Raw genomic sequence first — 72,089 nt, 5'->3', positions numbered from 1 at the left:
CATCAAAGGCAGGCAGCTGGTGGACAACTTCGTGCTGGTGCAAGAGGCAATTCATTCCAGCCAACACCGAAAGGAAAAAGGTATGGTTATCAAACTAGATCTAGCTAATGCCTTTGATCGTGTTAGACATAGGTTTTTGTTTGATGTAATGTATAAAATGGGATTCGGGCAAGGCCTCATAAAGTGGATAAAAGCTTGCATATCGGAACCTTGGATTGCCCCTCTGGTGAATGGAAGGGCCGCTGATTTTTTCAAAGCTTCTAGAGGGCTGAGGCAGGGGTGCCCTCTCTCACCCCTCCTCTTCGTCATTCAGGCTTCTGTTCTCAGTTTCTATTTGAATAAAAAGCAGCAAGAACATGCTATTACCGGGCTGTGCATTGCAAGAGGGGTGAAACGCATCAACCATGCCCTTTTTGCTGATGATACTCTTCTGCTGGGAGCTGCCACACCGCAATCAGCTATTAACTTCAAAGCAGTTTTGGACGACTTCTGTAAGATCTCAGGCAGTGTGTTAAATAAGGGGAAATGTCAAATATTTTGCTGGAACATCCCTGCTTCCACTGCAAATTCCATAGCTAGATGTCTGGGATTTGCAGCCTCCACTATTTGGTCCTCATTCAAATATCTTGGGTTGCCAATCTTCAATAAGAGGGCGTCAAGCAAAGACTGGTCTCCTCTTCTAGACAAATTCAAAGCAAAGATGCAAGCCTGGGGATCCTCTTGGCTCAACATCGCCGGCAAAGCAGTGCTCATCAAGGCAGTTCTCAGCAGTCTTCCGATCTTCAAATTCTCTGTCCTCCTGGCACCTGTGGGAATTATCAATAAGATGGAGGAATTAATCAGGCATTTTTTCTGGAAAGGTGGCAAGAAAAATGATAAGAGATTCTCCCTAATCAATTGGGAAACAGTCACAAAACCAACTCTTGAAGGGGGACTGAATCTTAAAGATCTCAAGGCTCAAAATCTAGCTATGGGAGCCAAATTAATTTGGAAAATTATTGCCCCTAATCCAAACTGGGCACAGATCGCATTATGGAGGAAATATTTTAGAGGAACGAGGCTCAGGTGTTTGGATCAGCCAAAAAACACATTCAGAACTCACTTCAGCAGCTTCATTAACAGAATCGCTCCGATGATAAAAAACCACGCGCATTGGATCCCTGGAAACGACAAGCGTATTCAGTTATGGAGTGACAGAATACTGGATCGCCCTCCTCTGGAAGAATTGGGAGATTTTACAGCGTTAAGGACCTGGCTTGCTGCGGCAAACGTCCACACTCTGTGGGACATCTCGATGTGGACAGAGGATTCCTGGGCGGGTTGGAAACAACTATCTGTGCCCAGCGTCTTGCAAACTGAATGGACAGTGCTCAGATCTCATTTACACGGACTGGCCCCTATCCACGCATGCAGGAAGGACGTGAGAGGCTGGGGGAAAAAATGAGCAGGTTACACAGTCAAGCAGGGATACTCTAAGTATCTAGAGCGCCCCCACGTGCCTCCCAATCCTGCCCCTTGGGCAGGCATATGGAATTTCCCCTCTATTCCCAAAATAGACCACTTTTGCTGGATTCTCTGCCACCAAAAAATCCTCACTGAGGACAGACTCCAAAAAAGAGGATTCAATGGACCGTCCAGATGCACTCTTTGCAAGGCAAACTCTGAAACCGCCCTCCATATTATGATTGAATGCAATTACACAATCTCTATCTGGCAGGAGCTGCTGGAACCTTGGAATTTCGATCTCAATTTTCCCACTTCTGTTCAAGATCTGTTCGCAGGCTGGATGGCCAGATATCCAGGTATTCAACCAAAAAACAAAATGATCAGATCAGCTTGGAGTGCATTGCCAAAATTCACTAGTTGGCAGGTTTGGTTAGAAAGGAACAGGAGGATATTCTGGAACAAAGCTCAGGATCATAGAATAGTAGCCAACTCAGTGAAATGCCAATTAAACGAGTGGCTGGAAGGCACAGGTGATGATTCAAATCTTAGTCAGCAAGACAGAGAACTGGGTTCTGCCCTTAAGCTTAGCTTCCACAAGCCAAGAAGCTCACCCCCAGCTCTCGAAGATTGGCAAATCAGGAAAAATGAGATAGACTTTCAGGATTGGCTGTCCAAGCAATCAATTCCCTCCCTATTCTTTGATGGAGCAGCTAAAGGGAACCCAGGGAAGGCCGGGGCTGGAGGACACATTATTATGCCAGACAACACTTCTCCACATAATTTTGCCTGGGGTCTAGGCCACACATCTAGCATGCAAGCCGAGGCGTTGGCCCTCTTTCAAGGTGTAATCTTCCTCAAAGAGCTGGGAATTCGGGAAGCAAATATCTTTGGAGACTCCCAAGTAATCATAAGAGCAGTGGCGACCAACTCCAACCCAACAGATCTGCAGCTAGCAAGGTTATTTACAAGAATCAAAAGCATATCAAAGTCTCTACACTTGACTTATTTTCATGTACTGAGAACAAATAATAAAGCAGCAGACACCCAAGCAAACAATGCAGTCCACTTAGAGGCTGGAACTATTCTCAAAAATAAGGAAACTCTGTGGGCGCCTATCCCATAAAAAGCCATGTTTTACTGCTATCTTTTAAATCAGTTCGTTTGTATCTTTCAGCTTGGACAATTAGCAACAAAAGTGCACTTTGATAATTGTAAAAAGAGGAAGCGGATAAGAGCAAAAGCCAATTCCCTCTTGGTAGAAAGGCATGCTGAAAATTGCTCCTCCCTTTGTAACCGATTGTGTGGCCATTAGCCAAGCAGATAATGAAATCCTATAACCGTTCTTGTAAAAAAAAAAACTATAAAAAATAAACACGAGTGATTTAGGTATACTTTAAGCCACAAGTGTTAAAATTTAATAGTGTTTTCTTAATCATTTTGTGTGTGTATTTTTATGGAAATCATTATAAATATTAATGTTTATCTATAGATATATCTCTCTCTCTCTCTCTCTCTCTCTCTCTCTCTCTCTCTCTATATATATATATATATATATATATATATATATATATATATATGTTTTAATTATTGAAACAATTTCTCTAAACATAATTATTATATATTGATTTTTAAACTGTCATGCATATTTCATTGGATAATTTGTCACAATAAATATAATAAAATTATTCTTGAAAATATGAAATCTACACTATGAGAGTTTATTTCTATTTCAATTTTTACATCTCAAAATTTAAGTGTTTATTGTGTATGCATGAAAATGATAATTATGCAGGAAATAGAGATTAATGTAATAAAAACTCACAAAACAAAATTGACACAAGATATATCTTGGGAAACCCTTTTGCGATAAAATCCAGGCTGATGGTGAGGTCACCCTACTTTCTTTCTCTGAATAAATAATGGTTGCAAGTACAAATCAGTAAGATATATGGCCTATGGGCTATTACAGTGCACATATCCTCTCTATGTTCTCTCCCCCTGTCCCTCTCAAATACTCTTCTCATCTATGGAACAAGATGCACTTTAAAAGGATGGAACTCATTTTCGTCCTAGTGGCTTACTTATAACACAACCCAATAGCCTACTAATGGTTAGAATTAACTCCAACTAGTTACAATATTGACTCTTCTAGAGTATTCTTAATCATGATCACGTTGCTAGTCCATTTTCCCTAAGAAATAAAGGTTGATATTTAATAGCGTTTTCTTAATCATTTTTGTGCATGCATTTTTATGGAAATAATTATAAATATTAATGCTCAAATATATATATATATATATATATATATATATATATATATATATATATATATATCTGTTTTAATTATAAAAACAATTTCTCTAAACAGAATTATTATATATTGATTTTTAAACTATCGTGCATATTTCATTGGATAATTTGTCACAATAAATATAATAAAATTATTCTTGAAAATATGAAATCTACACTATGAGAGTTTATTTATATTTCAATTTGTAGATCTCAAAATTAATGTTTATTGTGTATGCATGAAAATGATAATTATGCAGGAAATAGAGAATAATTTAATAAAAACTCACAAAACAAAATTGACACAAGATATATCTTGGGAAACCCTTTTGGGATAAAATCTAGCTGGAAGGTGAGGTCACCCTACTTTATTTCTCTAAATAAATAATGGCTGCAAGTACAAATAAGTAAGATGTATGGCCTATGGGCTATTAAAGTGCACATATCCTCTCTATGTTCTCTCCCCCTGTCCCTCTCAAATACTCTTCTCATCTATGTGTTATCGGGAAAACTAGTGTCTATACAGAGCTGCTAGTCCCACTAAGGCTGGTAGCTACCTTAGAAACAAAGACACTAAAAACTACTTTTGTTTTCCTTTATGAGAAATAGATAAGAGAAGAATAAGGAGACCAACCTCTGTCTTGCGCTTGGTTCCTTGCTCGATTCCTCTCTCTTCTGGTAGGTCTTTGCCACTCGCTTCCTTGTCTACCCAGCTTCAAAGAGTACCTGTAGAATCGAAGCAGCATAACATTATCCAAGAACATAGATCTATTATCATAAACAATATAGGATCAGATGTACATTGACCACACAAATGCATAAATCATCAATCATACAAGAATGTGGAGGAAAACTTGAATAGCTTTATTGATAATCAAGAAAGAGCAAAGAGGATTACAACCAATTGTTCTGACCCAGCATCATCCTCTCAGCGAGAAAACCCTTCTTCACCTCATGAAAAGATTAGATCACCCAACACTATGATATTGCACCAAGAAACCAACAACACTTCCTTACAAGATACAAAATTCCAGCCTCTGGATCTCTGGGATGAGGGATCCATATATAGATGTCTGCAAGGGAGGTGAGTCAGTTTTGAGATTTGATTAGTGTCTTCTCTTTGATATTTCTTGATTCCACTTGGAGATTGATGATCGCTTACTCATCCCTGGTCGAATTCAAAGAGGCAAGTGTCACAGGAGAGGTTTCTGGAAGATTCCATGCTCCTCCACCTTGCGGATTGACCCTGCCATTTGTCCCTTCTCGCCCATCGCACCCCATAGAAGGTTTTTTGACATGCATCGCACCTACTGTGTGTATTCAGGTGGGATGCAACACACTTTGCCTATGGAGCAGGTGAAATGGTCCAGTTTTGACTAGTTTTGAGTAGTTTTTCATGGAGAACTTCTGGGAGATGTTGTAATCAGTTGACCTTGTTCTTTTTGGGTTGGAACAACACCTTTAGGGACTTAGGAGCCCTTGGTTTATGGACATTTATGCTTGGGGTTGCAGTGCCCAAAAATGTCTATAACAGTTTTCCCCTAAAGCATGAGGTCGTTAATCTTTTGATGTCGAGTGAAATGCTTTATCATGAGGATCCGAAGTTTTTTCGAGCTAGAAGGCGACCTGTAATAAGATATAATACAATAAATTATCTTCATATTATTTTCATGATCTAGCTGAGGCGGGCATTCCCATGCTCAGCGTTATAAATTCATTTTCATGTACATAGGATAGACAATCGTCTGAGTGTAGACTGATGATTCTGGTAGAGCCATCATCCCTTAGATTGGATGATTATCTGTGAAGAAATGATGTATATTTGATTTCTTTATTTTCCTGAATGTATATTGCAGCCCGGATGGATGAAACTAGATCCGGGGTCTTCAATCTCATTCGATATTCACTCAAAGTACAAGTCGATCCATGTGAGAGATGTTCTAGAGTCGAACATGGAAAGACATCGCCTGATTACCAGCCCATGATGTAAGTTCTTAACAGGCACGATAGGAATCACCAATAATGATAATGACCCTCAAGGTACTGCAGTACAATTCACATGGTGTGAATAAGGGACTTGGCGTCGAACACCACACAAAATATTTCGGTCGAAGGCCATTGATGTAAACATGTCGTCGGAAGTGAGAAACTTGCCATTGAGGCATGCCAGCTTCAAAGTACTGAAAGGATTGTTCCTAGATCGACTTCTTGGATAATGAGCTGTTGTCGACAAGAAGCGATCTGTCATAGGAGGGCCTTAGTGAATCGCACATCAATGACACGAAACAGAGAAAATGATTTTAATGGAGGTGAAAACGATATGGTGATATACGGTTCAGGGTTGCGGTCATGAAAGAATGGAGTTTAAATGTATTGCAGTGGGTGAGACACAGGTGAATTCTCTAAGCGACTTCTCTTGAACATATCGGCGACACTGACATGATGGATTGGTAGCATTAACCCCAAATGTGGATGGTGTGATGGAACCATGGTGATGTGACCAGTGAATGGAACAACCCAACCCAACTCGGATGTGGAGTGAAAGTGTCATGTTCAAGAGCGACTTGCTACCAACAAAGTCTCTTCAATTTTTCTTCCCAATTTTTCCCTAGTCATTGCTGACCAGTACCCCTTTATTTTTGTCAAGCTTGAGGAGGATAACATATGTTTGTTCTATAGTTTTCCCTTCGGGAAAACCCATCACTATGTTTTAACGAGCCTAGCGATAGTGAAACTCGTTCTTGTCTGTTATGGACAAGTTTGTCGCTATTAGGTTTTAACGAGTTTAACGACAAAGATAACTCAGTCCTTTTCAATTTTAGAGAGTCTGAAAAGGGACGTAAAGGAAACTCCAAAATTTTTTTTTCATCATCTAATCCCTTAAGTCCAAAAAAGTATAAAATAATACAAACGGGATGAATTTTCGGTAATTTTAACGAGCCGAACAAAACAAGCGCTCGATCTTTTTGTGTAATAATCCCTCAGGTCCAAAAAGATTAAAGTCTAAAGGAGGGATAGCACTTCCGGTCACTTTAATGAGCTGGAGAGGCCAATGACTCAGTAATATTTTCATATTTTATGAGTCAGTTGAAAAGAGCTTAAAGGAGACTCGTTTTTTGAGGAACGAGTGATAGATTCGGATAACAGCTGATTCCAGGTAAGGTTTGGAATTTTCCAATCACGGTAGTGTCACAAGGATGGCTAACAAGATCACTCTTTGCAGCTGTTCCTCAAAAAGGGGTAAACAATCAAGTGGAGATGAATGATCACCCAATACAGAGTGGAGGTGATGATGAGAACACGACAAAGGCTTCAAAGGCTGAAGTAATACATTCACGACGGTTATTTACCAGAAATTGGTTAATTTTTTAATGAGCTTAAACACTAGGGGGAAACACTTGCTCATTGCTTATGTTTATTTTTTAACGAGCTTGAATTCTGCATTAAAACTGCTCAATATAATAGTCATTTCTTCACTTTACCATTAATGACTTTGTTCCTTCAAAGGTTGTGCTGCATGCTCAATTGCTTCATCAAACTAGTTAGAAATGAACAATACATGTTTGGAAAATGAGTTAAGACACTAATATTTTACTTGAATTACGTAAAAAGTAATTTAAAAGTGCTTTTACCCCTCATTTTACCATTTCATTTGAACTTTGGTCTGTTGGAGCCTTGGAGGTGCTTTCCCCCTTGATTTTCACCAGCTAATTCCAGGAGATTCTGTGGACGATTTCTGGTGTCGTCTGGACTAGGTAGGAGCTAAACCTGAGCTCTTTCATTTCATCCTTTCCATTTTGCATTCTGAGCTTGATTTCTGGATTTTCTGAGCCTCTAGGGTTTGAAAAACTTGCTCTGGCTCCATCGCACCCTTTCTATATCGAAAGGTGCATTGCATGCTGGCCTACCCACTGGACAGTTGGCATGCAACACACCCAAAACACTGCTGGGGGTGCGATGGGCGCAAGGAGGGAAATTTGTGCATAGTTTTCAATGGAAATTTTTGTCTGTTTCTCACCAAATCAGGATCTAACTCTTCTCTTGTTTGTTTTCAGAGATTTATTGGAGCAAAATGCCTATTACATAGCGAGAACGTGAGCATGAAGAGGAGGACATGCTTGCTTTATATGATCAGGTTATGGTAAATGCACTGCGGAACTGTGGCCTGTTCAAGTTTTTCCGCATTTCTAGCATGAGGCAACAAATCAACTTGTTGCAGTATTTTCTCAATGCCTGGGACCCTACCAGCCAGGTGTTCCAGATTAGGGGCAAATCCATCCCCTTGATCGTCGTGGACATCTATTTTTTGACCGGCTTATCGAGGCGGGGTGCCCCTATCTCTTTATTAGGTTCGGCCCATGGGGGTGAATCTGTGTGAGATTACATTCGCAGGTATTGCAGAGAGGGATCTCAGCCGAGTAAAGATGGCAAGATCATCATCTGAGATGTCACTAAAAGGTCCCTGAGGACCATTCTATTCACCTTTGGTAGGATGGCTGGTAGTGTGGCTCTTCATGTGGCCAACTGATCTTATATGCAGTATGCCTTAGAATGCTTCGAACTGAAGGTGTTCAACTGGTGTGATGCAGTACTCTTTGTGATGAAAGAACAGTTGACCAAGGTGAAAAACGAAAGATTGAAGAACTTTGGATATGGTTCTATTTTGACCTCCTTTGCCTTGGAAAAGATCCCGTTGATGCAGCCGCAATATATTTCACTTGGTTTACCTCCACCGACTGAACCACGGATGCAGAGATGGGTCGACCATATGTCTATACATGCTGGTTAGTCTCAGGTTTCCTTTTCTGATACCTTCTTCGGGTGGTTCGATCGTCAGGATATGGTTTTTTCCGAGTATCCATATGCTGGTATGGACTTCCAGGGTGACCCGGATTTGGCACTGCCATTGGTAAATTCTTTGACCATATTTCTATTTATTGTTTCTCTTTATAATGTCCTTGTGCTTTATTCTGTCAAGACTAATAAGAAATCATGTGCTCATGCAGATGTTGGTCCCGTTCGGCTAGTAGCACGCCTGAGAGTGCAGTTGCCGCTCCAGCAGGAGAGGCTGTGGGAAGGGCTATCCTTCGTGACCTTGATATGGCCGAGACTCTTTCAGCATTACAGGATCAGGTCGAGGGCCTCACTCTCGGTATTCTAGATGTGAGGACTGACGAGCTGCCTCTGAGGTTGCAGTGACATACTACTGGCGTGCCAAGTCGATGGACTAGGCTTTTACGCATGATTGAACAAGTGGTGACTTGTTATCACCAACATCATTAGACTAGGGTGCCCCCTAGCGTTTTGATTTTTGGGTCATTTGACCAATTTTTTCTTGGTTACAGAACATTATGTGTAAACCATAAACAGTTATATATATATATATATATATTTGATTTTCAGAGTTTTATTTTGGTTAAGTTACATGATCCGAATGCAAATATTGATGAAATGCTTCTTTTTATAAATGTTGCAAATGTCTATCTAACACATAATTTTCCAATGAGTTAGTTAATGTGTTTAAGCTTCCAGAAATATTCTGATATTGAATAAAATCAAATTTCCTTTCCAAAATCTTGACCCTTAGGAACATGCAATAGATAGCTAGATTTCAGACGGAGTAGATACCAGTGAGTTGTAGTATGACGAGTTGTGAGTCTAGCATGACGACAAGTCGGCGTATGCCATGTGTGATGGCATCAAAGAGAAGTTCTATCAACGCACTATATTCAGTGATGTTATTCATTGACCGACCAATACATACCCCTCTGAAACTTACTAACTCGCCACTTGGATCAAAAATGGCCCAGGTCGTAGAAGATAGGTTCTGCGAACTACGACTTGCTCCATCGGCATATCCAACAAAAGATTCCAATAGGTTCGACATCTGCGAAAAATGTAAAAAGTGGATTTGCTTGACCAAAATTATTACCCTTAGCGAAAACAAAAATGTAACAAAAGCATATAGGTTACCACACTTGAATCATGCATAGTAACGCTTAAGGTACAACCCGTTACGGGGTTGCGCCAGTGGAATTCCGTCGTAATCCATTAACTCATAGGCTCCTTTTGCTAATGCATGTTTAACAATATAGGGGCCCATCCATAAAGACTTGAATTTACCTGCTCCCAATTTATCGGATTCTTGGTCATAAAGTAAGACCAGGTCACCTTCTGAGAAGACACGAGATTTGACATTCTCGTCGAACTACGCCTTGACTCATTTCTTATGGGCTTCGTTAGCCAAAGCGGCATCACGACGGGTTTCATCCAATTGGATTAGTTCCAAGAAATGAGCCTCCTCTTCTGTAGTTCTGGGGAGAAGGTTGATTTCGAGTTTGAGGGACAAGATTTCACACTGAACTGGTAAGATTGCTTCTAGGCCATACACCAGTTGGAAGGGTGTAAACCCAGTTGCATTCCTTACCGATGTTCGTTATGACAAAAAGGCCAAGTACAGAATTAGGTGCCAACTCCTTTTGTGGACTCCAATCATCCTTTGCAGCATGCGCTTCAGGACTTTGTTGATTGCTTCAAATTGTCCGTTGGCCTACGGGTAGTATGGAGTAGAGCTGTCGTGAGACAACCCTAATTTGGCAGCTAATTCGGCCATCATGTGATTGCGAAAATGTGATCCATGATCTGTGACCATAGCCTGTGGAACGCCGAATCTGGCGACTACATGATTGAAAAAGCAAAGGGCAGCTATTTCACCAGTGTTATCTAATGTAGGCATCGCCTCAGCCCATTTGGTAAAATAGTCCACTGCAACTATGATACACCCATGCCCCCTGGTCGAGGTGGGGTTACATGTCATGAAATCAATGCCCCATTTGGAGAATGGCCCAACAACAAATATTGGCTGCAGAGGTGTGGGTGGTCTTCTGGTTTTGCTATCGAAAATTTGACAGGCATGGAAACTTCTGACTGCGTTATGCAATCTTTGAACATTGTTGGCCAGAAGTATCCTGCTCATAAAAAATTTTGCGTCGTAGCATAACCAGATTGATGCGCCCCACATGCACCTGAATGGCAATCATTCAGGACCTTTTCAGCTTCCTCATGGGTGAGGCACCTCCTCAGAACTGTATCGACGCCACGACGGTAAAGTGTATCACCGACGATCATGTAGTCTTTTGATTGGTATTGAATACGTTTTTGTTGGAGTGGGAGGTATTAGGCCTATATTTTTGGGTTTGGAGATAGATGATTATATCTCCATACCACGGATTGCTTGAAGATATTAGAAACAAAGATCCATCCACGATTGTTTCATCTGATTTTTCATCGTTGGACGACGATGGGAGATCGCATAGTAATTCTGTGAAAACCAGGGCTTTCTTTGATTTGGATTTTACAAATTACAGATCAAACTCTTGTAGAATTTCTATCCATTTTGAATATTTCCCCCCCAACAATTTTTGCAACAATATTTAAGTCATCGGGTTGCAATTTGACAGAATGGTAGTTTTTCGAAAGAGGACATAGTGTCGAAATCTCTGTATCACTTGAACAGCTGCGAGCGCCAGCCTTTCAACATAGGAATATTTTCTCTCTGTATCATTTAAGTTCCTACTTAAATAATATATAGGATGTTCAATTTTGTTGTCTTCTTGAACTAAACCCATTGCGATGGTTGTATCTGCTGCAGCCAGATACAGGTTAAAGTCTTTTTGATAATCAGGAGCGTACATTAATGATGCTTTCATTAGGGATTCTTTTAACGCATCAAAGGAGCCTTGTACGACCTGATCCCAGACGAAGGGCACTTCCTTTTTTAATAGATGTGTATAACCTTTAGCAAGTTAGACGTAATTCGGAATGAACCTCCTCAGAAAGTTTGCTTTCCCTTGGAGTTTCTGAATCTGAAGCAAATTTGAAGGTGGAGGCAAATTTATGATTGCCTGAAACTTACATGGGTCGAGACGAATCCTGTCCTTTGAGACTACAAAGCCAAGTAAATGACCAGAACTGACATAGAACACACATTTGTGTGGATTGAGTCGTATCTTGTAGTGTCGACAACATATAAATATCGCTCTCAAATGCTGCGGATGATCGGTCCGCTTTCGTGAATGAGTCGGAAGGTCGTCGAGATATGGTTGAATGATGTTTTTGATGTCATGGAAGGCATAATTCATTGCCCTCTGAAATGTTTCCCCTGCATTCTTTAAACCAAAGGGTAATTTGGAATATGCGAATGTGCCCCATGGACAAATAAATGCAGTCTTTGACTGGTCCTGTGGGCGGATATTTATTTGATTATACCCGGAGAATCCATCCATGAATGAAAAGATTTCGTATCCAGCACATTCATTAATTATATGGTCAATAAAGAGTGTAGGGTAGTTGTCTTTTGGACAATCTTGATTTACATCCCTATAATCGATGCACACTCTAATCGTTCCTTGTTTTTTCATAACAGGAATAATGTTACATACCCAATCGGTTAGAGGAGCTGGGTAAATGAAACTAGCATGGAGAAGCTTTTCAACTTCTTCCTTGATTGCAACGGCTTTCTTGGGGTGCACCTGCTAGAGCCGTTGTCGTACTGGTTTGACATCTGGATACATCTTGATTTCATGTTCAACTATACTCGAGTCAATGCATGGCATTTCATCATATTACCAAGCAAAGACATCTCTGAATTCGCGAAAACGAGCGTTATATATTTCCATTTCTGAAGGAGAACAACATTTGCCAACATAAATATTCTCTACAACATCTGTTTTGGTCAAGATATTTATGGCGATAATCTCTTCAATGTTGGACAATTTCGCTCGGAATCCACTGTGTTTATAGTATTTGATAGGAAATCAAAAACTGAAGGATGATGATGGTCATTAGGAGTATCTTCTTTACAATCCGGAAGATGGGAACGATGGTGGTAATCTTCCCATGGCGCCCCTTCAATTACCATTGATTGAGAAATTACTTCATTGGTGTAATGCACTTGCGACCAAGGATCTGAAGGGGTGCCATATTCCTTAGACCTATCTATCCACACGCTTGATGAGTGTTGATTTGGGTCTGCCTCCCATGCCGAAAACAGTGATTGCTACAATATTTCTATTGGGCTTGGAGGCAATACCTGCATATGATCCATGTTTATATTGTTTTCTGAGATCTTTTGAATCGAAGATATCATGTTGCAGGTTCCTACCGTCGCTACTTCCACCAAATTGATTGGAGGTGGAAGGGAAAAAGTCCCCATTAATATAGGGTCTTTTAGTAGGCCTACTCTGATATTTTAAAGCGTATGGGGGCTTCCATGGATCATTGGAATGCTTCCCGTAACTTGGGAACTATTCAGGAGAAATTTTTGTTGGTCAACGATTGTAATTCCTCCTTGAAAAGGAAATGCAATCTTTCTAAAGTAGCTCGACACAACTACAACCATAGCATATATCCATGATCTTCCCAGTAGGATGTTGTAATCGAGGTTTCCGTCGATTACTTTGACATCTATTTCTACTATTTTTCCTCCTAGTTCAACTTGCAAGTTACTTAGAATACCGTATGGGGTATACGTTCATCCGTCAAATGCTTTTAATGTTGTCGAAGATCGCGACAAGGTTGGCGATCCAAAAGTTTTCCAGCAGCTCATCGACATAATACATGTAGATGCCCCCTCATCAATAATTGTTCAATGAACAGTTTTGTTGAGGGCTTTCTCTTGAATGAGGAAAGCCAGTTGACCTGGTAACTGAGGATCGTATCCTTTATGATTAAAGGACACAAGATTAGAATCCTTTGGGTCTATCCCACCGATAGCTGATAATGAAGCCTGCTTTTGGGATGGGCAATTTTGCAGTACCTCAAGTGTCGACATAGTGGATGGCAATTGGGCTAGATCTTCCACTATATTATAATGCTATGCTACTCTGGCAAAAGGATTACATGTTGACTTGTGTACTACTCCCTTTGGCGTTTTTATTGTTAGCTCAGGAATGATGGGCAGCGCAACTTCTGTTGAAGTTGTTGTTGAACTACTAGGTTGATATTTATCCTTGTTGTTCGATAGCTGTGGATTCTCGTAATCTTTGTTCCTTGCTGATATCAAAGCATCATTTTGCTGTTTCGAAACCAACAACATCAGTACTTGGGACGGGGAAGCATTTTCACTAGCAACCAGATTTGTTCCTAGATTTGGAAACAGATCAGTTAATACTGCCGAGGTTTTTGAATTCTTGATGAATCTTTTAAGCTCGGCCTTATGTGGACAATCTCTTGTCCAATGATCCTCATCACATATTATACATGGATTTTTTGGTTTCCTATCTCTAGGAGGGCTTGTAGAAGATTTTTCAGGTGACGATTCCTCCTGTTTCTTCTTCTTCCCTTTGTTTTTCTTCTTGCCTCCTGGTTTCTTGGTTTCTTTTCCTTTATCTGTCAAGACAACATTTACTTCCGAGGAGACAAGTTCTTCTTTTGCATTTTGACTGGAAATCTTACAGGCCTTTTTAGATGTAGCCTTTGTCGATTTCGTGTCTGTCGTACGAATCACGCCATCGCCGGCATGAGAGTCATTGTTTGATTTAGGATGAGGGGGGATGAGAAATTCTGGTCTGGGAGCATCAAGGATTTTATCGTAGAGCGTGCCAGACTGAGTATAAATCAAGTCTAAATATTGCGCACGAGCAATAACTTGCTCTTCAGTGATGACTCCTCATTTTGCCACATCTTCTGTAATGGAAGGTAATAAAGACTTAATAAACCATTCAGCTAAAAGTTGATCAGGAACATACGTTTTTACCATTCTACGATGATGTCGCTGTTATCACCCCAAGAAACTCACCTAGGTTGTATATCAGTGATGCTCAGGAACATTAAAAACTCAACAATTTTGTTGGATAAAATGATGGATAAATGAGGATATGTTGCACATTTAAGCCAGATAACCACTCCTACTATGATTATCCCCAGACATGGGTGAAGACTCCCAAACTACAAGGCTTTCAACTACCAACTACTCACAGTTTAGGGTAAAGGTGATGATGGAGAGGACTAATTGCACCAACAGATGCACAGGACCCTGTGATGGCCAGCTGCAACCAATTAGAAGATCTGTGAAACCATTGTCTAACACACAGGCAGGATGACAGCTCCCTGATATTAAAACAACAACATTCTGCAAGCAATTCTAATGAACCATTAAATTATAATGCAGAGGTGGGATGACAGCCCCTCTGGTATTAAAAATCCACAACACATCAAATAAATGCAAGCAGGCAAATCCTAGAACAAGAAAGAGAAGTGGAAAGTGAGCAGGTGACAGCAAAAGAAGCTTGTATTAGATGAAAATCCCAACCAGAAGCTGCAGGTCTCATAGTATTAACAGTCTCCAGAAGTTAAAGGCTACAATAAGCTCTCATTCATCAAACACTCATCGAAACTGATTACATCTCTGTTATGGGTATATATACAATTTGTTTACAAAATTGCTTTGCTAAGCTATGCGTGGAGGAGCCCATAAATGGTCACCAACCGCATTCACATTTAGAAATGGGCCTCTGATACATATTTGGCTGTGTTTAAATGGATTTGACCCTCTCTGGTACTTTGCGGTCCTGCTTGGGCAGGTGGGGTGAAATACAAATGAAGCCATAATCATTGAATGCTTTGCATTGATCTCTGGTGTCCCGCTTCCTCCTCTTCCATACTGTGAATTGAAGGCGGCTGCCTGCTGCGTTGTACTGCTCCATGTCTGCTTTGACCAGTTCCGTGCCATTGAGAAATCCTGCCCGCTTTGCCACTTTTAAATATCAAAGGTTGAGTTTGTGCAATATTTCCTCTATCAGGTCCGCCCTTTGGGTCACAATGCATATTTTAACAGGCCAATTCTCTGTTTTTAATATTTGAAAAATACACAATAATCTACTGTTAAAACATGAAAAATGGCTTTGGCGGATTTAAATAATATATATATTTTACTTTCGAACCCTTTCGGATCCGAAACCCATCGCAATCGGCAACTTCCAGGCATCCTTTTTATTTTCTTCATATTTCGTTATATAACGAAAATGCGCCCAAATCAATGCAAATGGCCTAGCGTGGACTTGAAATATTATAAGATAGAGCATTGTACATATATCGGATCCGGCTTATCGGGTCGGAAACATATCCAATGTGAAGGCCCTGTCTCTTTGGTTTTGCCGATAGCGAAACGTCGACGCAGCGTGAGCCGTTGATCCATGCACGCAATCAACGATCCTCGCTTAATCACTGATCTCCATTTCCACTGCCGATACCGCCGACCCGCCGATCACCGATATTGTTGCGGACCCGATATTTTATAAAAAAGGATTAATACCGCCATCGGGTCCGACCCATCGGCGATCAAAGAACATAAAAGCCCTGATCTTTGGTGAAGCGCCGATATTGTTGTGGACCCGAAATAATATAAAATGGAGTGTTGAAGGGCCATCGGGTCCAGCCCATCGCATCGGCACATAACTTATGTTAAAGCCTACCCCTTGTAATCACCGATAGCGAAATTCCGACGTGGTCTAGACTGTTGATCGGCCAGATCCAACGGTTGATATGACTTCGGACCCTTAAGCCTGCAACTTTGGTTTTTTCATGATTTTAGCGCATTTGTGCCTCTCGATAAAGTATTTCTGCCTTCTCAAGGGCTTTTCCTCTTGCGCTATTTTGATTGGTGGAAGGCTATTAACCCAACATTGAAGATTTCAATCAGCACTCACGGATCTCTTGGCATGAATTTCAGTGAGTTTGCGGACTTTTGAGAGCGTTTATCATCCATTTTTGATTCGTTTGTATAGCAGAGCTAACACTGGCTCCTTCTGGGGATGAGATCCTCCCTGTGAGGTCTCAAGAACCTACAGACCAATGCCTTCCTACAAAACAAACTTAAAAAACATTTGCCTAGTGTCCATTGGGCATGGAGTCAACTAAGCATACAACAAACTGCTATGAAAACTATAAAAGAACATAATTACAATAACATTAAAAGCTTGAACACATAAACTTCAAAATTTGCCCATTTGCTGGGAAATCAAAATTGTTTCTCCTGCTGTCAGCCTGATTCATCATATATCAGCAGGACAGGATTTATTTGATCATCCACCTCAAACAGTTTAGGACACTTGAGCTTAATAGGTAGAGATGATCGGTGCTTCATTCCCTTTCTGTGTGTTTTCCTCCTTGGACGTTTTTCAGTGGAGCCTTTGTACACTTGCTGGATAATCATGGCTGCAGTGTACGAGTCTGTGTCTTTTGCGGCCTGCTCCACTAATATAAAAAAGGAACCATTAAATTTTTGTGTAGGGGATACAGAAACAACCTTCGCTCCTGAAACTTTGTTTGAACAATCCTCATCCAAGGAGGAGTCCCATGACTGCGCATCCTCTCCCTCTGTTATCTGGATGGCTGCCCTTTCGATTTATGTGGAGACCTCCTGAGCAGGCATCAGAATATTAAGACTGAGGTGATCAATCTCAGCCTTGGGCATTGAGTTATAGCCTGCTTCAGGGCTTAGTGGGCAACCATGAGGGCTTGTCATCTGAGCATACAAGGAAACAAAAGATGATGATGGAGAGCTTTCCTCTCCCTTTTTAATCGTTGGATTGGGGACAAAAGCGGGCTGGCAAATTGGCAGATCTGCATAGCCATGTAAATATGAGCTGGCTTTAGGCACAAATTCTTTGAGGGGGAAGGAATCTGCTGCTGGCTGCCGCTGCTGGTCAACTTGTTCTTCTGTAGTTACGACAAATTGTTGAACAGTGACTTTGGATATTGCTTCGTCATAAGCAGCCCTTGTTAAGAAAGGAGCACCTTCCAAAACTTGGACCTCCTCCTCTTCAGGATGCTCTTCTTCCATGACTATATTTTGACAAAGGGTTTTCACCCTTTGATCTTCGTTTACCTCTCTGCTTCTCTGCAAAATCTGCGCATGCTCATGTGTTCGTCTACATGGATCTGGATTTGGAAAAGAAATAGAACAATGAGCTCCTGCTTCTTCAAAACGTTGCTCAGCTCTCAACTTGGAAACTTCAGAGGTCAAAAGCTTGATCATCCTAGCTAATTTATCAATCTCAGGCTCCAAGGATGATGAGGATTCACCTCCCTGATTTCTGCATTCATCATCACCTTCAAGTCTTCCTGCAGCCATAATATTGGCTTCTACTTCAAACGCTGTAGCTTGCATATCAGCCAAAGAAGCACATCTCCTTTCTCTTAACAGCAGGCAGAACTGAGAATCGAAGGCATTAGCATATGTGAGCATGGCAGAAGAAGGGGTAGGTTTTATTTCTGCTGGCATTCTGTTGTACAAATGATTAAATCTGATATTGAAATCAGATAGCAGCTCACCATCTTCTTTCTGCAAGTTCCCAAATTCATCATGATAGAAGAGAAAATCTTTATTATTTCCCCAGTGCTTTAAAAATACATCATCTAAAGCATCAATGTCTGCAATGGACCTAGGGGGTAAATCTCTAAACCATTTTCTAGCCTCCCCATCTAGGCTGTGAACAAAAACCCTCATCCAAACATCCTCTTCATTGATATGAAGATTATTAGCGTAACAATAAAAAGATTCGAGGTTCTCTTCAGCTGATACTCCTTCTGCACCAGTAAACTTAGGCATATATTCCATATAATCTCCTACAGGCATGGGATTCAAAGGGGTAGGCAAGACCAAAGGTGCATACCTAGCAACAACTATTCGTTCTATCTTTGAAAGGGCTTGCTGGCCTGCCATGACTGAGGTAAGGTAAAAAGATACTGGTAAACTGAGTGAAATGAATCAATGAAAAGAATGAGAGAAACAGAGGAATACGATAGACAACACGGATGCTTCTTTCAACTGAGGTCCAAAAGGGAAGTGAATAACAAGGAGCTGTATGAATCTCTGAAGGTGAACTTCACTAACAGAGACACATAAAAATTCTTTAAGGCTTACCTGATCCTGATGCTCCATTCCGCAAAGTTTCTTCTGCTTATCGATCCTCTCAGGATCAGGCACTGGCCAGCTAGTGATTTCTGAAGATTTCTCCGAGCATGCTTCACGAACTAGACCAGAACTTCAATGTGGAGTCGCCAAAGGATGGCCTTCCTCCAGTGGATTCGCCAGACAGATGATTACAACCAAAGTCTATGCTCAAACCTTGTCTGTCATCAAAACTTGAAGCTGTGTCGTCTCCCAGGGAAGCTGAGCTTCAATTCTGCTCTCCCCGGCAACGGTGCCAATTAATATTATCACCCCAAGAAACTCACCTAGGTTGCATATCGGTGATGCTCGGGAACATTACAAATTCAACCAAATATAGTTGGATAAAATGATGGATAAATGAGGATATGTTGCACATTTAAGCCAGATAACCACTCCTACTATGATTATCCCCAGACATGGGTGAAGACTCCCAAACTACAAGGCTTTCAACTACCAACTACTCACAGTTTAGGGTAAAGGTGATGATGGAGAGGACTAATTGCACCAGCAGATGCACAGGACCCTGTGATGGCCAGCTGCAACCAATTAGAAGATATGTGAAACCATTGTTTAACACACAGGCAGGATGACAGCTCCCTGATATTAAAACAACAGCATTCTGCAAGCAATTCTAATGAACCATTAAATTATAACACAGAGGTGGGATGACAACCCCTCTTGTATTAAAAATCCATAGCACATCAAATAAATGCAAGCAGGAAAATCCTAGAACAAGAAAGAGAAGTGGAAAGTGAGCAGGTGACAGCAAAAGAAGCTTGTATTAGATGAAAATCCCGACAAGAAGCTGCAAGTCTCATAGTATTAACAGTCTCCAGAAGTTAAAGGCTACAATAAGCTCTCATTCATCAAACACTCATCGAAACTGATTACATCTCTGTTCTGGGTATATATACAATTTGTTTACAAAATTGCTTTGCTAAGCTATGCGTGGAGGAGCCCATAAATGGTCACCAACCGCATTTACATTTAGAAATGGGCCTCTGATACATATCTGGCTGTGTTTAAATGGATTTGACCCTCTCTGGTGCTCTGCGGTCCTACTTGGGCAAGTGGCGTGAAATACAAATGAAGCTATAATCATTGAATGCTTTGCATTGATCTGTGGTGTCCCGCTTCCTCCTCGGCCATACTGTGAATTGAAGGCGTCTGCCTGCTACTTTCTACTGCTCCATGTCTGCTTTGACCAGTTCCGTGCCATTGAGAAATCCTGCCCGCTTTGCCACTTTTAAATATCAAAGGTTGAGTTTGTGCAATATTTCCTCTATCGGGTCCGCCCTTTGGGTCACAATGCATATTTTAACAGGCCAATTCTATGTTTTTAATATTTGAAAAATACACAATAATCTACTGTTAAAACATGAAAAATGGTTTTGGCGGATTTAAATAATATATATAGTTACTTTCGAACCCTTTCGGATCCGAAACCCATCGCAATCGGCAACTTCCATGCATCCTTTGTATTTTCTTCATATTTCGTTATATAACGAAAATGATCCCAAATCAATGCAAATGGCCTAGCGCGGACTTGAAATATTATAAGATAGAGCATTGTACATATATCGGGTCCGGCTTATCGGGTCGGAAACATATCCAATGTGAAGGCCCTGTCTCTTTGGTTTTGCCGATAGCAAAACGCCAACGCAGCGTGAGCCATTGATCCATGCACGCGATCAACGATCCTCACTTAATCGCTGATCTCCATTGCCACTGCCGATACTGCCGACCCGCCGATCGCCGATATTGTCGCGGACCCGATATTTTATAAAAAAAGGATTAATACCGCCGTCGGGTCCGGCCCATCGGCGATCATAGAACATAAAAGCCCCGATCTTTGGTGAAGCACCGATATTGTTGTGGACCTGAAATAATATAAAATGGAGTTTTGAAGGGCCATCGGGTCCGGCCCATCGCATCGGCACATAACTTATGTTAAAGCCTGCCCCTTGTAATCGCCGATAGCGAAATTCCGACGCGATCTGGACCGTTGATCGGCCAGATCCAACGGCTGATATGACTTCGGACCCTTAAGCCTGCAACTTTGGTTTTTTCATGATTTAAGTGCATTTGTGCCTCCCGATAGAGTATTTCTGCCTTCTCAAGGGCTTTTCCTCTTGCGCTATTTTGATCGGTGGAAGGCTATTAACCCAACATTGAAGATTTCAATCAACACTCACGGATCTCTTGGCATGAATTTTAGTGAGTTTGCGGACTTTTGAGAGCGTTTATTATCCATTTTTGATTCGTTTGTATAGTAGAGCTAACAGTCGCCACTCATGAATATGATCGGATATGTGAGTGGCCGTTGTTTGCTTGAAATTGGTAAAAAGTTTTGTTCCCATTTCGTACCTTATCGGTAACTGAAAATGGGTTAAAAAGGTTGTGGCTAGGGTACTGATGTTGTCAAACGAAGCTCTGGGTAACTCGATATACCATTTTGCTGCCGGACCAGTTAACGTCCTCTGAAAAAGGTGAAGCCTAATCGAATCATCGTTTAGGGTGTTTGATGAACACCACAGATGAAATGTCATCACATGATTCGACGAGTCTTCTCCCGGATTTCCATAAAATTTAGGAATATCTGACAGAAGTTTATGCGGAATCGCTGGCCACCAAGGGGCGTAAGCAATTGGATCGTTTGTTAACCAATTTAGATCCGGTAACTCCAAAGTTTCCACGAAGGGTAACTGTTGATTCAGGTTTGGCGAAGCATACCCCAGATATGACAGAATTTCTTGAGCAGTTGGTCTTTGTATACCAGCATAATGCATTTGATGTTGGTAACTTTGGTAAGGTTGATGGGCATAACCATTGTAGAACGATTGATTTTGACAATTTTGAATATATGGCTGCCCACTATTTGCAAATATTTGTTGCTCAGATCCTTGGTATACTTTTTGGAATTGCGGTTGTTGGTATTGCACCAGCCATGGTTGTGAAGCCATGTGTTGTTGTCCAATACTGATTGTTTGACCAATATGAGGGGTAAATGTACCTGTTTGGGCCTATGTCATTCCACTAGTTGGCGATTGTGGTTGAGTCGTAGGGACAAAAGGCTATTGCATTACCACCTGAGAACCCTGAGGTTGGCATACAACAGGAAACACTTGTACTTGCGACACCATCACAATAGCTGGCGTAGTCGGTATATTTGACATAGGTAAGCATTGTTGCATCGAATATACAACTCTTGGTTGTTGAGGTAGTATCGGCACCCAACCGCTAGATGTAATTCTAGCATAACCTGAATTTTTTTGTGAACTCCCATATGGTTGTCCTCCCGAAGGAGACAATGAAAGGGTATACTGCCCCCCATACAGCGGTAATCTGGTACTTAAAGGAATTGTTTACCCTTGAGGACCGAACTGCCCAAATTGACACCCTAAAGGATCAATTTGCTAAGACTCAAAATAAGAGTTCCTAGATACTATTCCGGATGAACAAACAGGAACGGACCATACTGTCGAAATAGCCCCTGAGTGGGCCCCGTCTAGCAATTGAGAGCTAGTTAGGACAGATGGTATGCCGACGAACATTGTTGGAGTGACAACAGAGAGTTCTTTCGTCGCTGTGTCGGATGACACAGTCCTAGATGTCGACGGTTGTTCAGACATTTCTAGTCTATCCAAAAGATTTCCTAGTGATTCTACAGGAGCTTCTGATGGTAGTAGACTAATTTCTGACGAAGAAGGATATAGAGTGATCCTGACTCCAAATCGCGATGGAGTACTAGATGGAGGATCCTCCACAATCTCTTCTATAGCAATCATACCAGGTGGAAGAGGTAGACCGCCAGGTCAGTAAAATATTTCTGGTGCCGAAGAAGGTATAGAATCTGCAGCGACAGATGTTTGGGGAATAACACCCTCCAAATCAGCTGTAGATGGAGCTGGCTCAGTAACACAAGTGTTTACCTTCACACTAGGATTAGTTATACTGTCCTTTGGTGGCTGCTGAACTTCTTCTGTAAAGGCAGGGATACCAGAAATGTTTGGAGTAATCGGAGTCTCTGATGGTGTCGGAACACTTGTTCTAAATTTACCAGGGGATTTGGAACCGGTTAAACGAGTTTGCTTTTTCCGTAACAGTTTCGACTTTGGAGACAAAGACAGTTGACTCATAAGCCTCCGTGAACGACAGGCTTTCAATTGACCTTCCTCCATGATTGCGGATTACTCGATCAACTAAAAATCAAGGGGAAGTATGTTTCCGAATTAGATGAATTTTAGACACTTTGATTTTTAAGAGTCGAGAAAAAACAAAAGATGACTCTAGTTGCCTTCGATTTTTAATGAGCCTGAAGTGACAAGTGCTCAGATGGACGTTTTCTGTTAAGGAGTCTGAAAAGGAATGAAAGGGACTGCTCTGGAAATCTAGACAAAGGGATTACCAAACCAATCGCAAAACTGTAGAATACTTTTTACGGTACGACAGTCAATCTTCCCGAATGTTGTGTTCAGGGCATTTCGATCGATAGGGCGACAGACACGACTTCCTATGGATAAAGGATAAAGCCTATTGTGGTCTCCAAAAATATACTCAATGGTACGTGGGAGCACAAGTCCATACTGGCACTTATCGTCTCAAAGTGGAGGAATCACCCAACCAACAGTGAAAACAACAGTTACCAAGCTTTACGACGCCGGAATACGTCTCTAGCCTAGACTTCTAGATGTTGTGCGTTAGGTTCCAAAGCATTTTTAGATTCATTAAATTTATTTTATGGTTATCTTGCTTAAGAAACTTTCCTTTCAGGTTCACCGCATGATGTAGATGTACAATTCCTAAAATGCAATCTAAGATGATAAACAGTCATTTAATCTTCTTTTTGCAATGAAAATCCTAGCTACTAAGGAAAGAGAGATGGTGTTCTTTCAACAAAGAGCACAGAGAGCACACACTATATGCACTGTCCTAAATCAAGCCAAAAAACGGTCTAAATGCAAATGCACATGCATGTATTTGTTTTCAGCCTTCTTAATGTGTGAATGATAAAAAGAAAGCTAAGCGCAAATCTGAATTATTTTCCAAAGCGACAATTACTAACAAGTTTCTTTTCAAAACAAAATGAGGAAAACGATGACACTTTGTTATTTGGAATTGAAAATTTGCTTTCGACACTTGAAAAACTACTAACTCAAATAAAATACAAGAGTAACAGTGTAATCGACTATCAAGAACAATCGGATTCTCTTCTATGACTGAAAACGACACTTGCGACACTTTCAAATCAAGAAACGACAGTACAATTACGCTAATTCTTTGTAAAGGAGAACTGAAAATGACTCAAAAATACATAAAAACATTTACAGTTCTTTGCACAATGGAGGTGGAAGAAAAACAAGGAAAGGGGTTTCAACATAGGTGTACTGACTACAGGCAACAAAACTCCTGAATAGAGCTGAAAAGAGTGATCACATAAACCAAAATTTAGGAGCAAGGCCTTGTCTGATTAGCACACCTGTAGCACAGTGAAACTGAAATTCAACGCACCTGCTACACTTGGGAAGTGTGATGCATTTGAAGTTCACAGAAAAAACAGTGCGTTGGACCAGGGACGAGACTTTGATTGGATTCTGGGTCATAGTTTGCAGTTCAGTTCAGGTATTTAGGCCGAGCAAGTGGTAATCAGTAAATCAATCACAGGGGTAGATCTAAGGAGGTTACTAGAGCCACCACGAGGGAAATTAGAGAGCTTGTAAATCAATCGTTTAATTCATAAACCAAACCTAGAGATAGACTGAAGCGACATTGATTTACTTTGCACTTGCATAGAAAATGCAGTTCGAAGGCTAGCTGGCTTAACTTCAGGCTTCGTCTGTAAGTTTATAAAGTAAACAAATGTAGATGAACAAACAATCTACTCGCTCCCCAGTGGAGTCCCCATTTTGTTATCGGGAAAACTAGTGTCTATATAGAGCTGCTAGTCCCACTAAGGCTAGTAGCTACCTTAGAAACAAACACACTAAAAACTACTTTCGTTTTCCTTTATGAGAAATAGATAAGAGAAGAATAAGGAGACCAACCTCTGTCTTGCGCTTGGTTCCTTGCTCGATTCCTCTCTCTTCTGGTAGGTCTTTGCCACTCGCTTCCTTGTCTACCCAGCTTTAAAGAGTACCTGTAGAATCAAAGCAGCATAACACTATCCAAGAACATAGATCTATTATCATAAACAATATAGGATCAGATGTACATTGACCACACAAATGCATAAATCATCAATCATACAAGAATGTGGAGGAAAACTTGAATAGCTTTATTGATAATCAAGAAAGAGAAAAGAGGATTACAACCAATTGTTCTGACCCAGCATCATCCTCTCAACAAGAAAGCCCTTCTTCACCTCATGAAAAGCTTAGATCACCCAACACTATGATATTGCACCAAGAAACCAACAACACTTCCTTACAAGATACAAAATTCCAGCCTCTGGATCTCTGGGATGAGGGATCCATATATAGCTGTCTGCAAGGGAGGTGAGCCAGCTTTTGAGATTTGATTAGTGTCTTCTCTCTGATAGTTCTTGATTCCACTTGGAGATTGATGATCGCTTACTCATCCCTGGTCGAATTCAAAGAGGCAAGTGTCACAGGAGAGGTTTCTGGAAGATTACATGCTCCTCCACCTTGCGGATTGGCCCTGCCATTTGTCCCTTCTCGCCCATCGCACCCCATAGAAGGGTTTTTTGACATGCATCGCACCTATTGTGTGTATTCAGGTGGGATGAAACACACTTTGGCTATGGAGCAGGTGAAATGGTCCATTTTTGACTAGTTCTGAGTAGTTTTTCATGGAGAACTTCTGGAGGATGTTGTAATCAGCTGACCTTGTTCTTTTAGGGGTTGGAACAACACCTTTAGGGACTTAGGAGCCCTTGGTTTATGGACATTTATGCTTGGGGTCGCAGTGCCCAAAAATGTCTATAACACTATGGAACAAGATGCACTTTAAAAGGATGGAACTCATTTTCATCCTAGTGGCTTACTTATAACACAACCCAATAGCCTACTAATGGTTAGAATTGAATCCTTCAACTAGTTACAATATTGACTCTTCTAGAGTATTCTTAATCATGATCACGTTGCTAGTCCATTTTCCCTGAGAAATAAAGGTTGATGTGGCATCCTCTCAAATTATGGTGGTAAAAACAAGAAAGTCAACTTTTGAGTGACATAACATTCGCATATAAACTCTGACTGTGGTGATTCTTGTGCTAGTGGAAATTTCTTTGTATGTAGAATAGGAAAAAAAAGGTGGTGCACTAAAGAAACAAAGTTTTACCCCAATTTTGCCAAACTAGGTCCTGATTGTAAAAATGGTTGTGAGGTGATTCCTCCACCTTTCGTACTCTAAATGTATCAAAATAGATGAAAAAAATATAATGATTCAATCCAGATTTTATATATATATATATGGATATATATTCAATTATTATTATTTATATGTGTTGTTTCATTTATTTTATCATCTTATTACTTTTAAATGTCACAATATGACATATTATTAAATTTAACTTTTTATTTGTGAATCACAAACATAAACTTTTGGATTTTTACTCTTTAATTTTATTCCAACATTTTAGGTTACAAATATTGATGTCTCTTACAAAATTATTACTCTCCAAATGTGGCCATGTGGCATAACTATCAATGCCAATTTCAAACATAACACACATTATTCTTCACATGTCTTAACTAATATCATGTTGATGGCAGTCAATATTTTACTTTAAATTACTACTATAATACATTACATTAATTTAGAGTGGACCTCTTGAAATATTACCATTGAAATCTCTCTTTATCTGATAATATTAATATTGAATTCAACTACATCAATGCTTAAAAATGTCGCATTGTGACATATTCTAAATCAACATTTTATGTTATTACTCTTAAATTATGACAATGTTCTATTACATTTATCTCAAACATAATATCAACTTCTTCATGTAATTAATATAAACTTTAACAAACATCATAAAGCAAATTAATATTGGATAACCATAAAAATGCGAAAAAAAAAAAATAAATAAATAAATAAATCATTGATTAATGTACAATTTGACATTATTAAAAAAAAATAACTTCATAATGTGAAATGATCTATAGGATATCTCAATTGAACCAAACCCTCCAACGTAGTCATCCTAGTAGGTGTGCCAATAGCTGTATGAATGATAGCCCCCACCCCCCATTCCTTAGACCTGTAGAGTCTCCGCAATAGTCCGTGCCATCCCGGTTGCAAAAACAATCAGATCCGTCCCCGGATCAAAATCCAGAAACAAGGGTCAGGTTTCAAAGTAGTGAAAATTCCCAACCTAGTATTCTCTAGCAAATTTGCTCTTTTTACGAGACTATTACAAATCGCCTTCAGCATCACAATGTCACAAAATCTGGAACACAACTATTTGACATGAGTCAATCAACACAAGATCACAATATAACATAGCCATAGTCATCCTTAATCCACGAGAGTGAGATGGGCAACAACAGTTTCACATATTCAACCATGGAAAACCATGATTTACCCAAATCACCCATGGTTATGTTGATATACGATGTGCAATGTAGAACAACCCTTGATGTATGTTTCTATGTAACATAACTATGGAGGAATATACTATTTCCTTATAAGTCAACCAAGATGAATATGAGAATGCATGATGAACGTTCAAGAACATTTCAATTCAAAATAACCCTTAACTAATTTTAGTATTTGACAAAATTATAAATGAATGTTACCATGCAATATAATGTCACACTGAAAAAATAAATTTTCCATGGGATCCTTGTGATCAAACATCACAATGTGTCAAACTTCACCCAATGTTGTAATGTGATTAAAAAAAAAAAAAAAAAACTAATATTGTAGAGTGACAAATAAAAATTGATGTCACAATGTAATGAAAAAAATTGACATCACATGTGATGCTTGTGACCAAACATCGCAATGTGATGAACATCATCTAATGTTAGAGAGTGATGAATATAAAATAATATTGCAATGTGATGAATAAAAGATAATGCTACTTTCTATCCAGATTAGATCATTATATTGTTTTTCATCCATCTCAATGCTTTTCAGAGTGGAAAAGGTGGAAGAATCAACTCACAAGACCTCTTTTACTAGCGAGACCCATTTTGGAAAATTGGGATCTGAAACCTTTTGAGAGCATTTTGAGGTATCAAACAACATATGTTTTGGGGTAAAAAAAAAAATCTTTAGTATAGCACCCTTTTTTTGATATTTTACACACAGAGACCTTTCCAAGGGTGAAAAATCACCTAAATCAGAGTCTGTAAGCAAACGATATGTCATTCAGAAGTTATCCTTCATATTTTCTCCACCATAATTTGAGAGGATGCTACGTCACCCCCCATAACCCATGGAAAATGGATAGCCACATGATTATTATGAAGAAGAATATAAAAGAGTCCACATTGTAACTTTGGTTAAGAGTTGAGGTAGTAAAACCTAACAATTAATAGGCTATTAAGGTGTGTTATAACCAGGCTACTAGGAGGAAAATGGGTTCCATTATTTTTAAAGTACATTGTTCGATAGATGAGAAAATAGCTGAGAGGGATAAGAGATAGAGAATACAAAAAGGATTTGTAATATTTTACATTTTATAACTGTCTTCCGAATTATTATTGTTTATTTGTTGTAATGTTCCATATTATTCAAATAACTACACCAAACAAAACCATTATCTATTGAAATATTTATAGATGTTGTTTAATTTATGCTAATCATATTAATACTTTCAAATTCCACAATATGACATCTTATTAAAGTTGATTTTTTATTTGTGAATTGCAAGCACAATTTTTTGGATTTTTACTCTTTAATTTGATTCCAAACATTTATGTTACAAATGTTGATGTCTCTCATAAAATTATTACTCTCCAAATGTGGCCATGTGGCATAAATATCAACATCAAAATCAAACATAACATACATTACTCTTAAAATGTCTCAACTAATATCATGTTAATGGAAATCAATCTTTTACTTTAAAATTACCACAATAATACATTATTTTATAGTGAACTTCTTGAAATATAACCATTGAAGTCTATCTTTATCTGGTAATATCAATATTGAATTCAACTACGTGGTTTCTTAAAATTATTACGTTGTGACATATTCTTTACATCAACATTTTATTTTATTACTCTTAAATTGTGACAATGTTCTATTACATTTATCTCAAGCATAATATCAACTTATCCATGACATTAATATAACCTTTAAAGGCCATCATAAACTACTATAATACTTGATAACCATCAAAATGTGATAAAACCATTGGTGAATGTAAAATTTAACATTATTAAACAAAATAAAAATTCACAACGTTGCATAATTAATAGAATGTCTCTATTGAACCAAACCCTTAAAGTGTCACAATGTGATAAATCTGGAACACAACTGGTTGACATTAGTTAATTAACATAACATCACAAAGTAACATAACCATAGTCATCCTTGATCCACATAGAGATATGGGCACCAATGATCTAGCATAACCAATATTTGAAAAACATGGTTTACCCACATCACCCATGGTTATGTTGATATAGGATGTGTGACATAGACCAACCTTTTATGTATGTTGCAATGCAACATAACTATGGAGGAATATACCGTTTCCTTATAATCAACCAAGATGAATATGAGAATGCATTATGAATTTTTAGGAACATTTCAATTCAACATAACCCATAAGTAATTTTATTGTGTGACAAAATTATAAATGAACGTTACCATGCAACATAATGTTACATTGTGACATGAATTTTTCCATGTGATGCTTGTGATCAAACATGAGAATGTGTCAAACTTCATCCAATGTTGCAATGTGATGAACAAAAATTTTCATCATATGTGATGAATAAGACCCTAAAATTTCACTATTATGAATATATTTCCAATATTGTAATGTGACAAAGAAAACCCGATATTGCTGTGAGAAAAATAAAACTTGTTATCACAATGTAATGAACAAAACTTGACGTCACGTGATGTTTGTGATCAAACATCACAATGTGATGAAAATCATCTAATGTAACAAAGTGATGAATATAAAATGATATTTCAATATGATTAATAAAAAATAATGATACTTCCTAGTCCTGATTGGATCATTATAGTGTTTTTCATCAATATCAATGCTTTTAAGAGTTTAAAAAGTGGAGGAATCGACCCATAGGACTAATTTTACTAATAGGACCTAGATTGGCAAATTGGGGTCTAAAACATTTTGGAAGCATTTTGAGGCATCAAATGATGTTTTTGTGGGATAAAACTTTGTTTCTTTAGAGTGAAACTTTTTTTTCCATATTCTACACACAAAGACCTTTCCAAATGCGCAAAAACCATCTTAATTGGAGTCTATATGAAAAATGTATGCCACTTAGAAGTTGAGATTCATGTTTTCACCACCATAATTTGAGAGGATGCCACATAAATCCCCCATAACTCATGGAAAATGGGCTAGACATGTGAGTAAGATGAATAGTACACTAGAATATTCCATATTATAACTCTAGTTAATATTTGAGGTATTCAAACCTAACCACTTGTAGGTTATCAAGTTGTGTTATAACCAGACCACTAAGAAGAAAAGGGGCCCCATTATTTTCAAGTACATTTGTTCCATAGATGAGAAAAAATAGTCATGAGGGATAGGAGATAGATCACATAAAGAGGGTTTGTGCATTCTAGTAGCATACAAGCCACATGTCATACTTCTTTGTACTCATCCATTTTTTATTCAGAGAAAGAGAGTAGAGTGACCCCACCTTCCAACTAGGTTTTCTCTCGAAAGGGTTTCCCATGTTATATCTTGTGTCAAATCATAGTTTATGAGTTTTTATTTCATTGTTATTTATTTTCTTCATAATTATAATTTCCATGCATAAATAATTAAAAATAATCTACATATACATAAATCTAAAGAGAAATAAAACCCTAATAATGTAGATTTTGGATTTTTTAATATAGTTTATCATATTTGTTGTGACGAAATGTCAAGTAGAATATCCACAACAATTTATAGATCATATTGGTATCAGAGAAAGTTTCTTTGGCTATACTATGGAGATTTGCAGCGGATCTAGATTGTCAATATGAAAAGTCAAAAAACCTAGTCATGGTCGACAAATTTGTGATTAACACCCCTGATCCTACAAAGGAGAGGTTTTCACAACTAGAAGCACACGTTCCAAATATAAGTCATAATGTGAATCTCCTCATGTCAAAATGGAATAATAATTTCAAGATACTCAAAGAAGGTGGGGTTTCTAATGCACAGAATATATCGGAGGGGATATTAGGAGGTCAAGAAGAAAAGAAGAACCAGTCAAAGAAAGGACTCGAAAGAGATCAATCCAGTTCGAGTGTTGTGAACCATTCATAGTCCTTGTTCAATAATTATGTGAATGTTGATACAATCCATACCAAGGTGAGATCGCTCTTAAGCTAGATCATTGGTTGTAGTAATTAGAATTGTATTTTAATGTTCATCATGTTGAGGAAGAATAGAACATTTCTTTTTTCATGACTTAAATTAGAGAACCATACCCTAACTTGGTGGGAAATCCACAAAAAGATATTTAGGTTGGAGGGAAATCCTCCAGTGAATAAGTGGTAGGAATTAAAAACCCTCATAAAGTCACAAAATTACCCTATTGGGTATATAGAGGATTAACAGATCCAGTGGCGCTACTTCAAGAAGAAGTAGGGGCAGAGTGTACAGGAGTACACCATAAACTTTAAAAACATGGCCATAATGTTAGATATCTCCCCAAAGAATCCAAATGTACTTCTCAAGTATTTGGGGGGTCTACATAGCCATCTAGCGAAACAAGTGATGTTTTTCAAACACATATTGGTGTACGAGGCTTGTGCACAAGCATAGTACCTAGAGAACATATGCTTGAAGAAAGGGAAAAGAAGTGGATCAAAGAATAAGGAGCACCAATAATATTCTAAGAAAGGGAAGAAGAAGTGGAGAGGGGGAAAAGATAAAAATATGAAATCCATGACACACCAGTGTAAGGATACAAACAACCACTACAACTACTGTAATATTGGCGAGCATACAAAGGAGAGGTGCTAAAAATTGTATCCAAAGCTTAGCTCGAAGAACAAAAAAGAAGACAATAAGAAGAAGAATCTCATGCACATCGACTTAAGAAACGTGAATGTGTATGACAATATCATCTCTACATTAGAGAAATAGGAGGTGAATCTTAGTAGCCTTCAATAACAAGGAGAGAAAGAAATTACAGAACTCTTCCACATAAGGATACAAGTCAAGAAGATAAAGATTGATGCTCTATTTGACCAAATATCATAAGTGAATCTCACAGTAGATGAGTTGTTCAAAAAATTGGGATTGGAATTTTGTGATCATCCAAGCCCATATCTAATGTTATGGGTAGTAAGGATGTATATTTTAGGGTAACAAAATAGTGCAAAATTAGATTTTCTATCACTGTTGATTTTATTGATGAAGTAGAATTAGATGTAGTTCCTTTTATGTATGTGGGGTGGTGTTTGGAATTCCATACATGTATATGTGTGATATAATCTTCATTCAAATATCCAACTAGTACTGACTCATCAGAGATGGAAAATCATTCACCATCAATATGTACAAAGGCAAGTCAAAAATATCGTTGGTAAGCGCTAACCAAGCCAAGAAACTGATCAATTCTAGTAAGAAGCATGTTACCATGTATATTTTCCATAGTTGAGTATGTAATTATGATGAAGCTTCCAGTATTGTGTGAACTTGTTGAGGTGTTTGACATTTTGGGTGAACACATCACCCATCCTTAGGGACAAAAAGTTGATATAATGAATCGAAGAGTTCCAAGTCATGCATATATGGAGAAAATTAATCATAAAATGAATATGATCATTAGTGATAAATTAAACTATTGATGAAAAACTATTTATTAATTAATAATTATTACTAATGAGTCAAAAGGGGGAATTAGGAAATATTGGAAGCTCTAAAACATTGAGAGGGGGCGTGAATCAGTGTTGTACTGATGGATCTAAGTTTAACCTCTTTTTACATTTTTTTTTAGATCAACCAAATCATACATAACTAACTAGAAACACATTAAACATTAGTAGATCATAACATATGAAACATATGAGTAGCCAAACATATAAACAAATAATCATGAGAAAAAACACATCACATGAGACACAAGATGCGAGGTGGCAAACCAAATGGAGAAAACCACCATCTACTTTGATTTTCTCTACTTCTTCTTATTATTAATCTAAATCTTGTTTTACATATGCACTTTCCACCACCAGTGTGCAAACAAAAACTTTATGATCATGTGAGCAACACTCGCTCCCGGCCACTATCTGTTGGAACCCACTAGTTCCTGAACTTTATATATCACCATCTGTTGGAAGCCACTACTCCCATGACTTTGAAATCCACCACCTACTAGATGCCCCAACACCCAATAGTCTATCCATCCACCACTGAATAGAAGCCACTATTCACAAGTTCTCATGTCACTACCTAAAGGATGTCGCTACTCTCTAAAATTGCAAGCCACACTTGCCTCACTGAAGGCCCCAACCTTGACGCATTGGGATCCACCTGAATAAAAATCATACAATCATGGTCCTTATATCATCTCATTTTGATATTAGACCCATATGATGATATGCTCAACAATAATTAACACAAACTCGTGTCCAACTCAACCACTCAATCAAACCTCTCTCAATAATACAATATTATTCCCTCACATCACCATCAACTCAAACAAACAATCTCCTCTCAATACATCAACCATCACTAGTAGCATACATACAACCCAATGATTCAACTCATACATTAACCTCAATACCTAAATACATCAACAACAAACAAGACACCTATCCCATACATCAATACCCAATATAAAAAACTAACTCAACAATAGATAAATTCAATGAAATACCCTCTTGCTTAGCACATCATTCCATTCAGTGACATATTACATCAATACATTGTTATTCATAGTAGGTTGGCTCTCACTCGACCTGATGCGGGAGCATCTAGCTGACAGGTCAAGATGAAAGGAAAGGCTATTTGGTCTCTAAAGAGGACAGAGGAGGAATTTGTTGAGTGAACAATGTGGTTGTTTTTCTTGTATACTTTTATTTGTTTATGTTGCTTAATTTAATAAAAGAACAGTACGTAGGAAGGTCAAGAATTAATTAGGATAATTGTTATAAGCAACTAGTTTTATTTTCATAATAATACTGTAAGACAATAACAGTTTCTGGAACTAAATACATGTAACCAACAAAATGTAACAAATAACAGTTGGGAGAAAAACAATCCCATACAAAGAGTTCTGGACAATCATTTTAAAAGAGGAACATAACACAATTGTAGGGTTCGACTTTTTAGAGGCTAATGAAATATATCTCTTAGCACACAGACATTTCTCTCTAACATCTTATGACTATTTAATTATTTATATGACATTCAGTTGATTTCCATTCACAATATAAGTCTGGTATTTATTCTATCCTATAAGTATATTTACATACGTGTATTTCGAATTACATTGGTCCAAGTGAGCATACGAAACCAGATAAGTTGCAGACATAATCCAAGAATGTGTTGCAGAGACAAGACCTACAGGCCCTGATATAACAAGCATATCAACGCTGAAGAACCCAGGAAAAGCTGAATATCTCGAGCATCAAAACACAAACAAGGTGCAAGCATTGACAAACAGAAAACCAAGCAGAGTACCCATGTATGCCTAAAGAATAAAATCCATAATTTTATTTATAAAGTAAGCACGAGAAAATCTTTGTTCAGTCATACATTGTTCCAAAACCTTATTTAAATAATTATACAATCCATGCCAAAACATATTACAAGTTCGAGATAATAGAACATGCGGGCCTAGAAACCCTAAGGCCAACCTATAGCTATCAAATAACAAGAACGACTATGCAAGCCAACGGCTTGAGACTTCATACAGTCGACGGCTTAATAAAGTTCTGAAACAGGAATTACAATAACCCCAAGCCTAAGGCGTTGAATGCAAATAACAAGAAGAACAAAGAACGACTCTACCCGGGTCTAGCTGGAGTTTCAAACAGCTGGGTTCCGAAGCCCTCTAGGTTGTCATACCTGCAACGACAGCCATTTATCAAATTTCATGAGAATTGAGCAGTAAAGTAAGGTAAGAACAGACGGAATAACAAACCTGGTTCCGAAAAATTACCTGACAGAGGCAAGCTGCAATCATGGCAGTTCATTAAGGTTATCGTGCTCGCGAAGGAGAAAAAAAAATTTAGTCGACTGAGGGAAAATAGGGAACTACTGATAGCATAGAACCAGAGAGCTTACCCTTGCAACGCTAAAGGAGCCGAAGTTGAGAACTACAACCGCATCTTGTTTGAACCCGAGGAAAGACGACGAGAAACTCAATAATTATCACCTAGAAAGGTTCAAGCCGGAAAGAATCATATTAACTAGAAAAACCACCAACATTGGCATTGCATACAAAGAAAGCGCAGAGTTATGTTAACCAACAAACTACAAATACACAATAATCTACCAAAACAAGTGCAGGTAAAGCAACGTGACCAAATTAACAGTTGTAACATAACTTCATACCGGACGGAGGATGAAAACTTTTAGGTCAAACACAGAACCAGAGCACATAACAGCAGAAACCTCGCTCAAAAATAGCCATGGCTTACCAAGAACGTAGAGCTTACAAACTCAATAAATGTGCATGCAAATGATTTACGCTAGGGTTTGATCTCCCATACCTAGGTGGGGTTGACAATCCCAAGGGTGGACACTTTTCCATTGATAAAGGCATAAGGTACCAATCACAAGTGTGGACTCCAAAACCAAATCAAAATCATTACAATCAACCGCTAGATGAATCAACCTTACACATAATCTGCTTGCATCATTAAATTCCATTTATTCACGCATTAATAGCCTTGTGTGGTGTGACAAGGGTGGGCTGGACCCATCACGACCACATGTTATTTGCATCGATCCTATAACCATATAAACTCTATGATATGACTCAAACATGTAATTCAAACCAACAAGTTTGAAACATAACAACCAAGGGATATAATTCAATACAACTCACATACATGAGCTCTCAAGATCAGATAAACAACATGTATTGTCGTTGATTTCCAACCCCTTAACAATGGCATTATTATAAATTACAAATACACTAGGGAATAAACTCAGCTACAACCTTTGCCACATGCTCTGCTTAGTTCAAATGCACATGCAATCCATAATTTCTCTACGAAACACACTTTTTTACTCCAGTCACTCATACAATCTCTGGTACAGGTGTTCCTCTATCCAAGCGCACTATTGGATCCAACACAAGTCTCTTCATCACACACTGGCCATCACACTTTTCCTCTTTTTATATAATTGATGCTATAGGCATATGTGCACTATATACATGCACAAATCCACTAGAAATCAAACAAAATACACACCATCACATTCCCTATGTATAATGCATATTGAACCTCACCCAATCGAATCACCTATCTCTCAGACAAGCGTATGATATATGTTCTACGCATAATGTCCAATTCTCAAATAGTTTTACATTGCCATGATCTCATCCTCAACATATATAATTGGAAGCTTAATAAAATGGTTCAAACTCTCCACTATGCTAGGTCTTCAAAGCATTCACACACTAGAGACTTATTCAACCATGACTAGATCAACTCCACAATGATTCCTCAATGACCATATCAACTGCTAACTCAATTACTCAAACAATCTAAGTGTTATTGTCATTATAATGACTAAAACATTATGAATGTTATAAACCAATTCAACACCCCGCAATCAAACCTTATCAACAAATAATCTCGGAAATTACTGAGGTCTTATGCACATGGTAATTTGTCTTACAACCTACAGGAAATTGTGTAGACATAGAGCTAGAAACCTCGCACTAATCTATGCAGGCATAGAGTTGGAAACATGTAGCACTAGCTGAGTGCTACTTTGTGAACAACTGTGTAATTGTAGTAGTGCTCTAAACTAAGGAAAATCATACTTTCCCTAACCAGAACTCTACCAAGTGTCTTCAAAACTTCTCTAAGACTTGCAAACCTCTAAAACACATTAGTGATCCCCCACAACCATTAAATCATCATCAAAAACTCTAAGCCTGTTGACATCAATCCCAACCACAACTGGCTAACTCACTCCTAGGGCTGACATCAATGCCAACACCATGTGGCCAATAGCAAATAATTAGATAAAACTGAATTAGAAAAGGAAATGAATGAAATTGATGGGTTAAATTACTAATTTGTCAAATTGAGTTACAATATTACCATTACATATTAAATAATATTGAAATATTAGAGTATAAATAAAGAGTTTATGAATTTGATTATTAAAATTATTAAATTAGAGTTAATGTAGGATTAAAATAGACTTAGAAATTATTAATAGAATAGTAGGAAATTAGGAAATAATTAGAATAGGTCAAATAAGAAAGGAAACAAAAGAAATTGTTGGGTCAAATTACTAATTGGTGAAATTGAGAAAAATATTACCATTAAATATTAAATAATGTTATTAATAAATAAGATTAAAATATCATAATAGAATTAAAGAATTAATGACTTAGATTATTAAAATTATTAAATTATAATTATTGTAGGATTAAAATAGACTTAAAAATTGTTTGTGTGTGTGTGTGTGTCACACATTAAATTCGCCCAGAGGATTAACTCAATTGTTCAAGTCCCAATAATTAAAGAAATTTTTCTATTGAGAGGTCAAGGGTTCAATTCTCTTGACACTCTTATGTTTAGGCTCCATGGTTGAGCCAATAGGAAATGATCCCTTCAAGTGGATGTGCTTGGTACAAATATTTTGTGGACATGTCGGTCACCAATATCTAGGTCTCTGAAGCGCATAGAAAAAAACATTTGGTTACATTAAATTATTTTATCAAATATATTAAGTTTAAAATAAATTATCAAGATAGTGTTAAAATATAATAGATTTAAAGAATTAAATTATTAATTAGGATATGAATAGAATTAAAGAAGAGTAAAAATAGAATAAAATATTAGATTAACAAAATGTTGTAGAGAAAGGAAAAAATTAAAGGATAATAATGAAAAAGAAGGGGAAGGGAAAGGGGGAACAGGAAAAACAAAGTATTGGACTAGAAAAATAGGAGATGCAAAAGATAAGAGGGTGGGGGGAGAAAGGCGAGATAGGGAAGGCGAAGGAGAAGAGAGCACTAATATGGGTTAGGATTGAATTATGAGGGTTAGATTTAGAGGAAAATAAATCGATAGTAGGTTTCCAAGGAAGACTCAACTTATATCCATCTTCATGATTAAAGTTATAAGGATGATTTTCAATATTTAAAGCTTATGTGATGACACAATTTAAGTGGAAGGGGGTAGAGGCTAAGATTTTGGTTTTGTTAAAACAAATTAAATTTTTGGTTTTGTGGGAATGTTCAACAATGGCAGATTTAGTGATGAGAATATGAAATGTCTCAACCATATGTCCTTTAAGTCGATCTTTGAAGGATCTCCCAATTTGACCTATGTAAGACATACCACAAGAGCAAGGGATCTCATAGACTATGGGGCCAAGCATAGGGTCATTCTTCTTCTTTGGAAGATATGAAGAGCTAGTTGAGGGTTTTATGGGGTTTGAACAACGTTTGGTGTTCCTTTTAGAAAGGATTTAGAAAATATGATTTGTAACACCTTTAATGTAGGGAAGGGAAAATTAGGCTAAGGGAGGATTGTTAGGAAGTTTATTTGGTTTAGGGTGGAGAATAGAATGGAAGGCCTTATTGATCTAGGATGAGGAGTAACCATTGTCTTTAAAGGCCTTCGTGAGATGGATTTTTTCATTGGGAAAATATTGAGAGGAAGAAATCCAAATGGAACGAGTAATAATAGTTTTGAGCACATCATATTTCTTAGATAGATTATGGTGGGAGTTAGCATAGTGGTATCTATCAATATGAGGCATATTCCATTCATTTGACGCCCTATAATAAATACACATTCACCAATCCCGTCCTTCTTTAGCACAATTACAATAGGTGACCCACATGGTGATGACTCAGATGAATGAAACCTTATTCCAATAGTTGCTACAATTTTTTCTTCGCCTCACTTGCTTCTATGATATATTGCCTATATAACCCAATGTTTGGCAATTGGGAGTCTCGTGATAGCTAGATCATGTGCTCCATTTCCCGCTTAGGTGGAAACCCTTTAGGATCCTAGAACACATCCATGTATGCATGTAACAACTCTTCTAGTTGCTAACTTTGTTTCTAAGTACACCCCTATAGGAATGAATTTTTGCTTACTAACTCTTCTATAGAATTATAATTTATTTTGTCATGAGCGAACAGAGAGCATGACCATGGATTCCTCCCTTTTCCCTATGATTTCTAACATTTTCATGAAGCACTTTGAAACCTTAAACATTGAAATATTTCACTTAAAACCCAAGTTCTGGAAGCTCTTTTTCGATGACACCTATATTATCTAGTCCCATGTTATGCCTAAACTACAAGCCTTCCTTTCCCATATTAACCACATTTCCTCTCACATCCAGTTCATTCTGGAGCTTGGAGCCAATCATTACCTTACCTTTCTTGAATTCCTTATCTCTTTCCTTCCAGATGGATCCGTCACCCACCAAGTCTAATGGAATAAGTCTCATACTGATAGATACCTCCATGCTAACTCCCACCATCATATATCTCAAAAATATGACGTGCTCAAAATTATTATTACTTGTTCCTTTTCAATTTCTTCCTCTCAATATTTTCCCAGTGAAAAAGTCCATCTCACCAAGCCCTTTAAAGCCAATGGTTACCCCTCATCCTAGATCAATAAGGCCTTCCATTATGTTATCCACCCTAAACCAAATAACTTCCTAACAATCCTCTCTTAGCCCAAGTTTCCCTTCACTACATTAAAGGTGTTACAAATCATATTTCCCAATTCCTTTCTAAAAAGAACACCAAACCTTGTTCAAACCCCATAAGACCCTCAACTAGTTCTTCAGATCTTCCAAAGATGAGAATGGCCCTATTCTTGTCCCCATAGTCTATGAGATCCTTTGCTCTTGTGGTATGTCTTACATATGTCAAAGTGGTAGATCCTTCAAAGCTCGACTTAAAAAACATATGGTTGAGACATTTCATATTCACATCGTTAAATATGCCATTATTAAACACTCCCACAAAACCAAAAATTTAATTTGTTTTGAAAAAACCAAAATCTTAGCCTCTGCCCCCTTCCACTTAAATTGTGTCATCACGGAAGCTTTAAAGATTGAAAATCATCCTTATAAATTTAATCATGAAGATGGATATAAGTTGAGTCTTCCTTGGAAACCTACTATTGATTTATTTTCCTCTAAATCTAACCCTCCTAACTCAATCATAACCCATATTAGTGCCCCCTTCTCCTTCACCTTCCCTATCTAACCTTTCTCCCCCCACCCTCTTATCTTTTTCATCTCCTATTTTTCTATTCTAATACTTTGTTTTTTGTGTTCCCTGTTCCCCTTATTTTTCTTTTTCATTGTTAACCTTAAATGATTTTTTTTTCTCTACACCATTTTGATAATCTAATATTTTATTCTATTTTTACTCTTCTTTAATTCTATTTATATCCAAATTAATAATCTAATTCTTTAAATCTATTATATTTTAACACTATATTGATAATTTATTTTGAGCTTAATATATTTGATAAAATAATTTAATGTGGACGTTTTTTTTTTTAAGGGAAAAGGGAGGAACCCATGGTCATGCCCTATGTTTGCTCATAACAAAATAAATTATAATTCTATAGAAGAGTTAGTAAGATAAAGTGCATTCCTATAGGGGTGTACTAAGAAACAAAGTTAACAACTAGAAGAGTTGTTCAATGCATACATGGATGTCTTCTAGGATCCTAAAGGGTTTCCATCCAAGAGGGAAGTGGAGCACATGATCTAGCTATTATAAGACTCCCAATTTCCAAATATTGGGTTATATAGGAAATATATCATAGAAGCAAGTGATGTAAAGAAACAATTGTAGCAACAATTGGAATAGGGTGTCATTCATCTGAGTCATCACCATGTGGGTCACCCATCATCATTGTGCTAAAGAAGGATGGGATTGGTGAATGTGTATTGATTATAAGGCATTGAAAAAAATCATGCTCAAGAAAAATTTCCCCTTGTCTAGAATAGATGATCTATTGGATCAGTTCCAGCAAGCGAAATACTTGACCAAGTTGGACTTAAAGTCTACATATCACTAGGTTTGAGTCAAATAACAAGATACCTAGAAAATCACTTTCAAAGCTAGGCAAGGTTTGTATGAGTGGTTATTCATGTCATTTGGCCTATGAAATGCATCAACTACATTTATGGGGTTAATGAATGATATATTACACCTTTTTAGATTCATTTTTTATTCTCTATTTTGTTTCAAAAACATTTGAACACTACTGGGGGGGTGAATCAGTAGTTTGTCTTATTACCAAATTTTGCCTTTCATTTACTTTACTAAATCACACACACTAATTAGCAGCAACACATTAAACATTTTCAGATCTATGTATAAATGATAAGAAAAAAATAAACCATATGAGAAACATAACCATGAACAAGAACACAAGAAAAAATTGACACATGAGAAAAAGGATATTTGGTGGAAAACCCTTCACTAGGAAAACAAACACCCTTGCTACTGTTACGCTGCTCTGAATCTTCTATTGAGAAAATTTAGTATTTTTACATAGATTGTTGACTCTGATCAACTAGGATTCTCAATGATCTGGGAGGATCAATAAATAGAAGTGGCCATAAAAATAACTCAAAAAATCAACGTCATCATATGGAAGCGAAACTAGGATTAGATTGTAGTGCTTGTCACCTTTATTCCAATGGTATGAATGACACTCAAATACGATTTTGTATGCTCAAGTTATAGTTGGTCAAAGATCAGGTAAAACTTGGCCAAGGGGCAGTATTAACAAGGCAACAATTTGGCAACATCCCATTGCACGGAATCTGACCATCAAAACGATTGAATTTGTCACCTACTTAAGTTATCGAGTGACCCTTATTTTCCAGGAAAATTTGAACTATTTATTTAAAATAAATACAAAAAAAAGTTTTGAGGTGATAGGCCCATGACATTGTTGTATTATATATTAAAAAAATAATGTGGCAGGTGAGCCACCCCCGACAAACCCGCCTGATCACTAGTCAACAAACCAATATATATATATATATATATATATATATATATATATATATATATATATATGTATGTATGTATGTATGTATTAACCAAATAGCCCAATGGTCCAACCATTCACACACACACACACACACACACACACATATATATGAATATATTGTAACGATGGGGTTAACAGGGATTAAACCTGCTTGACCCACATGGGTTGGCCCCTAACGGGCATCCATGCATAATATGTAACCACTACCATACGGAATAACCACACCACCAAAAAAAACAATGTGCCACGGTTAAGCTCGAACTATAATGGGTCGGGCGGGGATTTGAACCCCTGACCCACGTAATAACTTGCCAAGGCTTCACTAACGGGCCAACGACCAACGTTGGTTATTTCGTCGAAAAAATTATATATAAACCTATATGCACCATTCAGCGAGGGACCAACGAAGGACGGAGGGCACAAAATTAGGAGCAGACCTTTTGTGTGGAACCATGAGAGATAGAATATGCAATGTGCCAAAAAAATTCCCTTAGAGGGCCAGAGATGTTGGTGACATAATTGGAAATGTTTATAGTCTATTTTGCATGATTTGGCACCAAGAATCCAACCGTGTAGTTTGTTTGTCTAATTGAGGTCTTCATTTTCAGGCCATCATTCGGATTGGAGGTATAAGCATCATTTTTGTAAAGTTTCTTGTAACTAATTTCTTTGAAGCCACTTAATGAAAGAATGCCTCCCCACTTTTGAGCAGGGCCCAAAGAGGTAGCCCACATTGGGTGAAATCCAAAATAAAAGTGTTGTGTCTTTGATCTCATGTTTGCCTATGTTTTTTGCTTATTTTCATGTGGTTTAAGTTTCTTGGTTAAGATGCTCTTTTATATGCAATTATGAATGCATCATAGAAGTCAAAAGATTTGGATCACTCGACCTCATATACAATTATCTGACTCCCATCATCCTAGAGACTCGATTCTACTGATAAACTCGGAAGACTATGTTCTCACATGGATCTGTGGACCACTATCCACTGAAAGACACCACGATCAATTGATCCTCACCTAACTCTGATTGAACTATCCAACAACCATTGGATTTAGAAATTGTTCCTTTCGTTGAAACCTCACAATCACTGCTCCACATCCATGAAGTATCTTCTCCTCTACTCTATGCAGACCTCGTTTCATATATTTTCACACTAGATGCCAAGACTTTCTTATCAACTCAATTCAGCTCTACAATATGATCTCTACCAACAAGACAATCTAATCAAATAAAAATAACACCACAAATATGCTCTCTACTTCATCAAAATAACAACGACATCAAATCTGAAATGCCATCACCAACCAACAGCAAAAACACAAATCATACTCCACCATAATATCAAACCCTCACAAAATATAATTGTTTCATACTATAATTAACAACACAAAACACAATTTCTATGTGCCAAATGCATTAGAAGCACTTGCAAAAACAAATGTCAAAATATCAAATATGGAGCTATACCAAGCTCTCCATCTCTATCATAAACTCTGCTCCAACTCTTTTCATCTCCGATATGAAATATAAATATATCAATCAATATTATGCTTCAGCAAGTATACTTGCTCATTCTGTTGCCATTAGAACTCATACACTGAAGCAATAAATCTCACTAATGGCTCTAAAGCATACTCACACAATTCCGCCTTCTCTAACTCCCCATCACACATTGTCAACCATCACTCAGCTCCAAAGTGAATTATATAAAACATGAAGGCCGGAATTAGCCTTTAGGCTAGGATCGAACATGCACAAATTGGACCAAATCAATCCACTAACATCACTACTTATGCACTAAATGTGTTCACATAATTGGGGGACATTTTCAGACCATTCCTGACCAGTACAACTTATTCTAGAAGTCTCCCAGAATTTCCATGCTAATAATCATCCAGTTTGCATGAGGAATGCAGAGAATTTTTCATGAAAAAGCTCAATCGCATGCAAAACACTAGCTAAACCTCGTTGGAGAGCTTAAGTCTCTTGCAAAGTCCTATCTCCCAGTAATTGGAGCCTTTCAATCACATGCATAAGCTTGCATGTAAGCAACTGGGATAGAACATACGGAAAAACAATGAACCCTCAGCATAGAACCTCTGCCACTTGTCGGATCACCTTCTCTAGCATTTATGCATGCCTCCAAAACTTTTCTAAGCTCAATAACACCTCTACAAATGGATCAAATATGTCTCCCTAGTGCCACTTCCAAACCTAATAAGCCAACAAAAAAGGTTGGCAATCGATCCAGGTGGCTCCAAGATCAAAGGTGACCTTGGAAAAGATCAAAAGTCAAAGTATTTGGATTACAATGAAGCTAGGGTCAGATCAAAGAGCACATTGCAATATTTATAATAGAACAAATGAAACCTCAATCTGAGTTCATAAGAAAAAGTTATGGCCAATCAAAGTTTTAGTCAACTTGGCCCATTGGCTAAAGTTGGAGGAGCAGCAACTAAATTTGGAGCCCAGCAAAAAATGGCGGCCTTGATAAATTTGGTGGGAGCTAACGAGGAAAAAAATTAACATTGAATGGTGACCGCTTATGGTGGTCAGAAAGGGTGAAATTGTTGCCTACTTAATTTTTCCACTAACCCCTAAAATCCCGGCAAACAATTTTGTCAGCGTATTTTAAAATTCAAAAAAAATATTAAAAAATCAGGTTGGTTGACCCTTCCAAAACCATTAACTGACAAACAATCATGCAAAAAGGTGACAAGCCACAAGAGTCAAACCAATGACCTCTAGCTAGCCAATGATCGAACAACAACATGGTAACTATGTGTGCCATGCTGGTGCTTTGGTTATATCACCCACAAAATATATTTAAGTCACCATTGTGACATGCGACAAGGGAATGGACCATTGAACGGAGGAACCACATAGTGCAGAACTGTGAGTGGAAGCATGATATCAACCTGCATATTGAGGGGAAAACCTTGCCCCATGTTGGAACTTGGAGCAGTGGAACCATGAACTAAGGAATCTTTGAAGAATCTTTAATATTCCCTTGGGGTCAAATTTTGATAGTGTTAGAAATATGTCAACTTTATACTCAGAATTTTGCTAGGAGTTTGATGGTGTGATAAATTTTCTGATTTGAGAGTGGATTTTTCAGAAGAAAAATGTTGAGGGCAGAACCATGAAGGTGGAACCTTGACACAGGAATCTGTGAAGAATCTGAAAGATTCCCTAGAGGCCCGAATTGACAGTTTCAGAACTAGCCCAACTTTATACTCATTTTTCTCAATTTTTTGCAAGAAACATTATGGTGAGGTCAAATTCTTCATATGAGTAGCTGAATTTCAATTATCCCATAGAAGAGAATCTTTGAGAGATTTTTGAGATTTTCGAGGACCCAAAATTTCACTGAGTCAGAAAGGGGTCAAGTTTACAGTCATATTTCATGATTTTTCGTGAGGAATTAAACTATGCAATCAATTTCTTCAACAGAGGTGTGCATTTTCAGTCCATCCCTAAAAGTGTAGGTATCACAATCTTCTCATTATAGTGCACATTGCAAAAGAAGATCCAAGGCAAACTCTTATCACCAGGATCACACCAGAGACAACCAATCAAGGTATAAGAGGTCTTGTTATATTAATGCTCCTTTTGATTACAAGAATATTGTTAATGAAAAGTGGAAATTGAGTCATAGAAAATGATGTGCTTCTTGTGGCTTGTATAATCATGTTGTTTCCAAGTGTTGGAAAATAATGGCATCAAGGAAGAGGATAATATATGTAGACCCCTCTCCACATTAGGGAAGGAAGAAGGTCAAGTAGGTCTAGAGGAAGAAGAATTTTTGTAACCATTCTAACAAGAGTGGACATCAGAGAGCCACATGTTGGGAGATCCATCCTAAGCAGCAACCGAAAGACCAGAAAGAGCCTGAAAAGGAACTTGTCAGTGAAGTTGTTCAACAAGCGAATCAACAATAGACCCATTCACTTTGTTGAGTAAAAAATGGGTAATGTTTTTAAATAGTTTATTTTCGCCACATTTTGTAAATCACGTGTTGCGAGATGTTTGTAAAAGTGATGAAGTTTTCGCCATCACTTATGAGTGCACCATAGTGATAGTTTTTGGCCCTTTTTGTTGATAACTAAGGTATTGGTTTCTATTATGATTTGATGTGAAATTCACCAAAGAGTGTGTTATAAACTCTTGGAAAGAATAGGATTTTACTTGGGTCATGTTTGTCTTGTAAAAGAACATGTATTTTGCAAAGATGTACTACAGGTTTGTAGAGGACACAAGTGTCGGTTCATCACTTATGGCTCTAAAGTACAAAGGTGAAGGAGAATGAAGTGTGGTCTGTTATGGAACTTGTTGTGCAAACAAGGGAGTACAATAGATTGCAGGTTGTGTTCATGCTTTTGGAAGACCAAAAGCTCCTTAATTGGGAGGAATGATCCAAGTGGTTCCAATATCAAAGGTGTCTTTCGAAAAACTCAAAAATTAAAGTCTTTGAATTGTAATGAAACTAGGATCATATATAAAATCTCATCAGAATATTTCCAAAGGCACAAACGGAAGCTCAATCCGAGTTCGGATGCAAAAGTTATGGCCAGTGAACATTTTGGTCAACTTGGCCCATTAGCTAATTGTTGGCAGAGAGCCAACTAAATTTGGAGACCAGCTAAAAATGGTGGCCCTGATAAATTTGGCAGTCACTAGTGAGGGGAAAAATTAACACTTAATGGTGACATATTCTGGTGGTCAGAAAAGGTGAAATTGTCACCTACTTAATTTGCCTAGTAACCCCTAAAATCTCAGCAAATAGTTTTGGCAGCTTGAAATTCAAAAAAAATATTACAAATTCAGACTAGTTGGCTGGAAATCAAACCCAACCAACTAGGTTGCAAAGGCCATACCATGGTCGTATTATTATATAGGGTCGAAGGGTATTGATCCTGTGTCGACCGCTGACTAGTCCACCATCAACGACCCATCCAAAACCATTAACCGAAAAATGCTCATGCCAAAAGTTGACAAGCCACGGGAGTCAAACCATTGAACTCCCATTGGCTAATGTCCCAACAAAAACATGGTAATTGGGCATGCCATGCTGGTATTTTGGTTATACCATCAATGAAATAGATTAAAGTCGTCATTGTGACATGTGATAGGGGAATAGAGCATTGAACAGAGGAACCATGAACTACTGAACTATAAGTGGAACCATGACATTGACACGTAGAATGAGGGCAGAACCTTGCCCCGTGTTAGAACCTAGAGAAGTGGAACCATGACCTAAGGAATCTTTGAGGAATCTTTAAGATTCCCTTGGGGTCAAATTTTGACAGTATCATAAATATGTCAACTTTATACTCAGATTACTCTGAATTTTTCCAAGAGTTTGATAGCATGATCAATTTTCCGATCTGAGCAGTGGATTTTTTAGAAGCATAATTTTGAGGGTGTAACCATGAAGGTGGAACTTTGACACAAGAATATGTGAGGAATCTGATAGATTCCCTAAAGGTCCGAAAATGACAATTTCAGGACCAGGTCAACTTTATACTCATTTTTCTTAGTTTTTTGCAAGGAACATGATGGTGAGATCAGTTTATTCGTCTGAGCAGCCGAATTTTAGTCATCTCACGAAAGAGAATCTTTGAGGGATCTTTAAGATTCCCAAGGATCCCAAATTTTACCATGTTAGAAAGGGATTAAGTTTACAGTCATATTTCACAATTTTTCACCAAGATTTCAATTGTGTTATCCATTTCTTCAACAAAGGTGTGCTTTTTTAGGCCATCCCTGAAAGTGGAGGTATAAGATGCATTGATGCCATATCTTCTTTTTATTTTTGCTGAGATGGTGATTTGATCTTGAGATCCTTGTTTTCCATTTTGTTGGAGGATCCTTATATGCCACTTCATGTGAGAGCTTGTTATTTTTTCATGTTGAAGGAGATCTTTTATGAGTGAGAGTTCTTATAGAAGAGCATCTTGTGGAGAGACATGCCACTCTAGTTGTTGGGTCCCTATAATACTAGTGATTACCCCATTACTATTGTAGTTATACCCCTTATTTATATTGTTTTTCTCCTATTACCCCCATGTTGTTATTTTTGTGCCCCATAGAATCCCTCTATTGTTATTTTTGTGGCTTTATATTATTATTGTTAGGTCGGCTGGATTATATTGTGACTCCTTAGACTCCTATATATAGAAAGGAGGTTTTGTCATTTGAATCATCCAAGAATTGTTCATTTATGTGATGTAAAGGAGGTTTCCCCCTCGCAGAGGCTGAATTCTAAGGCGTGGATTTATCTTTTCTATCTTTTCTTGAGCTGGTTTCATAACATTTGGTATCAGAGCTTTGGATTCTAGGGTTTCGCTGCTCCAAACAGGTCATCGTGGAATTTTCCCTATAACTTTTTTCTGTGACGTTTCAGAAGTCGCAAAAAAACCCATTTGAGAAGAAATCACGCTGAACCTTGGGTCTGAATTTCAGAGCTTTTTGCGCGATATTTGCGGAGATATGATCTGAGGAAGTTGGTCTTTTTGCAGACTCCTAAATTACATTCAAAACAGGTGACCTGGGGAAAATCGTCATAAATTTCTCTCTGGGGATCGGATTGAAATTTCGTAAGAAGGTACTGAAAGAGGACGGATTGTAGTTTCTTTTATGCATGTTTCAGATCGAAAGGTTGAAAGAGTGACTCGTGGCATGTCGTACAAGTTCGCTCTACTGAACTAGTCTAGAAGCAAGTCACTGTGGGAGATTTCACATAACTCTTCCTTGGAGAATCCAATTTGGGTCATACTTGTGGCATTGGAAAGAGGACACAAAAGGCTACTACAAGTCACAATTTTAGAACTGGATGATCTGAAATTAAAGAGATACATCAGATTCAATATCAGGCTTCTACAAAGTGAAAAAAGGTGTGTAGCTTTTATTTTTATTTTTGTGTAAGCTTGGTTTAACAGAATTCAAAGGGCATAGTAAAGAATTATTATCGGTAACTGATGCCCCAAGGAAAGAAAATGCAAACACCTAGTAAGGAACCTGAAAGCTCTAGCATGACTCATGAAGAAGAGGAAGAAATGCTACATGATATATCAAAATTACAAGAACAAGTGCAACAAATGTCACGCTCACAAAAGCTAACAGAAGCTAAGATAAATGGCATGGAATCTAAGATAAATGGCGTGGAATTTAAGATAAATGGCATAGAATCTAAGATAAAGGGCATGGAAGCTAAGATGGATGATTCAATGGCAGATTTGAAGACGGATTTGAAGACAGACATGGCAGATTTGAAGACAGATTTGACAAATTTGCTACAAGAAATACTTACTAATGGTGAAAAGGTTGTAAAGGAAACTCATGATGTGAACAAAATTAATGTTAATCATGATTCTATAGACTCTAATGTTGGATCGAAGACCCACCATATTCCAAAAATCGATATGAGGAAGTTTGATGGCAAGGATCCCGCCACATGGATATTACAGATGGAGCAGTTCTTCGATCTCAATAATGTGCAAAACACACAAAAGGTACGTATGGCAACTGTATATTTGAAACCAAAGTAGTTTGTATGGTATCAATGGCTTTGCTCTCGTAAAAAATTTATCACTTGGGCAATTTTTACGGAAGAATTGATAGCAAATTATGAAGATACAAAAAGCAACACTTTTTTTAGCCAATTGATAAGTCTCAAACAAAAGGGTTCAGTAATGGAGCACATTGAGGAGTTCCAAAAATTGAACATAAGGGTAAAAGATATTCCAGACGAGCATAGGAGTGATGTGTTCATAGGGTCTTTAAAGGATAATATCCAACATGATGTTCGCCTTTGGGAACCTGATTCATTAGAGAAGGCATTCAGGTTAGCAAGAAAAATGGAAAGCAAAATTATGGCAACCAGGAAGCATACTACTCACAACTATAAAGACGGAAGTTTTGTTTCCCCTAGTCTTCCACAACCTATAAGTTTGACACCCAAACAATTGGAAGAAAAAAGAGCAAAAGGGCTTTGTTACAGTTGTGATAGCAAATACACTAAAGGTCATAAGTGTGCTGAGAAGAAATTATTCTACATAGATTGTGAAGAGGAAGAAGAAAAGGAGCAAGAAAGGTCAAAAGAAGAATATATACTCCAGGAACAAAGCCTAGATGAAGAAAAAATAAATCCGGCCATATCTTGTAATGCATTGGTGGGAATTACCACTCCTCAAACCATCAAGATAGAAGGACAAATCAAGAAGAAAAAGGTAATAGTGTTGATTGATTCAGGAAGCACCCACAATTTTATTCATTGTAGGGTAGCAAAAGAATTGAATTGCTTCCTATATCCAGCACCAGAGTCTCAAGTGATGATTGCAAATGGAGGAACAATAAATTGCTCTGGAAGATGCCATAATATCAAGCTATCCATGGGAGAATATGTATTGACTAGCCCAATGCTTTCCATTCCAATGGGAAGTGCTGATGTTGTACTAGGAGTCCAATGGCTACAATCCTTGGGTACAATAGCTTTTAATTTTCAAGAAATTTTCATCAAATTTTCTGTTGAAGGAATTGAAGTTGAATTAAGGGGTATTGCAGGGAAACCAGGAAAGATAATCAGCTCTAATGGTATGACAAAGCTTCTAAAAAAGGAGCAAAGAGGTGTAATTGCACAATTATGTTCACTAGATGTTTCCACATCGAAATCATCTATTTCTCCAGATCTCCAACAAGACCTGGACAATCATTCCAAGGTATTTGAGACTCCCAAAGGTCTCCCACCTATGCGTGATCATGATCATGCTATTCATCTGATTCCAGGAAGTGTTCCTCCAAACATCAGGTCGTACAGATATCCCTATGTCCAAAAAAGTGAAATTGAATGTATGGTTGCAGAAATGCTAGAGGCTGGTATAATTCAACCAAGTCAAAGTTATTTCTCTGCTCCAGTAGTATTGGTGCACAAGAAGGATGGATCATGGCACATGTGTCCGGATTATAGGGAGCTCAACAAGCTCACTATTAAAGATAAGTTCCCCATTCCTGTCATTGATGAATTACTGGATGAATTGCATGGATCAATTTACTTCACCAAGTTGGATTTTCGTTCGGGATATCATCAAATCATAATGAAGATTAAAGACATTCCGAAAACGGCATTTAGAACTCATGAGGGTCATTATGAATTTTTGGTCATGCCTTTTGGCCTTACCAATGCACCTTCAACATTTCAAGGTTTGATGAATTCAATTTTCAAACCATTCCTTAGAAAATTTGTGTTAGTATTTTTTGGTGATATACTAATCTATAGCAAGTCTTGGAAGGATCATGTTGAACATGTTGACAAGGTGCTACAACTATTGGAGGAGAAACAATTATATGCAAAAAGATCCAAATGTTTCTTTGGAGTCCAGGAGTGGAATATTTGGGTCATATTGTATCTCATGAAGGAGTTAAGGTAGACCCTAGAAAAATTAAAGCCATTAAGGAATGGAAAATCCCCACATCCATAAATCATCTGCGAGGATTTCTTGGGTTGACAGGGTATTATCGCAAATTTTTTAAGAATTATGGGAGAATAGCAGCACCTATAACAACATTATTGAAGAAAGATGCATTTTCATGGACTCCGGAAGCAACAAAGGCCTTTGAACATCTTAAAGAGGCAATGTGCCAAGCACCGGTATTAGCTACACCGGACTTCACAAAAACCTTTATTGTGGAATTTGATGCTTCAGGAAATGGAGTCGGTGTTTTTCTAATGCAAGATGAAATACCTATTTCTTTTGAAAGTCGTCCAATCAAGGGAAAGTTTTTAACCAAAGCTATTTATGAGAAGGAAATGTTGGCAATACTCCATGCACTTAAGAAATGGCGACCCTACCTAATGGGAAGACACTTCAAGGTAAAAATAGATCATGATAGCCTTAAATACTTTTTAGAACAAAGATTATCCTCTAAAGAGCAACAAAAGTGGGTCACAAAGATGTTAGGTTATGACTTTGAAATCATCTACAAAAAAGGGAAGCAAAATGTGGTGGCAGATGCACTCTCAAGAAAGGATGAGGATGTGGAAGCATTGTTGTGCGTCATTTCTATTATCCAACCAGATTGGATAAACGAAGCAAGGGAGGAATGGAAGAATGATGAAGTGTGGGCACTTATTCGAAAGCTACAACAAGATTCCAGTACGTCTGATACACTTAGCTGGAAAAATGATTCGTTATGGTACAAATATCGCTTATACCTCTGTAAGAATTCCCAGCTAAAACAAAAGATTCTTATGGAATTGCACACTTCTCCCTTACGAGGGCACTCAGGATTTTTAAAAACTTACCACAGGGTTAAGAAGGAATTTTTTTGGGATGGCCTTAAATCAGATATTCAAAAGTTTGTGGCGGAATGTTTGGTTTTCCAACAAAATAAAGTTGAAACAATTAAGACACCGGGTCTATTACAACCTTTATCCATTCCAAGCCAACATTGGGAGGAGGTTTCAATGGATTTTATCACAGGTTTACCCAAGTCTGAGGGAAAGAGTGTAATCATGGTGGTAGTTGACAGACTTACCAAGTATGCACACTTTTGTGCATTTATCACATCCATTTAAAGCCAGTACAGTTTCTACTGCATTTATGGAAACAATTCAAAAGCTACATGGAAACCCAAAGATTATTGTAAGTGACAGAGATCCCATTTTCACTAGAAATTTTTGGACATAATTATTTTCTTGTCTTGGTACTCAATTAGCTCATGGCTCATCTTATCATCCTCAATCTGATGGGCAAACTGAGATAGTAAACAAATGTTTGGAATGATATATTCGTTGCTTTGTATCTGATAACAATGGGTCAAATGGTTGCCTCTGGCTGAATGGTGGTATAACACTTCCTTCCATACAGCAACAAAAATGACCCCATTTATGGCACTTTATGGGTATCAACCACCATCCATCACATCATATTTAAGAGAAAATTCTAAGGTTCAGGCAGTGGAACATCACATCGAACATCAACAACAAGTCCTCCAACTCTTAAAGGATAACCTCATGTTGGCACAAAATAGAATGAAACAACAAGTAGATCAACATCGCAGTGAAAGAAGTTTTGATGTAGGTGATTGGGTATTCCTACGGCTACAACCATATAAGAAAATGTCCCTAAAGAAAGCTAAGAAGGATAATAAATTATCACCAAAGTATTATGGTCCATCCAAGGTGTTGCAAAAGATTGGTACTATGGCATACAAATTGGAGCTTCCTGCAGCTTCTCGATTGCACCCAGTTTTCCATGTTTCATGTTTAAAGAAGGTTATAGGCGACAAGCTCCCAGTTCAAACAATATTGCCAGAACTTGACGAGGAAGGAAAAATTATATTGGAACCAGAAGCAGTCACAGAAACAAGAACTCGACAGCTACGAAATCGATCAATTTCAGAGTATCTTATCAAGTGGAAGAATTTATCCGCTGAAGATTCCACATGGGAGGATGAGAATTTTATGCAGAAGTATCCATAACTACTCAAGCATTGAGTACAACACTTTTTTGAAGGAGAGGGGCATGTTGGGTCCCTATAATACTAGTGAATACCCCATTACTATTGTAGTTATACCCCTTATTTATATTGTTGTGCCCTTATTACCCCCACGTTGTTATTTCTGTGCCCCATAGAATCCCTCTATTGTTATTTTTGTGGCTTTATATTATTATTGTTAGGTCGGCTGGATTATATTGTGACTCCTTAGACTCCTATATATAGAAAGGAGGTTTTTTCATTTGAATCATCCAAGAATTGTTCATTTATGTAATGTAAAGGAGGTTGCCGCCTCGAAGAGGCTGAATTCTAAGGCGTGGATTTATCTTTTCTATCTTTTCTTGAGCTGGTTTCATAACACTAGTTAAGGGATTTCTTCCTTATATTGAAAAAGAACAAATCATGTATTCATCATAATATCACAACAATTAATGAAGCGACCTCCCCACTCTTGATACCAGACCCGAATACGTAGTCCACACTAGACAAAATCCATTATCAAGTGTTGGAAATAATACTGAGAGGGGGGGGGTGAATCAGTATTATCAAATTCTTATCAATCTATCTTCCTTATTTATACTTTGAATAATTCTTCAAATATTGATCATTACTTTGTATGTCAATATCATAAAATAATGAGCAGGAACAAGAAAAGCAAATAGTCACACAAAAGAACACCAGATATAAGGTGGAAACCCAATGTGGGTGAAAACCACCTGCTGCAATATGTCTCTATCTTCTTTCAATTAGAAACTCCTTTTATAATGATTTTGTACTGGTGCAGTCCTTTACCAGTACGTAGGCTACAACCTGCAGAGAGCTACAACCCTCTCTCGTTCTCCAGCTTCTCTTGGAAGGGAGCTACAACCCCCTTAGCTCTTGTACTAGCCAAGATACTAGTACGTAGGTGCTGGCCTACTGAAGGCTACAACCTTCTCTTTCTTCCAGGGACCACATTTCATAAATTTTCAGACTAGATCCATGAACATCAATCAATCATCAAGTATATTTGCATCAAACAATCTCTTTTTCCTAATTAGCACTGAATCAAGTAAACACTTCTCTAACAAATGTACCCAAACATAGTAACAATAACCACACACCAAATTCTGAACCCAGAATACTGCAGCAATAGACAGAGGCAGCTAGATCATAATTTAAAGATATACGCTACTTCAACAACCTGAAACCTGCGTGCAGATCTATAAAGGATAATTCCTTCTTTCAAATATTCAGACACTAATTAACCCAGATTGTCAGATTTATAGATCAAGCATGTGCCTCATATAACAGATCAAAATCATGCAAAGATACTATTATTCAAGCATAAAGATTATGACCCATCAAAAGAACTTATCCTTCTTTATGTGCTAAGGTTCCTCCTTCATTCAGATCCAGATTTGCATCATAACCCAATCACAAATATTTCAGATCTAGCACTTATTAGATATTCAATTCATTCGATGATGCTTTGCCAAATGATCTCCTTCCTCTTTTATAGTATTAGGCCTTCCACAATACCACGGTCCAAAACCATAGGATCAAAAAAATGTTGGACTAATACCATGAACCAACCATGAAAGTGCGTGAGATCAACATTTTTGGATGCAATACCACGGACCAAAACCATAGGATCAAAAACTGTCGGACTAATACCATGAGCCAACCATGAAAGTGCGTGAAATTTTCTCTTCATGAAAGGAAATTTTCTCTGCATGAAAGTGCGTGAACTTTTTCTCTACATGAAATAAACTTTTCTCTGCATAAAAGTGCGTGAACTTTTCTCTACATGAAATAAACTTTTCTCTGCATAAAAGTGCGTGAACTTTTCTCTACATGAAATAAACTTTTCTCTGCATAAAAGTGCGTGAAATTTTCTCTACATGAAATAAACTTTTCTCTCCATATAAGTGCGTGAACTTTTCTCTACATGAAGGAAACTTTTATCTTCATGAAAGAAACTTTTATCTTCATGAAAGTGCATGAACTTTGCTGCACTATAATTTATCATTTGAGATGAGTGGGTTGCCATCAAGTACAACATATGTATCATAATGCCAACATCAAGTTGTGTGTGTTCTTATATTTGATGGTTTCCTTTACATTTCCTCTTCTTTAAAGTATTCACATGTGGTTTTTCATACCCTTTATGCTAACATCTTAGAAGTAACAGAACGTGGTAAATTCTGGTAGCTGAGAGAATCCAGATCAACAATAGTTACAACAAGCCCTCCACTCTCCAACAACACCTACATAAGATGAAACACCACTGAAAAAACCTGTAACACCTCTATAACAAAATCATCATCATCATGACACCATCATACTACTAAAATTCATCTCCATGAGCATAAACATGAAGACCTAGATGATGACCTAGTTGCTAACTCAACTAATGTGCCAACAAACCATCAATTATACCAATGCCAACATTTTACCATCATGAGTGTGACATCATATAGTTAACATCAAGGCCAGCTTAATCATTCCAATGCTAACACAACCAGCTCCAACCATGATACAATGAAGGAAATCAACACATCAGCTATACTACATAGGGTTGACATCAATGCTAACATGAGCTAGTTGCCACCATGCACACCATAATGCCAAAAGATCCCCTTTTGGCATTGATGGAAACCACACACAATCTCCATACCACCATCCTCTATCATTCCCCCTTTGACATCAATGGAAAAGGGTCAACTCCATCTAATAAGGCAGCAAGAAGTGAAGCATAAAGACTAGAGCAACTAATATCTACATGGCTAAAAAATGATGCACAACAAAAAGAATCCATGCCTCTCATATCAATAGAAGCAAGCAACAAATATACCAATCATCATCCATAGTAGCATACCAATCAACAACCTCTAAAAACAAGCAAAAATATGCCAACATGAGGAAACCACAAGCAACATCAATAAGCAATAACATAATAGTAACCATGAGTAGCATCAAGTATATGTAACAATATGAAAATGAGCTTCAATCAACACTCTCTATAGCAACCAAATAGCAGAAACATCAATCACCATGCTAAAAAAATTAGGTCAAGGACCCCAACTGTCATAGCATAGTATGAGGCACACCATGAACATCTCCAAGTGGATTATTAATGCCAACAATGTATGGATGAAATAAACAAGAGAAAATAGATTTTCTCCCTGAACACATGTCATCTCTAACATCATCTCTATCATGAAGTGAATCGCTTTCCCTGCAACATTACTTCCTTGCCAAAGGAAAGAAGCACAAGGTGGACAAAGACTCCACATGACCATGACTCAAATGACATATGCATTGATAAATAAATGGTTGTAGCAATGGCATAAGACCTCTTACATGACCAATATATGACCTCATGACTCATGACTAAATGACCCAATGAGAGTACAACATAAATACATAGATCCATGAGCATTTTACATGAATATATAAATAATTACATATCTACTATGATCATCTCCTATGGACCAATGACTAAAATACATGACATAATTGGTACATAAACATTATCCCATACACGTGGCTTCAAAATAACTCCATAAGACTCTCCAAAACATGCCTATCACTAAGATGAATCAACTCATAAATCACTGGACTCTCAACTAACATAAAATGATCATACAATAATAAGAATGTGGTTGTAATAAACTGCATATAACAACTCATACATGGTTGGTCCATGTCTCATGTCATCTCTATACATCATGTGCCAATGAAATCCTTCTATTCATGGCTGTAAAAAATTTCAACCAACTTGTCAGTGAAACCAAAAGAATAAATAGGCTTGAACAATGTACTACCTTCACCCAGAAAACATGTGTATAGTAGCTATAAAAATCTGAGTGAAAACAATGAAGAAAATGCCAAATAATCTAGGAAAATATCATACCATGCAAATCTCCCCCTGAGCACAATATACCTCCAATAGACAAGTTGATCCAGTGGACCCGAATGTGTATGAGGCTCAAATGAACTCATCATATGTTGTTGCAATATTCGCGTACTCATCAAACTGCCATACTTTTACCATACGCTCCACTTGAGATTATCCACCTCACATAAACTCTGCAGTCCACTATAAATATGTAAGAAATATTCATGGGATGCGGGAGGGGATTCTCTTCACTAATTGAAGAATTGTCACTCCTTCTTTCTCCACATGGTCTTTTGCTGCTTCTTTTCTTCCTTCATCTTATTCTTTTCTTCCTTCACTATTTTTTTGGTATGTCCTCTTTGTTTTTGTTTCTTTTGACAGTTTTTCCTTGAGTTATCGGGAAACAAAAAACTCTTGCCATATGGCCAAATTATGGCATGTATAACACTCTACATGGCTAAGATATGTAGCAAGAGGATTGCATCTCCTATTAGTTATGCTAGATCTAAACCTTGCATGAAATGTGCTTCTCGTCCATTTTTTATATCTGCAATCACATGCCTTATGGCCAAACAGGTGACATGAGTAACAATAACCATAAAAACCACAATTATACTTGGCGACCAATCCCCTTGGCTGCTAAAATTGTTGCAAGATCCGCTGATTTGATCTATGCATTATACTCCAACAATTTGCTACAACATATCCATACTTGTGATAGTTGTAACATTGTACCTCATACATCAAAGGAACAAAAGGACTTTTCTTACATTGAAATCTAATAGAGATGCCACGATCCTCTCTTCTAGAAAAATATTTTCTGAATGTAAGAGCACCTTGAGGTTTTCTTTTCTATTGCTACTGTTTTTGTTGCTTGATCTATTGTTGGTTCTTCTACTTTTTTCTTTGCTTCTCACTCTTGCTATCAGTATTTTTTGCTACAGGTTTCTTTGGTTCTTATTTATTATTTTTACCTGCATGCAAACTAGACTCACCCCTTTGAAATGCAATTTTGGATTTGCCCAATCGTGATATCTGGATCTCAAGAAAACTATCCAAATCCGCAATTCTCTTCTCCATCTTCTGTTGTGTTGACAAGGAAATCACTTCGGCTTCTAATCTCTCAACCTCTTTTTCCCTCTCTTGGTACTGATTCCTCATGCTTTCCTCAACTCTTTTTTATGCAACCAATTTAATCTTTAAGCTAATGCTCTCCTCCTTGAGTATGGCCTCCCTATCATCACAGATCTACAATAGTTTTTCTTAAGCCTATCGTGCATTTGTTAGTCTAGAAATCTCATCTGTGAGAACCTTAATATCATTCTCATATCCACTAGGCAATTCAACACGATCAAAATCTGAATCTTGAAAATTGAAACTCAAAAGAAAATCATTAACAATTATACCTTTGGATTCATTTTGGTGCAATACCTTTGGTTTTTGATTTTCTGATTTCTACACATGATGAGTTGAATTATTTGCACTAGGAGGATGAAATTCTTGATATTGAAGGCCCTTCTTCTTGTTTGTTTTATTATTCTTCTTGTTGTTGCTCTTTTTCTCATTTTCCTTATTGTTGTTGTACCATCTCCAAATAAGGATTCTAGCTTGTCCCATATTTCATTGACATATTTCAAACCTACTAGCCCCTTCAAATCATCATCATGAAGATTATTGTAGAATATGAACCTAGCTTGTGCATATTGCTGCAAAACTTCATCTGCAATTGGATCCTTGCCACAACCTTCACATACTAATCTCCAAATGTTAGATCCACAAGACAATAATTGACATTTTTGCCAAAAAAATCAGATTTTTGCCAACAAACCCCACAGATACTCTCCAACAATCAAGTTGTAGCCAAGAGCCCTGCTCTGATACCAATTTTTGGAAGCCTTTGAGCACTACTAAGAGATGGTTTTGGGGGGGGCTGAATTAGTAGTGTGTGTTATTACCAAATTCTTCTGTTTATTTACTTTACTGAATCACATGCACTAATTAGCAGCAACTCATTAAACATTTGTAGATCTATGCATAAATCAAAAGTAGCAAATAAACCATACGAGAAAAATAACCATGAACAAGAACATAAGAAATAATCAACACATGAGACACAAGATATCTGGTGGAAAACCCTTCACCAAGAAAAGAACCACCTTTGTTGTTGTCACACTTCTATGAATCTTATATTAAGGAAATATAATCTTTTTACATAGATTGCTAACTTCGATCAGTTAGGAGACTTGAACTCATATATAATCATTTGACTCCCATCATCCTAGAGACTCGGTTCTACTGATCAGCTTGGAATACTATATTCTCACACTGATCTACGAACTACCATCCGCTGAATGCCACCATGATCAATCGATCCTCGCCCAACTCTGATTGGAATATCTAACAACCATTGGATTGAGAAATTGTTCCTTTCGTTGAAACTTTGCAATCACTACTCCATATCCATGAATTCACTACTCCTCTACTCCATGCAGACTTCATTTCATATATTTTCAAACTGGATCCCAAGACTTTCTTCTTAACTTGATTCAACTCTATAGTATGATCTCTACCAACAAGACAATCTCATCAAATAAAAATAACACCAAAAATATGCTCTCTACTCCAGCAAAGTAGTGGCCACGTTAAATCTAAAATACCATCACCAACCAACAAAAAAAATACAACTCATACTCAACCATAATATCAAACCCTCACAAAATATGATTGTTGCATACTAAAATTAGCAACAAACAACACAATGGCTATGTGCAAAATGCACTAGTGGCATCTGCAAAAATAAATGTGAGAATATAAAATATGGAGCTATACCAATCTCTTCATCTCTAACATAAATTGTGCTCCAACTCTTTGAATCTATGATCTAAAATATGAAGATCTGAATCAATATTATGCTTCACCAAGTAGATCTGCTCATTCTACTACCATTAGAGCTCTTACACTAGCTCGAACAAGCTCACTAAAGGCTCTAAAGTATACTCACTGAATGTAGCCTTCTCTAACTCCCTATTGCACACCATCAACCATCACTCGGCTCCAAAGTGAAGTATATAAAACATGAAGGGCGAAATTGACCCTTGGGTTGGGATCAAAGGTGCATAAATTGGACCAAACGAATCCACTAACATCACTACTTATGCACTAAAGTTGTTCACATCATTAGAGAACCTTTTCAAACCATTCCCGACCATTACAGCTTATTCTAGAAGCCTCTAGGAAATTACATGCTAATTTTCATCTAGTTTGCGTGAGGAATGCAGAGATTTTGTCGTGAAAAAAATCAATCACATGCATAACACTAGCTAAAAGAAATTGAGGCAGAATATGTGGCAGCAATGAATTCATCCTCCAACCAAGTGAGAAAGTCCTCAATATTTGTCGAAGTTGTTGTCTAGTTCCCCTTCTTATCCTTCTTCCTCTTTGGAAACTAGGTGACGTGGTGACCTTTGACAGATCATTCTTCTTCTTCTCTCATTTAGAGTCTTGTCCCTGGCTAGGACCCTTTTTTTTTTCCATTCTCTCCAAGTGAAATGTTCTCTTCTTCCTTCTCTACCTTCGATCCCTTGCCACTAGTGCTGGTCATACCATCAACAATATTGAGCCTCAACTCCTCTTGAGTTAAGTCAGTCCATAGGTGTTCCTAATATGGTAGGTTATCTCATCCAGTAATCACCTAAAGTAACATTGACCATTCCCTAGATAAACCTATTTAGAGTTACATACATTATCTCGTCCTTTGTTGGCTTCTCTCCAACTATTGCATGTTCATCTCTGACCAATTGAATCTTGGTGAGCTAGGATGTTACTTTCTCACCATTATGCATATTTACCATCCTTAACTTCTCCTTGAGTATCACATTCCAACTCTCGGAAGGATCATGTTACAACTTGACAATGGCATCCCACATCTCCTTCATTATAGTCTTCTCTGTAATATGTGGAATGCTATGATCTCGTAATCTATCGAGGACCATCCTCTTATCCTTGGTCATTTCCTTCCTGTAATCGTGTAACAAGATAGGATATATTGGTACAACGATAATTGTTGTCACAAAATCCTTCAAACCATGTTCATACCATAGGAATAGAATCTTAGCCTTATAGATGCTAAAGTTGGAGGCTCCATCCAAACTGTCCTAATCTCTTAGTCCTCCTATGGCCATCTTTGAGAAAATATGTGAAACTCACTAAAATAGAGAAATAATGAACTAGGAAACTTCCTTCTCCTCCCAACAAATTAACTTGTCCTCCCTTTTGGAAACTTGCAATCCTCACTAGACTGTGTAATTCTTCTCTAGGTAATTCACAATTTCCTACAAGATCTCTTCTCAAAACTCACACTTCCTGCTAATTCTCATGGGTAACTTGCTATACCTCTAAAACCTATTATGGTACTAGCACATGCACTGCTAACCCTAAAATACACACTAGCTTGACTGGAAAGCTTGCATTGGGAAATCTCTTTGCCTACTATGACCTTCTCTTGTTGGAAATTAAAGCCTCCTTTCTTGTCACTAGAATGTTGGAAACCCTTTGAGAATTTCTTGGAAATACCCTCTCTAAAAAAATTGTGTGCTTTCTCTTACTTTCCATATGTTGATCTGCTAGGGTAAAACCCTTATGCTACAAATATCTGTTCTAGATCTACTCTGTGAACCTTTGATCTACTCATTGGAAACCCTTTCTGGTAACCGTAATTCCTTCTGCTACTACTCTGAGACAATTCACAATTTTCCTCCAGACTAGACTAGAAATTGAACTGTTGCCCCTCTACAATTCACACTGCCTGGCTAGGCCTACACAAATCTAGTTTACAATGCTTCATATCTCCCTCTGAACTGCACAACCCTCATTTCCTTCACTCTAGAGCCTCTGATCTAATCTTTGCTACTCTAATACCATTTGAAATTTCCATGATTACAATCACTAGATATTTATCTCCTAACTAATTAAAATTTATTTGTCAACTGTAAATTAATATTATGTTAAATATTGATAAATTCACTATTGCAATATTCACTAATAAAAATACGTTGTGGAATATAAAAACTGGAACTAAGAAATATGTACACACACATAAAATTATTACACTTTATTTTTGGACAAATGTCTTTGGAAACACTTCGAAGGGAAAACTAGTGCAGCAGATGAGGGTTTTATTATTACCTAATAATTCAAGGGTACAATGATCTAATTTCCTTTATGGAAAATCTCTGGCAATCTCTATCAGAAAAATAAAGACACCATGTCTCCCTATGTAACTCGATCTATCCTCTCTCTCTCAGCAGCTCGCACTTCTTGGATATTTGTACTGCCTAACTAGAAATGTGCACTACTCTTTGAAAATTATTTGAGCCCTAAAATCACCCTCCTACGAATCATCTTTCCTCCATCTACCTCTAAAACCCACTTGCTCTCCTTCAAAAAATAAATCTTGCCCCTAGAAATTGAAACGTGGTCTCCTTCGAAAACCCACACTGGAAAATATGGCTACTAGCACTAGCTTATGTTGCCTCCTCTGCAAATGAATTTAGTCTTCTCTTCTTATGTCTGAGACACTAGAAAATACTAAGGAAATTTCATCCATAATTCTGCTCCAAAATTTTTGTTGAAACCACTGCCTCTGATGCTTCCCTAGCTTGAATTGTGCCCTTGTTGAATACCTGCAATTGGGTAGTCAATATACTAAAATGATTACATTGTGTCTTCTCCAAACCCTTTGACCTTCTCTTATAATCTCTCTTTGGACTCTCAACAACCATGATCACATCTCAATCAATGGCTAAGACCATCTTGACTTCACCAATAGAAGTCTCTAAAGAAAAGTCGAACTTCCTTAATTAATTCACTTTAATTAACCAATTTCCCTAAGTTAGACTTAGGAAATATTTAATTACTAGCTAATTAATTTAATCGAGGTGTCTCTAAGTATTTTCTCTCAAAACATTTTCTAGGTTTTGGAGATCTTGTGTTCCTTAGCCTCTTAGATACCATAGAGACCAGAACACTTGTTTGCTACTACCCAAAAAACTAATAGTAGATGGCATGGCCTTGGAGCGATGTGGCGACCTGAAAGGTAGGACATGTGTCACGTGGAATTAGGGTCTTTGAGGGGTCTAGTGGCATGTAAACGGGTGACACATGGCACTCCCAGAGTGAAGCCACGAGGAGGGTCTGAAATCACCCCAATGGTAAAGGTTGATGATGTCACCCTGGATGACTCACCTTGGCTATTTCTCAAGGAGCTGGGTGCAATACCGCTATGATTCTATTCCCAGGGTGTTGTGGCATTAAGGGACCCATTCGATGGTGTAAAGTGTTGAAGGAGGGTTCCATGAAAGGGATTATACCAATGCGATTGGTGAAGAACTTGCATTGTAGGTTTATGTGGTAGCATGACCTGGAAACTCCCTGTAACCCTAATGTATGAACACATCAAAAGAAATGGAAAAGACAAAGATGATGTGGAAGGGACAGACCCAAGCGCACAACCATAATGAAAGGTGTTGGGACACATGGAGGATGTTAGGAAATTATATATTACAAAGCAATGAAACACATAAAATATATTGCAGAAATATAAACACAGGAAACACATAAAACAAGAGAGACACAAATATACATGGTTCACCTAATTTGGGCTACGTCCATGGAGAAACAACCAGTCCTTCCTTTTATATTATCCAACAAACTAAAGAGATACAACCTACAGCAAATCCATTGTAATTCCCTCTTCACTCTCACACAATCTCCTCTCTCTTTCTCACTCAGAATACAGATCTACATAGCCGCAATACAATTCCCTCATATATAGCGAGGGGTTTCCTTCTAGGGGAAAAAACCCTAGATTAAACATAAATTCTACTATCAGATCTCCGCCTAATGAACGACCCAGATTGATTACAAAATTACAACATTTTACAAGGCAATTTTACATCTATTTATAGCTTCGGGGGCACTACCCCTAATCCCCTGCCGGGGGGGGGCGCTCCTGAAGATTGTTGTGGCCCCCCCTGGACCCCCCTTGTAGTGCAAATATTATGGGTGGCTTTGCCACCACATTACGAACTGGGGTCCAATGCGGTGATACCTCTGAATAAAGAAGATAATCAGGCTCCACACCCAATAATCTCCCACTTGGAGACTGATTATAGAAACTCCATCGCTGCTTCATTTGCTAGACAAGGACTCCACTTTGGACCTATTTGTTTCTCATCTTCATCATCATACTTGAAGACCAATTGAAACCGATAAAAATCTTAGTTTTTCCTTGGTTAGACCTTTTGTTAACATATCTGCAGGATTTTGGCTAGTGTGTATCTTTTCCAGCTTCAATTGTCCATATTCCAACACTGACCATATGAAATGATACTTGAGTTGTATATGTTTTATCTAGGAATGAAATGCAGAGTTCTTTTCAAGATGTATGGCACTCTGGCTCTCACTATATAACCTGCCTAACTCCTGCTTCTTACCCAATTCATCCAAAAACCTTTGTAACCAGATCATTTCTTTACTAGCCTCTGTAGCAGCAAAATAATATGCTTCCATTGTTGAGAGTGCAACAACACTTTGTAGTTTTGAAACCCAATTGACAGTTGTTCAACCTACAGTAAACAGATAAGTTGTTGTGCTCCTCCTGTTATCTCTATCACCCACCATATCTGCATCAACATATCCTTATAGAGAAATGTTTGAACTACCAAAGCATAATTATTGATTTGTGATACCTATCAAATACCTAAGAATCCACATCACTACCATCCAATGTTATTTTCTTGGATTGTTCATGTACCTCCTTACAACTCCCACTACATGTGAAATATCAAGCCTTGTGCATACCAGTGCATACATTAAGCTTCCAACCATTGATGCATATGGAACTTTAGACATATAAGCCTTTTCTTCCTGAGTCTTGGGACACACCTCCTTACTTAGTTTGAAATGGCTAGCCAAAGGTATACTAACTGGTTTTGCATTCTGCATGTTAAATATTTTCAACACGTTTTCTATGTACTCACTCTAAAACAATGTTAATTTTCGATTCTTTGTGTCTCTAGTTATTCTCATACAAAGGATTTGTTTTGTAGCACCCAAATCCTTCATTGCAAATGAGTTTGCCAATTTTCTTTTGAGCACATTTATTTCTTGCATGTTAGAACCTACAACAAGAATGTCATCTACACACAATAACAATATAATATAGCTGCCATCATTTTTCCTTTTGAGATAAACACAGTGATCAAAGTGACATCTAGTATAACCTTGTTCAGACATAAACCTAACAAATTTTAGATACCACTACCTTGGAGCCTATTTTAATCCATACAAGCTCTTCTTCAACCTGCACACTAGTTTATCCTTCCCTTTTACCTCATATCCTTGTGGATACTGCATATATATCTCTTCCTCCAAATCCCCATGGAGAAAGGTTGTCTTTACATCTAACTACTCAAGATGAAAATCTTCAACTACTACTAGACTTAAAATAGTTCTGATTGAAGTCATTTTAACAACAGGAGAAAATATCTCATCAAAAATCTATACCCTTTTTCTATGAAAACCCCTTCACCACAAGTCTAGCTTTATACCTTTTTCTACCTCCATCTTCTTCCTTCAACCTATAAACCCATTTATTCTGCAATGTTGTTTTACCTGCAGGCAACCTGACTAAGTACCAAGTCTGGTTATGTGCTAAGGATTCCATCTCTTCTTTCATGGCTTGCTCCCACTTCTTCCTGGTTTCTACCTGCACTACTTCTTCATAACATTCTGGTTCACTAGAATCAGTCAAAAATACATAATATAATGAAGGAGAGTATCGTTCAGGGGGTCTACTTATCCTAGTAGATCTTCTAACACCACTTTCAAGTGTTTGAGGTGCTTGATGCTATTGTGGTTTCTGTTTTTATTCTGGCTGTTGATCATTATTATTTTCAAGCACCTTCACTTTTCCTGTGATCTCATCAAGCACTGTGTATTATCTATTTTCCTTTTCCTATTTCTTTCCCTATAGTTGATCCTTATACAAAACCTTTTCATTGAATATGACATCTCTTCTTCTAATGATTTTTTGTTTTTCATAATCATAAAAGCGATAACCAAAATAATTAACACCATATCCAATAAAGGTACATTTCTTTGATTTTGCCTCAAGCTTTGTTCTATTTTCTTTATTAATGTGGACAAACACTTCATAGCCGGAAGTTTTTAAAAGTGAGTAGTTTACCTTTTACCTGTCCATGCCTCCTATGGAATACCACCATCCAAGGAACTTGAAGGCCCTCTGTTTATTAGATAAACATCAGTACCTACAACATCTTCTCAAAATTGTAAAGGAAATCCTGCATGCAATCTCATGCACCTTGCACGCTCCATGATTGTCTTGTTCATCCTTTCTGACACACCATTTTCTTGTGGTGTTCCTAGAATTGTCTTCTCTTTACGAATTCCATTCTCTGAAAAATACCTGTCAAACTCTTTGTTGCAATATTCACCTCCATTGTCTGATCTAAGACACTTCAACCTTTTTCGTATCTCATTTTCAACCAAAGCTTTCCATTTCTTGAAAGTATCAAATACATGAGATTTATTTCGAATACAATAAATCCAAGTTTTTCTGGTTGCATCATCAATAAAAGTAACATAATAATGAGAGCCACCGATAGATGATACTTGAGCAGGTCCCAATACATCTATATGCACAAGCTCTAATTTTTCGCTCTTATTTTCTTTCCCAACTCTGAGGAATCTGACTCTCTTCTGTTTTCCATAAACACAATTCTCACAGAATTTTAAATCAACATGCTTCAAACCTGACAACAAATTTCTTGAGTGAAGAATCTGCATCCCCTTCTCACTCATGTGCCCGAGCCTATGATGCCACAATGTCGTATATTCTCCTATAGAGGTTAAAGCATTAATAGAATTAGAAATACAATTGCATAAATACAATGCACCGACCTTTTCTCCTTTTTCTATTATTAAGGCTCCTTTAGTGACCTTCTAGGTTTCTTCAGTAGAAGTAGTCACACATCCTTCACCTCCCAACTACCCTATTAAATTAGGTTTTTCTTCAGATTTGGAACATGCCTTACCTCCTTCAATAGCCATTGATTTTTGTGCTTTTGTTTTATGAAAACTGTACCTATTCCAATGATTTTACAAGGTTTATCATCACCTAATCGAACCTGTCCAAAATATCCTTGAACATAATCATGAAAATGTTTCCTATATGGTGTGGCATGGAATGAGGCCCCTGAATCTACCACCCAGGCATCAATAATATTTTCTAATGAAAGAATCAAAGTATCTTGCAACACATCACCTGTCACATTCGTTTTATGATTATTTTCTTGTTGTGCATCTCCTTCTTTTCCCTTCTGAGACTTGTAGTCTTTTTTAAAGTGTTCTTTCTTCCCGCATTTTAGCACACTATCCTCGATCTAGACTTGGATCTGCCTTTCCTTGACTTACTGTGATATCTTGGGCTCTTTCCTCTTTCCATTTTTCTTCCCCTAGTCTCTGCAGTCAAAGCATTACCTGATGTCTCACCAGAGCTTTTCCGTCGCATTTCCTCACTAAGGATTGCACTGACAACATCATCAAAAAATAAAGTACTAGAGCCAAAGACAGAGTTACTAATGGCCATAACTAAACCATTCCAACTTTCTGGCAATGAGCACAGAAATAATAGAGCCCTAACTTCATCATCAAAATTTACCCCTACAGAACTTAACTGACTAGTAACTGTATTAAATTCATTTAAATGATAAAAAACAGATCCACCTTCTGACATCTTAATATTAAATAAATTATTCATAAGAAATACCTTACTTGAGGCCAAGGTTTCTTCATATAGTTTGGCCAATGCTAACATTAAACCCTCTATTGTCATTTCCTTTGAAATATTAAAGGCTATCGATGCTGCTAGACATAGTCATATTGTTCCAAGTGCCTTTCTGTCGAGAATATCCCATTCTGTGTGTCATACTCATCAGCTTATTTGTCTTTCCGCTCAATGGTAGGTACATCTCTTTTTGATATAGATAATCTTCCATCTACATCTTCCACAACTGGTAGTTTTGGTCATTAAATTCTTTGACCCTAAACCTATCATCTCCCGCCATTTCTCCCACTCGAACCAAGAACCGTTCTCTCTTGCGAGTTTATCAACCAAATAGACCTTTGGCTCTGATACCAGTTGTTAGGAAATTATATATTACAGAGCAATGGAAAACATAAAATATATTGTATGAATATAAACACAAAAAACACATAAAAAAAGAGAGACACAGATATATGTGGTTCACCGAATTTGGGCTACATCCACAGAGAAACAACCAGTCCTTCCTTTTATATTATCCACCAAACTAAATAGATGCAACCTACAACAGATCCGATGTAATTCTCTCTTCACTCTCACACAATCTCCTCTCTCTTCTCATTCAGAATACAGATCTACATAGACGCAATACAATTCCCTCATATATAGCGAGGGGTTGCCTTCTAGGGAAAAAAGCCCTAAATTAAACATAACTTCTACCATCAGATCTCCGCCTAATGAACAACCCAAATTGACTACGAAATTACAACATTTTACAAGGAAATTTTACATCTATTTTTAGCTTCGGGGGCACTGCCCCTGATCCCCTGCCAGGGAGGGGCTCCTAAAGATCGTTGGAGCCCCCCCTGGACCCCCCTTGCAGCGCAAATATTATGGGCGACATTGCCACCACATTACGAACTGGGGTCCAATGTAGTGATACCTTTGAATAAAGAAGATAATTAGGCTCCACACCCAATAGAGGAGGGGTTCACGAAGGATCCCCCATCACCCTAGAATTTTTGTCCCATATATTTTGAGAGGGGACTGCAATGGCAACTCCCATGATTTTATTTCTATGGTGAGGTGGCAAGAAGGGGATCCACACAACACTTGTAGGGTTTTGAAAGGCAGGGTTCACCCATATATGTTGTTACATACGAGCTATGGAAAAGGTATTATGTGACATCGATCATGAACGGGTTGACAACTTGTATAACATGACTTAGCATGATTGGGTCAATAGATACCATGTGGGCAATGACATGGAAGGCCATGTGGGCACCACATGGGTACCACGTGGTAGGTCAGATAATGTGGTAAGACTTGATATGCCATACTTTAATTAGCCATATGTTTTGATCCCGAATTCAGATTGTGGCAAATTTAATATCATTAGAAAGTTAGAAACAAGATGAACACAATGATGTCATATATCTTAAGTTTTGAGGAAGTTGAAAAAGATCGAAAAATTTAGACCCATTTCCATAAGTAGACCTTAGAGGTTAGGTCATCAAAGTAACTGCCTCCTTCTACCCTTAGTACAGGCTAGGGATGGTAGGGGGTATGTTACATAAATAAAATATGTTGTAAATTTTTTATAATGATATGGCTTCATAAATAGATATAAATGGCACGATTGATTTTTTTATACCACTTTTCACACAAAATATAACAAGACCTATGGTGATTCTCATCATATAGAAAAATATTTTTTTGAAGGCCAAGATCCCCTTTCTCACCATCGTCATGGTTTTATTTTTTCAACTTGTTACAATACAATATCAACAAAATGTATAATTATGTATCCTTTTCTATGTATATCTTAAACAAATTTGATGTAAATAAAAATAGGGTATGCATTTTGTCATTATTTTGAAAATATGCTGCCATGGAGTTTCGGAAATAAAAAGTGGAAATATCCATACGACGCTTTAGTAGAAAATAGAACATGACTTTGAGTGGAAAAACACAGCTACACAAGTGAAAGTTCCTCCTAAAAATTACAACCTAAAAAATGACTTGCATAGGTAAAATTGCCACCAAATAAGACTTAATAGCAAATTTTCCATTGTGAAGCAAATTTAGCCATATGAATTTCATACATGTCAATATTGTGCACTAATAGTGGAAAGAAAGGATCCAAAATATTATTGAAAAATGAACCTGTTAACAATGTTGGACCCGTCAACATGTCAAGGGGATCTCCCGCGTAAGAAGTCCCAATTAGACCTCATACTGTTTGGTGTAGGAGTCCTAGCAGTGGGTCGTAAGGTAATGCCTTGACCACATTTTCACACAAAGGCAAGTAGAATAACTTTGTCAGCAGCAAGGGTGTGACTAATGCAGTGAGTCAAGGAAGGTGTATGAGAGGTTCCAACACTTCGAAAGGGGAAGGAGGTGAAGATGAGTTCTGGGTTGAAAGGGATCAGACCCAAATCAGCTAGGAACACACAACACAAAGGACATGCACAACTTCTGACAGAGCAATCCACTAGGATGTAGCAGTCACATCATACAAGGTAAGATAACATGTACAACACTCATGGATCAGTCTGAGAAGGGTGTGACGGTTGTTATAGCAAGGTTCAATTGAAAGGTCTGTCTGATGTCTGACAGAGCAGTCGACACAGATAGTGATAACATTAACAACGTATGCAACACATTAACAACAAGATTCATATCATTAAAGAAACCGGAGCAGTCCAACTACAATAACAACATATGCATGAAAATATGTTGGCTCTTATTATATAAAGAAGTGTAGTCACAATCACACAATACATCCATGTAAACCTACTAACCCCAATAGTGGAATGTTACATCCACATCCGCCTACTCCTCCAAAGAGATGTATTAGCTCCATGCAGTGTAGAAGCCAAGGTGTGTTACAATATTGTCCAAGACTTCTTCAAAATAGTCTTAGTAGAAACTTGGCTAACCAAAAGCCCTTACAATGAGTTATGAGGGACTATTTATGGCAAAGGGTGGGGTGGCCCTTGACATTCCCCTCTGTGACAGTTCAACTACCCTCATGACTTTTCAACTACTCTATGACTGTTACATCCAATCGTTGACACTTGACTTACACTTGACATGACTCAACATTATAATGAACATGTACTCATGTGAGATAACATGGCTTGAGCAAGCCTTGCAAGACATCACTGACACTCGGTCCACTGTGGTGAGACCAACTCTTTGACATGCTTATGATGGTGAAGGTGGTGAGCTGACGCCAAGCTTGGTCGTCTTCGATGGTGTGCATGCACCTCATGCTGACATCTTTCTGAAGCAAACTCTTGCCTCCGTTGCAACCAGTGCATTGGTTCGGCCCCTTCATCCAATTAGTCTGCTAACATGCCCATGGTATTCTTGGGTACGGTGGAACCGACAACACACGGATGCATAGTGTTTGTGTTGACCTTCAAGTGTGTGTTGGTGTTCATGTGCATCAACATGCCGAAGTACATGTCTAGCCCCAGTTGGACTTGGTTCTTGCCTTTGCCTTAGTGAGTGTGTTGAATGGTTTGGATTGCATGTGTGCGCTCAACAACATGCATGTTGATGAATCCCTTGTATGTGATCAACAACATTTCTCACCATGTCTGCTCTATAATAGCTGCTGGGATGGATCCTTAAATTGTACGGGTGTATTTTCATCTGTGAGTGCATGTTGTACCCACTACTACTCCTATTCCTATTGCAACTCATCCATTTATCTGTGCAGCTTCATGTGCTTCTTGAGTTGCTGCTTTATCACATGCAACTCCTTCTTTGTTCCATCT

This window comes from Pinus tabuliformis, chromosome 7, assembly GCF_031772625.1.
Source record: "Pinus tabuliformis cultivar Carrire ecotype Pingquan chromosome 7, CPIR1, whole genome shotgun sequence".
In the NCBI taxonomy this organism is placed as follows: Eukaryota; Viridiplantae; Streptophyta; class Pinopsida; order Pinales; family Pinaceae; genus Pinus; species Pinus tabuliformis.
This window is presented reverse-complemented; position numbering follows the sequence as displayed.